Source organism: Lygodium microphyllum, chromosome 29 (genome assembly GCF_053477565.2).
Source record: "Lygodium microphyllum isolate KBCC chromosome 29, Lygodium_microphyllum_v1.1.10, whole genome shotgun sequence".
NCBI classification, from domain to species: Eukaryota; Viridiplantae; Streptophyta; class Polypodiopsida; order Schizaeales; family Lygodiaceae; genus Lygodium; species Lygodium microphyllum.
In genome coordinates this window covers 60,938,036-61,010,124 of record NC_141163.1, presented here as the reverse complement: position 1 = coordinate 61,010,124, position 72,089 = coordinate 60,938,036, and the positions used below count along the sequence as shown (strand labels likewise).

At 39.4% G+C, this 72,089-nt stretch overlaps 1 protein-coding gene across 2 annotated transcripts; it reads right to left on the bottom strand.

Moving 5' to 3' along the window:
* Positions 1-44,800: 44,800 nt before the first annotated feature.
* On the bottom strand, positions 44,801-68,746 carry LOC148010695 (DEAD-box ATP-dependent RNA helicase 6-like). 2 transcript variants are annotated; one of them, XR_015689517.1, is made up of 11 exons: positions 68,554-68,746; positions 67,719-67,843; positions 47,465-47,519; positions 47,143-47,377; positions 46,766-47,004; positions 46,410-46,661; positions 46,145-46,325; positions 45,970-46,058; positions 45,813-45,886; positions 45,363-45,660; positions 44,801-45,264 (listed from the first exon to the last, which is right to left on the bottom strand). XR_015689517.1 is itself a non-coding variant. In XM_087671792.1 (10 exons), exons 2-10 carry the CDS (start codon positions 67,787-67,789, stop codon positions 45,582-45,584), a joined length of 1,275 nt encoding a protein of 424 aa, XP_087527918.1. In that variant the 5' UTR covers positions 67,790-67,843; positions 68,554-68,746; the 3' UTR covers positions 44,801-45,581. The 2 variants fall into 2 exon arrangements, 1 of the variants encoding a protein (XP_087527918.1); XM_087671792.1 differs by having other exon boundaries at positions 44,801-45,660.
* Positions 68,747-72,089: the final 3,343 nt, after the last annotated feature.

Genomic DNA, 72,089 nt, shown 5'->3' with positions numbered 1-72,089 from the left:
CATAAATAGCCTGATTCTTTTGTTGGTAAAGTGAGTAACATGACATGACTAGGGTTAACTCAAGTCTATTTCAAGTGCTACAAGGCATTCAAAGCCAAAAATATAAAATAAAAATGTATGTTTTACAAAAAATGGATTTTCAACTATTCTTGGACAAATTTTGTAATTCTACCCACCTTGGCTTGCAAACCGAACCTATTTTGATCATTTTGAGTACCTTGACAGTTATAATCTAAGCCCCCATGTAGAAGTAAGACAAAATCAAGCTACAAGAAATTCAAGATACAATAGCACTCCTCAAAGAGCTTAGAGATAGGGGTTCTTAATTCTAGCAAAGTGTGGATTAATGTTTAATGAGAAGAAAGCTATGCATCTACTAGGGTTTTAGTTCACTATTAGAAAATATGCTTAATGTTTTGATGTGTACTTGGTCCAAGTTAATTTGAGGGCTAATAGCTAGGAGTTTTTCATATGAGTTTTGTGATTTGAGTTCACATGTATTGAAGAGAATTTAATCCAAAGTTTTCTTAGCTTCTCTTATTGAGTTTTAGTAGAACTTATTTTCTCTCTTCTCTTTCTTGCCTTTCAAATAACCCGCATCCTTGCAACCTTCACACACATCTCTTCGACATTGTGGTAAATCTGACATAAATTGCCGCATGAGGATAGCACAATGGAAGACTACATTAATTGTGATGTTGATAGAGATTTAATCAGAGAACACAATAGAAAGAAAATATAGCGAGTTGAAAAGTGTAGCCAGATAGCTAAGCAAGAAGACTTGGATATGGGTTCCATGATACAAGTAGCTCAAATATTTATGGAGGTAGTATAGATGTTGTCACCACACCAGGTCAGAGATATGCATGAACGAACAAGAAATGATTAAGCAAGAATATGAGTCGATGCAAGAATTTACATTGGAAGCACTTTAGCTAATTGTAAAGGAAGTGAGACTATTTGTTGGACAAGATGTATCTAGCTACCTTAGATTTTTTATGAGAGAATGCATTGATATGAGTGAATTCAAAGAACAAGTTTGATGTACAACAACCTAGGCTAAACACAAGCAAGCTCTTATAGTCTTTGGGAAGACTCTACACATTTTCAAAAGGCTATGATTTGTATCAGAATTGTGACTTGACTATTGGATTATAAGAATTTCTACCGCTAGATATCAAAGAGTCATAGGATACTATAGATGCAAACATAGAGCCCGGAATAACTATCGATGCTAAGGTTTTGTAGAGAGATGCTTTTATACTATTTGACATCCAAGTTGTTCCTTCAATTATAGATTTATTGATTATCATTACAGATGCATACATGGTGCTATCAATGTCAAGATTGTGGGAGAGAAGGAAGGAGTCTCGCTTGAAGCTTTCTTGCTTGCACAATGGGGGAAGACACACAAGGGTGGAGGCTGAAAACAGTTTTTCCTCTTCTTAGTTGTGTAAGCCAAAAGAACTCTAGTACAAAGAAATAGAAGAACCCTATATATGGGTCTCAAACCAAACTCAACTAACTAAGGTGGCATACTAACTGAGCCACGAACTAGAGTAGATAAGGATAGCTATCATGTAGCTATTATTCATGGGCGGTGTACCAACCGCGTCTGCAACTGACAAGTCGGTGACATAAATATACAACGGTCACCCTGGCGTATCACGAGTGGAGCTCGATATCTCAACACTCCCCCTCGAGCTCAATCCCAATTCCTGCACACCAAGCAGGTCTCTGAACTTGCGCAGCTTCTCTGCGCCCAATGCCTTCGTGAATATGTCAGCTACCTGATCCTCTGTGCTGACATAAACTAGATCAATAAGACCTAGTAAAACCCTCTCTCGCACATAGTGATAATGCACCTCAATGTGCTTTGTTCTAGCATGATAGACTGGGTTATTTGCCAAGTGTATACTACTCATGTTGTCACAATAAATGACAACTGGCCCATCTGTAGACTGATGCATATCATAAAGTAGCTTATGCAACCAAGCTACCTCACATGCAGCCATTGCTGCACCCCTGTACTCAGCCTCTGTGCTCGACAAGGCAACTGTAGGCTGTTTCTTGCTGCTCCAAGTGACTGCAGCACTCCCAAAAGAGAATACATATCCACTGGTAGATCGTCTATCAGAAATACTACCAGCCCAATCAGCATCAGTGTATCCATGCAACTGTATCTGAACCCCAGTCTCATAAAATAGTCCATACTGCAATGTGGACTTCACATACCTAAGTATGCGTCTAGCCGCATCCAAATGTGGTTTCCTTGGAGCCTGCATAAACTGACTTACCAATCCAACAGCATAGCTCAAATCTGGCCTGGTAATAGTCATATAAATCAAACTTCCTACTATGCGTCTGTACATAGTAGGGTCTTCTAGAAGCTCACCTGCATCTGTGCTCAGCTTCACATTTTGCTCCAAAGGAACTGAAATAGGCTTACAGCCTGTCATCCCATATTTGGACAGCATGTCCAATCCATACTGCCTCTGCAAGAGCTGTATCCCACTTGGTGATCTAATCACCTCAATGCCCAAGAAATAACGCAGCTCTCCCAAATCCTTCATCTCAAACTTCTGCTTCAATAGCATTTTCACATGAAGGATATCTTCATCACTGTCACCTGTCATAATCAAATCATCAACATAAATGACAAGCAGCATAATACCTTTCTCTGTTTTTCTCACATAAAGTGAGAAATCTGCCTTGGAAATCTGAAAGCCAATAGTGACAAGATACTGTCCTATCTTGTCAGACCATGCTCTAGGTGCTTGCTTCAAGCCATACAAGGCTTTCTTCAACCTGCAAACAAACTCAGGATGAACAGCATGCACATAACCTGGTGGCTGCTCCATATAGACCTCTTCTTGCAAATCACCATGCAAGAAGGCATTCTTTACATCCATCTGATGTAAAGACCATCCCTTTGATGCAGCCATAGCAATGACTGCTCTTACGGTTGCCATCCTTGCAACCGGACTAAATGTTTCTTCATAGTCAATGCCATATGTTTGTGCATACCCCTTGACTACTAATCTTGCCTTGTATCTGTTCACAGAACCATCAGCATTGTGCTTCACCTTATAAACCCACTTACAGCCAATTGCATTCTTACCTTTAGGCAAAGGTACTAACTCCCATGTAGCATTTGCTTCCAAGGCATCCATTTCTTCATCCATGGCTTTCTCCCATTTTTCTTTTCCCATGGCTTGCTCAAAAGATGTGGGTTCTGGTTCCTGTATCACTTTGACCATATATGCATAGTGAATGGCTGTAAATCCATCATATTTCAGCCTATCCACAGGATACCTAGCTCTTGTAGACCTGCGCAAAGTAGGTTCACTCCCAGGTGCTCTCAAAACATCCCTGGTCTTCCTTACTCCAGGTGTAACAATAGAAGGAATACCCAACTCATCATCAATGCTCTGTTCTGAGCCACTGGATTCACCATCCACATAAGAGTGACCTGCATTCACATCAAACATGGGCTGATCAACCTTCTCTTTTCCTTTTCGTGATACCTGCATACCACTATCTGCATTGCTTTGAGAAGATTCTCCTGATCTCAATCTGCCTGTCCATGGCGAAGAATGTGAACCACTGCTAGAGGACGCTCCAGGTCCACTAATATTTTGTGACTGCTGCTGTGAATTCTGTGTAGCATTACCATTTTGTGCATCTTCATCATCAATCACATTTACTGGTTTATACCAGCTACTCATCTCATCAAAAACAACATCTCTGCTCACTGTAAACTTACGAGTAGAAGGGTTATAGCATCTATACCCTTTTTGCTGCAGAGAGTAACCAATAAAGATGCACTTCTCAGCTTTTGGATCCAACTTGGATCTCAGCTCATCTGGCACATGTACATAGGCAATGCAACCAAAAATTTTCAAATGAGAAATATCTGGTTTCCTACCAGTATACCTCTCCTCTGGAGTCATTCCATGTATTGCTGCAGTGGGCGTCCTGTTCATTATGTAGACTGCTGTAGCAACTGCTTCAGCCCAATAAAAATCTGGCAAGTCTTTTTCATTGAGCATGGCACGAGATACCTCTCCAATATGCCTGTTTTTCCTTTCTGCAATTCCATTTTGTTGTGGGGTATAACTGCATGAATATTGCTGCTTTATGCCATGCTCCTGCAAGAACTTTGCAAACTCATTTGAGAGGTACTCTCCCCCTCCATCTGACCTTAGGCATTTTATCTGCAAGCCTGTTTCTTTTTCAACCATAGCTTTAAGAGTTTTGAAATGCCCAAAAACTTCACTTTTCTTTTTCATAAAATACACCCAAACTTTTCTGCTATAGTCATCAATAAAACTGACAAAATAATGACAGCCTCCAAGAGATGCAGCTTTAGTTGTCCACACATCAGAGTGAATTAATTCCAATGGCTTCTCACTCTCTTGAACATGTCTAGGAAATGGTTTCCTTGCCTGTTTTCCAAACTGACAGGCTTCACATACCTTATGCATTTCTGCAACCTTGAATTTTGGCAATCCTGCAACAATATTTTGGGCCTGCATTGATTTAAGTCGCTGTACATTAACATGACCAATGCGTTTATGCCAGATATCAATATCTGCAACTACACCGGTCCCATGTGCAAACATTGCTGCACTCAATTCAGACATGTCTGCATCCAATGTAAACATTCTGCCCTTCTTCTTTCCTTTTGCTATCAAGCGACCTTTATTTTTCATATCCTCAACAAAGCATCCATGAGGATTAAATCTGACCTGCAAGCCCTGTTCAACCATTTGACCAACTGAAACCAGATTCTTGGTGATATTCGGGACATGAAATACATCGGACAGGTATTTCTTTTTCCCACCCTGCATAGACAAGGGAATTTTTCCAATCTGCACAATAGGATGTGCAGTATCATCACCAGTCTCCACAAATCCTGGTTTTTCCATTTTCCTTGCATCCTCCATCCATTCTGCATGACCTGTCATGTGGTTTGATGCACCTGAGTCAACATACCATACATCATTGCTTTCTTCTGCACTTGTCATAGAATTGTTCATGTGCTGCACCATGAACAAATGCTCATTTCTGTCATCACCCTGTCTACTAGAAGATGCATAATTCCCTTGTTGCAGTTTTCCATTCATGATGTCATTCTGCTTTTTATAGCAGTCTTTAGCCATATGACCCATTTTACCACAGTAGTAGCATTCAACATTACTGTTTGCATTTTGACCTCTTTGCCATCCACCACGACCTCTTTGGCTCCCCCTGCCTCTAGAGTTACCACGTCCTCCTCCATAGGACTGGTTTTCTTGAGTTTGCTGCATATTCTGATTTCTGCCACGGCCTCCAAATCGGCCTCCTCTACCTCTGCCTCTACCTCTTCCAGCATTTGAGTAGAAGACAGCTTCTTTTGAAGTTCCTCCTGAAGAAGATGCACCACCATTTCTCTGTTCCTCAGAAATTAGAAGAGCAATCAACTCCTCAAAATCAGGAAATCTTTCACGAACTGAAATGGATGTCCGAAACTGTGCATAATCCTTTCCTAGACCATTCAAGGTCACGGAAACTAAATCATCATCTTCCACTGGCGACCCAATGGAAGCAAGTGCATCTGCAATCTTCTTCACCTTCATGTGGTAGTCGTTGATGCTCATACTTTCTCTTTGCACATTATGCAACTCTTGCTTGAGCTGCATTTTCCTGGCTTGCGTATTTGTGCTATACATTTTTGACAAAGTATCCCATGCCTCCTTTGGCGTACTTGCATCCTGAATATGCACAATCATAGAGTCTGAAATACTGATAGACAGCCAATACATAACTTTCCTGGCTCTCTCATGCCATGTTTTAAATGCCTGCATTTGTTGTTGATTGGGAACATCAGGAAGAACTGGTTCTTCTTCATTTCCTGCAACAAATTCCCAATATCCTTTTCCCATAAGGAAATTCGTCATTCTAAACTTCCATGCCTGGAAGTTGTTCTTGTCAAGCTTTTCAGTGACAATCTGTGAAAGAGAATCAGACGCCATTACAGAATACTGCAAGAAATTCTGTCACTGCAAAAAACACAGCTTCACCCTCACAAGGGCAAATCTGCAAAACTGGCGAAAGTGGTATTTGACCACACAGTCACTTCCTAGTGACGATTTTGCATAAACAGGAACCAAGGATGATTCTGAAACTCCCAATGTCTCTGCGCACAAGCATACGATGCAATTTCTACAGTAACTTTTCACCGACCTGTAGAACAGTGGTCGCACAGCATAAAACTGAGCCTTTTCTTGAGTGCGTGCAGAAAACTTCCGTCTCCAAAACAGGCCCCGAAATGGCCTCAAATCAAAAAAATAAGGTCGCCGAGGGCTAAAGCCCTCGCCCGCAGCATATACTGCCCTCTTGCTTCACCGCGAAGGGCGTCTCAACCTGAGACAATGCACTCCTGCAATTTCCGGCTGTGCTACCTGCAGAGATCTGCTCCCAAAACAGGAAATGAAAGCAACACTGCTCCTCTTACCAGACCACCGCGAGCTTGGCTTGCTTTCTTGAGCTCCTTACCACGAACAAGGCTCTGATACCATGTCAAGATTGTGGGAGAGAAGGAAGGAGTCTCGCTTGAAGCTTTCTTGCTTGCACAATGGGGGAAGACACACAAGGGTGGAGGCTGAAAACAGTTTTTCCTCTTCTTAGTTGTGTAAGCCAAAAGAACTCTAGTACAAAGAAATAGAAGAACCCTATATATGGGTCTCAAACCAAACTCAACTAACTAAGGTGGCATACTAACTGAGCCACGAACTAGAGTAGATAAGGATAGCTATCATGTAGCTATTATTCATGGGCGGTGTACCAACCGCGTCTGCAACTGACAAGTCGGTGACATAAATATACAACGGTCACCCTGGCGTATCACGAGTGGAGCTCGATATCTCAACAATCAAATAGTGCTAAAACATATGTATTGGCTATGATTGCATATAAGGAGGTACATGATGCACATGCATCATTTGATGATGAAGGGGGATCAATTAGATACTAATAAGTTGTTACATGCACATGATACAAGAACAAAGACTATGATAGATACCCTACCGGAAGTGGCAGTTGATAATATGCAAGATAAGTATGCATTGACAATGAATACTGAAGGTATTGAGGATATCATGTATCATGATGAAAAAGACATAGATCTTATGTTTTCCCATGATGTTATGAGCAAGGATATTGCAGTTGTACTTGGAGCATATATTGGAGTCTCCATGGATGTATATGATGCGTCTATTTTTTTATGATGTTGTGATTGATGCTATTGAGCTTGGGAATTTTGATATTGTAGTGTATGCTTAAACATTGATCTCTCCCTATGTGAGTAATCTAGAGGCTTTAACTAAGGCTATGGATGTGGTGGAGATAGAGAGTAAGGTGTCAAAGTGCCAATATGGGTTGCTTCCAATGCATTGGGAACTAAAGAAACAAGGATGTGTTTATGGAAATATGGAATGTGTGTATGTGGTAGTTAAAAAGGGCTATTATCCTAACATAGATGCATGTAAGAGGATGATATGACCTTATGATCTTAGGGATCTACATATATTGAGTAAACTGCATGATCTAAGGGGAATCCTCTAGTTTGGGTGTATATTTGCTTGGACTAGGCATACATGTCCTTATGATCTAGGAAGCAATATAAGTATGATAGGGATATGGGTGTATGATCTGGGTGGATGTTCTTGTGTGGGAAGTTTATGCAAGATGGTTATATGGATTTATGATCAGTATGGTTGTATTGTGTGGAAAATCTAGGGGATGTGTAGGAGGTTCAAAAGGGGTGGATGTCACAATGTTGTGCATCCACTCACAAAAACCTAGGATGGATGTAGGATTGTTGAGTAGCAAGAATAAACTTGGTGTCATTATAAGTATGTTTTGGATTACTTAGAATAGTAGGTTGCATAGCTATTCCATGATTGTATTACTTTCCATCAATTAGGGTGAATAAAGACTCAAGTTGAGGATCTTGTAATGCTAAATCTGGATGGATCATGAAGAGCCTAATTCTTTTGTTTGGTAAAGCAAGTAACATGACATGATTGGGGTTGACTCAAGTCTATGTTCAACTACTACATGGCATTCAAAGCCAAAAATATAAGAGAAATTTAGTGTGTTTTATGAAAAGTGGATTTTCGACTATTCTTGGACAAATTTTGTAATTCTATCCGCGTTGGCTGGCAAACCGAACATGTTCCGATCGTTTTGACAATCTTGACAACTATATTCTGTGTCCACAATAGCTTGTAGACCTAAACTTTTATTATCGTTTTGAGTATCCTAGCAATTATATTCTAAGTCTGCATGTAGAAGTAAGAGCAAAATCAAGCTGCATAAATTTTAGGACAGGATGGCACTTCTCAAGGCTTGGAGACAAGGTTTCTTGCTTCTAACAAAGCGTGGATTAATGGTTGATGAGAAGAAAGAATGCATCTACTTAGGATTTAGTACATTATCTAAAAAAATGCATGACGTTTTGATATGTGCTTGATCTGAGTTGATTTGAGGGCTAATAGAACGAGGAGTTTTTCATGAGTTTTGCATTTTAATTTCATAAGAACTAATGAAAAATGTAATCTGGAGTTTCTTTGCCTTCTCTTCTTGAGTTTCAACAAAATTTATTTTCTCTCTCCTCTCTCTTGCCTTGTCTTACCTTTTAGAGATCCCACGTCTTTGCGACCTTCATGTGCATCTCTTCAATATTGTCGAAGGGATACACGCAAAGGTTGCAAAGATGTAGTGTCTATCAAAGAGATGTGCACAAAGGCCGCAAAGATGCAGGGTCTCTTAGACATTGTCAAAGAGATGTGTGCAAAGGCCACAAAGAAGGGGGTCTATGAAAGGAAAGACAAGGCAGGAAAGAGGAGAGAGAAAAGAAATTCTATTGAAACTCAAGAATAGAAGCTAAGAAAACTCTAGATTACATTCTCTATCAATTCCTATGAGCTCAAAACACAAAACCCGTATGAAAAACTCCAACCTATTAGTCCTCAAATCAAGTTGAATCAGCCACACATCAATACATCAAGCATTTTTTTTGACAATGAGCTAAAACCCATTCTTATCATTAAGCATTAATCCACTCTTTGCTAAAAGCAAGAAGCCATATCCAAGCCTTGAGAAGTGTCATAGTGTCTTGAATTTCCTGTGGCTTGATTCTACTCTAACTTTTGCATACGGACTTGGAATATAGTCATCATGGTACTCAAAATGATCAATAGAGGTTTGTTCTACAAAATCTAGTGCGAGAAAAGTTACAAAATTTATCCAAGAATAGTCAAACCTCTAGTTTTCATTAAATGCACTACTTTTCTTTTATATTTTTGGCTCTAAACGCCTTGTAGCACTTGAACATAGACTTGAATTAATGCTAGTCATGTCATGTTACTTGCTATACCAACAAAAGAATTGGGATCTTCATGATCCATCCAAACTCCTTGCCTTAGCATTATAAGATCTTCAACTCAAGTCTTTATTCACCCTAACTGACACAAACAAATACAATCATTTAATAGGTATGCAGCCTGCCACACTAAGCAATCCAAAGAATACTTATAATGACACTAACTTTATTCTTACTACTCAACTATCCTACACCTATCCTCCTAGGTTTCTTGTGAGGGGATGCACAACATCACGACATCCACCCCCTTTGAATCTACACATCCCCTAGATTTTCCACACAATGCAACCATCTTGATCATAAATCCATATAATCATCTTGCATAAACTGCTCACACAAGAACATCCACCCAGATCATACACCCATATCCCTATCATACTTGTACTCCTTTATGGATCATAAGACCACGTATGCCTAGTCCAAGCAAATATACACCCAAACTAGAGGCTTCCCCCCTAGATCATGCAATTTACTCAACATATGTAGATCCCTAAGATCATAAGGCCATATCATCCTCTTATATGCATCTATGTTAGGATAATAGCCCTTTGTAACTACCACATACACACATTCAAGTTGTCCATATGCATACACATAAACACATCCTTGTTTCTTTTGTTCCCAACACGTTGGAAGCAACCCATATTGGCACTTTGACACCTTAATCTCTGTTGCCACCACATCCACAACATCAGCCAAAGCCTCTAGATTACTCACATAGGGAGAGATCAATGTTTAAGCATACACTACAATATCAGAATTCCCAAGATCAATAGCATCAATCACAACATTTTCAAAAATGGATGTATCATATACATCCGTGGAGACTCCAATATATGCTCCAAGTACAACTCCAATATCCTTGCTCATAACATCATGGGAAAACATAAGATCTATGTCTTTTTCATCATGATACATGATACCCTCAGTACCTTTAGTATTCATTGTCAATGCATACTTATCTTGAGTATTCTCAACTACCACTTCCTATGCACCCATAGTCAATATAATTGTATCCATTGAAGCATTGCTTACCTCTACCAAAGCATCTGTTTCATTACATCCATAGCTTCAGAGTATACGGCAGGTAGGGTATCTATCATAGTCTTCGTTCTCATAGCATATGCATGCAACAACTTATCAGTATCTAACCGATCCCCTTCATCATAAAATAATGCATGTGCATCATGTACCTCCTCATATGCAATCACATTCAATACGTTTGTTTTAGCACTATCTACTAACACTATGTATACATCTACAATGATAGGTAACATATATGTAACTAAAGCATCAACTTGCATGTCAAATAGTATAAAAGCATCTTTAGGAAAAACTTCAACATCATCGATTATTCTTGGATCTATGTCCACATCCATTGTATCCTCTGACTCTTTGGCATCTAGCAATGAAAACTTTGATAATCCAATAGTCAGGTTACAATTTTGCATACAAACCATAGCCTTCTAAGCACATGTACACTCTTTCCAAACTATAAAATAACTGCACCAGGTTGGCTGCATTAAATGCAACCGACTGCAGTAAACTGTCTGACTGTAGGTGCTAACGTGGCGCCTGCTGACGTGGCACTGCCATACTCACTATCCAGGAAATGACTGGCTAACAAGTACCACTTACTACCTATTAGACGTAACTCACTAAAACTTTGCCTTTGGCACCAACTGATATTTTAGGGTCCTAGGTCCACATCGTGAAATAATACAAGCTAAAGAAAAACCACAAGGGACACTGTTGATTAATCAATTCATTACCACCCTATTTGAGAAGGAAGGTTGGTTTCATGATTCCATCGCCAAGATATCATCAAATCCCTTGACTTGGTGGGCCTAAGGCACCTGATTGAAGATCATAAGCTTTGCTCTAGTGTTAAAATTCTATTTAGTTGAGCATTATGGCAAGAATAACTCCAAATAGTGAGATGGGATCAAGTCATGATGGCTACTCAAGCAATCACAGTATCTCATCCAAATGCCAATGAACCATGAACATGATTAACTAACAACAAATCTACAAAGTACAAATCTATGAATCACGATCTATCATCTAATGAGAATCACTCAGCATCATCCAAAGGCATATCCTATGTCTCATCCTTCTTAAGGCTACTAGCAGGAACACTAGTACTACTACTACAAGAAGACGAAGTATCATCATCGTCATCATCCCCATGTAATGCTCTCCATGTGTATGACATAGTAGTACTTGCATTTGCACTGCTTTGAGCCACTACTAGCTCCATAGTTGCTAATGATGCACATGTGGCTCCAAAATATATTGTTCACTATAGTTATATGGTGTACCTTTTTAAAAATAGAGGAAACTAAAAGTAAAAGTGCGACAAAACCAGCTCAAACCAATGTGGACAACGAAGAACGAAGAGAGGAGAGGGATTGCTCGCTAGAAACGCTAAAAAACAGCTACATATCTAGGAAAAAGAGCTGCAAATAGTATTGATAGGAAAGAAAAAGGATTGGACAGTTAAAAATGAGGAATGCAGGGTTTCAAGGCTATAGACAGTAGTAGATGTGAAAGGGGGAAAGCAAACACTAACCAAGGAGAATGATCAATTGAGAAAGAGAATGGAGAGCAAACAAAAAACAGGAAGAATTTGCAAATAGTGAGGCAAAATGAGGCACTTGTCACAAAACTAGGTTAAAACATTGCCTGGCCAAAACGGTCGTCTCAAAACATGTTTCAAAATCGAAACGTCTCTAAAACATTTCCATTTCAAGCAACTATGGATTAGAGGAAAAATGAAAACAAAGAGGGGAAGACAACCTTGGAGAGGAGGATAGAAAGAAAAACCAAAAAGCAGTTGATGAATATGGAAGCAACGAATGCTCACCAAAATGTCAAGTCTCGTACTATTTGTCAAAAAATTGGGCATGAAGCCAAAGAATGTTGGTATAATTCAACGGTTAGAAATACAAGGATACAACTAACATCAAAAGCAACACCTATTAATCAAATTGTACCTAAAATGACACCACAAAAAGGATTTAGAGGGTTTGGCAAGAAGGGTCACCCACCAAAATAATGGGGCATTAACCAACCAAGACCATGGAGAAACAATATTCAACTAAGGCCAAGAGGACCTTTTTACTATTGCGAACAGCAAGGACATGTGTCAAGACCAAATTGCGAATTATGGATATACCATAGGGCTAACAAAACCAAAACGTTTCAAGACCGAAACGTTTCCATTTTGGGCAACTATGGATTGGAGGAAAAATAAAACCAAAGAGGGAAAACAACCTTGGCAAAGAGGCTAGAAAAGAAAATCAAAAGGCAATTGATAAATATAGGAGTAATGAATGCTCAACGGAATGTCAAGTCTTGTACTATTTGTCAAATAATTGGGCATGAAACCAAAAGAATGTCGTTATAATCCAACGGTTAGGAATGCACAGATACAACCAACATCTCAAGCAACACCTATGAATCAAATTGAACCTGAAATGACACAACAAAGAGGATTCAGAGGGTTTGGCAAGAAGCATCACCTACCAAAATAATGGGGTACTAACCAACCAAGATATGCCATAGGGCTAAGAGAGAGACACGAACACGGAATCAACAAGAAATGCAACTGGTAGCAGCACCTCAAGGTCAACAACCACCAACACCCGCAACAGTAGTCTTAGTAGAAATCCTTGCAAAGATTGCAAAGTAGCAATCCGTAGGCCAATAGCAGCTAAAGCAAAGAAGGGGAGTTATGACAATAGAGGTGTCATGTGAAGAGGAGTAGTCTACAAACCAGCCAAAGTGTTGCATCAGCATGTGGGGCGTGATTGCATCATAGTAGTAGATTGTCAAAAGAACACCGAAGTCCTCGCTAAGAAGATGGGGAGCTTCTTCTCCACGATCCCTCACTCTCACACACTCACTCCCTCACACTCCCTCAATCCCTCACTCAAGCACAAGCATGAAGGTAAGAAGCAAGAGAGGAAGAAGAAGAAGCTTTAGCCACACCCAAGAATGAGCTTCTCATTCACTTTCAAACTTTATATACATGCCCTACCTTTTGGGCAGTCATCCACGCTTTTTTTACATGGCCGGCCATTAGCCTAGGCCCTCTTTTCCTATTTCCCACCATTCCAACTCATCCCATTCCCACTAATGCATACAATTTGCACATGAGTAAGCCCGGCGCTCTTTTTACAAAGATTCGAGAGCGCCTTCATATCTAATGGCGCGCTTTTACTCTTTTCTTTTTTCGAGGTGATACTGTCATTTAAATCATTCAAATTTCTAGGCTTCCATTTTTTCCGCACTTCTGCTCCATTTTCCATTCCTCTATGCTGTGGTAAACACCTACACTGCATTCGGATTCTATGAGTGCTATTCAGTTAGCCAAGAATCCAAGCCAAGAATCCGGTCTTCCATGCAAAGGTGAAACACATTGAGGTGAGGTATCACTTCATACGTGGGGTCATTGAGGACAAGCCTGTTGATCTTGTCAAGATCTCGACTAACCAGAATCCTGCAGATCTGCTCACAAAAAGCCTCTCTACAGAGCCCTTTGCCTTCCTCAAGAGGTTGATGGGCGTGGGATGAGATGGTGTCTTTCCTCATCCTGTTGTACATGTGTACATGTTGTACTGTCTTTTTTTTTCTTTTTCTTTTCACTCCTCACTAGGGCAGATTCACCTTAAAGTGGGAGGTTGTTGGCAGTAAAGGTGCCTCTCCCTAGCTGCCCATGTATTACTACACTGACAGTCACCGCCACTACACACTGCAGGTGGCAGGCGCCCATCACTGTCACTTTATTCTTTATTCTCTTAGTGACAGTTTCAATAAAGAAAGGCCCGGTCACACATTGTGAAAGAAAAAGATAGACTAGGATGTGCAAGAGAAAGCCAAAGAAGTGGTTGCAAAAGAGGTGCAAAGACAGCTAAAGACTTGGCTATTACAATTGCCATAGCAAAGAAACAGATAGACTCGGATGTGCATGAGAAAGCTAGAAAAGTGGCTGCAAAAGAGATGCAAAGACAGCAAAGAAAGAGAGGAGTAAACCAATTCAGCCCCACAAACCCATTGTAGGAAATGCAAGAAAGTCAAGAATTTGACCAAGAACAACAAAGACGACAAGAGGTTTAGCAACAGCAAAATGATCATTTTGCAACGGCATGATCAACAACAAAATGATCATGATGAAAGTTTAGGTCTCCATGAGCAGCAAGAAGGCTCTCATGAGTTGTTTAAAGCATTAATTAAGTCTTCTTTGCAACTAACCTTAGAATAAATCCTTGATCTTATTCCCAACTTCAAAGAGAAGTTGTCAAGGATTGCGACCAATCAAGGACAAGTGTGAAAGCAACATGTGGACAATGCAATGGATACAACAGAATGTCAAACAATGATACCTACCCAAACAAAGATTATGGACTACAAGGTACCTACTATCCAAGTGGAGTATGTGGGCAAGAAATTTAATGATGTTTTGTTGAATGGAGAATCAAGAGTAAACATAATCCCTGAAGAGTTATATCTTGCTCATAAGCTTAAAGGTTTGGTGTCTACATTGTTTCAAGCAAAGATGGTTGACTAGAGGAGGCTTCAATCTTTGAGAATCTTGAAGAATCGGCTAATCAAGTAGCACATCTAAAGTTTAAAGTCAATTTTGTAGTACTCCGCGTGGAGGGATTAGAAGATTCCTATTGTATATTGTTGGGCAGACCTAGTTCAAGTTGTCCGATGTTGTTTGAGCCAAAGTATGGTCAAAGGGGAAAATAGAATGGCAAAGCAAAGCAAAAATAAACTTGGCACCCCAATTTCCATCTCCCTCCTATCATTGTGTGCTGCCAATGAATCAAGTTCTTCAACCTATTGATTCTCAACCCTCTTTCACACACCCTATCATGGCCAAAACAAGATCTCTTAAGTCCAAAAGTTGCCTGTAAAGTCCCTACAACAACATATTTGTAAGGATGAGGAGGATCCATGTAAAAATTACACGACACAACGGACAAAATCTGAGCAAGGAGTAGAGAACACACAACAAATATGAGAAGAACAAAGATTGCTTTAATTTCAAACGAACTGATACAAGATGGCTCTGTCCACCTATGCGCTTCCACTGTGAAGCTTAGATGGCAATCCAGACAAATGAAAGGTGAAAAGCTTAGGGTAGCTAGAAGAATTGTGACTAGGTGAAAAATAGATTGATGATGGCTTTAGAGGGGTCTTTCTTTTATAGCCCGAAAAGGTAGTCTGGTTGACATGTCTAACCATAATATGAACCTTCCCTAGTCAGCCAAGAAATATTCCCTTTACCATCGGGCCGAGGGCACTACCCTCGAACCCTCGTCAAGGAGGCCATTGGCCCCCCTAAGACCCCCCGACCAAGGGTCACTTTCGTGGCCCCCACACCCCAAAATAGAAATCCTTGATAACTTCCACACCCCGCAACTCCATGCATTCTACCTCGAGTTGCTATCAACATAATGACTCTGTCTAACCCAAAGGCTAGATCCACAAAGGTTACCTTTTTGCCATCCGATCACATAGACCTCATCTCACATACAAGTCAAGACCCACCCAATGTCTCTGCTCACACATGACTTCTCCTCATAATGGGAGCCTTACGACTTAGAGTACCATGCATCATTGGTGGCACCTTAAGAGTGTGGAACATTGAGCATATCTAACAATCCAATTTGGTTTGATACTCCATTGGATTCCACGCCATGTAAGAGTGATGAATCGACATCAAAATCAACCATTAAACCTTTACAAGGGGCAAGTGAGAAATCGACTCCATTTATGGACTCTATCTTGCATTTGGAAAAAGCATGGCTCTTATAAATTGGATTGAGCAAGTTTCTTGAATCTCCCTAGAGTGTAGAGACAAATAATCCTCATATTGCAATGCAAATTGAGCTCATAAGGACGACTAGAAATATCAGTGGCAAACTTGAATTCGCACCTGTTTGATGTATTCTCTTTTACTTGTAATGATAGCATCAAGCACACTGGAGAAGCACAAAAGAGGCCATACAGGCTGAACTTGAATATCCACAAGTATACGCAATCAATACATACTTAGGCAGGTAGACCCGCTAGGAAGATACTACATAAAATGGTTTATGAAAAGATTTTTGCTCTTCATAAACATAGATTATATTACTCGTGACACTTCTGGAATCCTATAGTATCCTGAGAATAATACAATCCTTAATTCGGCAGGGAACCTTCCTAACAAACTCATGCAAGAGATATATGTGCCTATGGTGTTGAGAAACCACTTCTTCAATTCACACATTTCATTTAGGGTTTCGCACTAACGACTCCAAAAAGAGCTAGAATCCACAAATTGGCCACCTTTTCAGTGGGCACCACACAATGGTGTGCCACCCTAGACAACTTATACCTATAAATAGGCAATCACTTCAATCATTCTTCACTTCTACCACTCTCATCACTCTTCAATCATTCTTCACCCCTCTTTCTCCACCACCACTTCCCTTCTCTCACCAGCTCCTTCCACTGTCCTCATACCCCTTCAAGAGAACATTGTGGTTTGTGGCTTGTGACTGCCTTCACCCTTTCTATTTTGCTTCAGGCACCCTATTCCAACATTAGGCCTTGTCTTTAAAGCATCTTCACTTGGCGTCACCATCATCTACTTGGCATCAACACCCTTTTCCATCAGGCTTCACCTTCACTTGCGTTTTTCAGTGTCGAGATCTTCTTGCCTGTCATCATCATATCCAACTTGGCATCAATATCCTAGCCTCCAGCAACAGTCTACAACACCAAGTGTCAATGATTACAAGGGTTGTTGGGACCTGGGATTTGCAACCTAGCTTCTCCTCAATCACCTAGCATCACTTGTCTATCATAGGGGCCGCTAGGGCATGCATTTTTGCAACCTGGCTTCTCCTCCATCACCTAGCATCGCCATCTATCATAGAGGTTGCTGGGACCTGCGTTTTTGCAACCCAACTCATCCTCCATCATCTAGCGTCATCATTATCCACCTAGCGTCAACATCTAGACTGCTCTCCCTACATTTGACATCTCCAATACTCTGAGATTTGCATTTTTGCTACCCACGTCATTCCCGACATCAAAGGACTATAGTTCCCTCCCTTGACAACTAGTGATCATCTTCCACATCTCTGATGGCATCAGAGGACTATGTTTCACTCCCTTAATAGCTATCCTTCCCCTTTCAATGATTACTTCAATAGCCTACTACCTGGAGGACTACATTTCACTCCCTTCACTATACAAATTTCCCATAGATACTACCGTCTGATTCAAACAAGACAATGCAATTATCTTTTAAGCTTCAGCTCTGTCGTATCAACTTTTCTTCTTACAGCATGATTCAGTGCAATCATGTGTGATATTATCATAGTTGCCAAGAAACACATTTCCTACAAGTAGGAAACCTTAGAAACGTCCAACCGTTTCTAAAATGTAAAAAACGGTTAAATTAAAATTTTGGTCATCGCAGATTACAATCGGCCTAGTTTGGCATGTGGGATTAAAATTATTCTTATTTGCCTAGTCAAAGCTAACATGTAGAGCATAGTAAGAGAGAGTTTTAAAAATAGGAAAAACAGAAACATGAAAAACCAAAGCTTCAAAGTTTCAACCAAATTTTAAAAACGGAGAAATGGTATTTCAAATTGTACACTAAAATAAATACAATATTACGTGGATGTATAAATATATCAAATGCCTACAACATGTACCCGAATTTCATACAAAACTTTGAGTCTTCAAGTTATATGATTGAAATCATGATTCATTACATGTGCCACCACTCACAAGTAAAGAGTCAAGACTCAATGGTTAAAACTTAAGATAGCTTAACACAATTAAGACTCAGTTCTCAAAACTTCAAACAACAAAATGAATTATAATTTATAACTCATGAATCATCTAAAAACTAATATCAAGAACAATAGAACCAAGATGTATAATAAGTAAAATCAAGATACAATGATACATATAACTATATCATGTGAATAATCTATCTAAACTCCAAAGTCCAATGAGAGGACTTAGCACTCGGTACTAGTAACTACAATACTACTGAGTAATAAGTATCATCATCAATAAACAAGTAGCAACTATAATACTAAACTGACTCCTGAGTACCATGAGTCATGACTCCAATCTCCAAAGTCCATGTCACATGAGTCATGAGTCATGAGTCATCCATATTCCGAGGACGCATGCACCACCTCCTCATCCGACTCCAAGAACCCTGATCAAGAAGATGATAAAACAGCCTCAGCCTCGACCTCTATCTGTGATACATAACCATGTGTGGCCCTTATTCTAGTGGCTCTAGCCCTCCTTTGTGCACGAGCCTCATGCACTAGTGTCAATAGCTCTTTATAAAGCATGAAGTAGATATACGACTCTTCCTATAGTATATTTAAAATATCACGTACCTTCTCTATATCAATCTTATTAACATTCACTTGTAAAGTTGAACAATATAAAGATATGAGAGAATATTCAATACGTTTAATATTCATATATATTACAATTTGCAATCCTGCTTTCAAGCAGTTAACAAGTATCGAGTTTAAAAAGTTAATTATACATAATACTATTCATTACCTATGAGGGCTTAAGAGATAGAGCAATTCTCTCAAGAAGTTGGAGATTACAATGGCAAAACACTAAACGCTTATACTGAGCTATTGTGAGCTTGTTTCTTTTTCTAGTATGAAAAATGACCCATATGTTCACGTTCCTCTCAACAGACTTTGAACTAGAATCTTGTGAGAGAACATAAATGATAATGTGTTTCTATTCATATTTAAGAGATTGAGGTTAAGTAATTGCTAATAAGCAAACCACGAAAACAACATTTAAGTAGGCAATAGATTATAGAATCTGTTATCTAGGTTTCATAAGCATTACATTATCAAAATTCAAAGCACAAAAGTCACGACTCACATACCAAAGTAGTAGCACAATTACCGTATTTCTTCTACCAAAAGACAAGCTTAAGTTACATCTCTCGAAGCCTCATTATGGATCAATCAAAATGAAAAAAATGATTGCAAAATGCTAACAAATCGTCCTTTCTTATTCTCATCATATCTAGATTATCCCCTATAAAGCATCTCATATACTCCATAAAACCCTCCTCCAACTTCTCACTAGTATATTGCTCCTCATTGTGTGAAAGGGAATGCAAAATATACATAATAACATGGATTGCTTATGAAACCAATCCCATCATGCATTCCACACTACACGAATCTCATCAACCCTTAAGAGTGAAAGATGATAAATCATAGATAAAATAAGTTACAAACTTAGAAATTAGAACAATCATCAATTACTCATTAATACTAAATAATTACATATATAAAAGTTAAACAACTATTTACTTGTCTTAGGGCTAAAATCTATTGTAAAGCAAGGCCTCGCTAATTTTATCCATATACTCATATAGAAAGCCTAAAATACTCTCTTTCATATTAGTGATACACAATATAATGTAAATAAGAGTGATACTTTTCACCAATGTCTCTGCCTTAATCCACCAACTCTCATTTAAAATATTCTATCTAAAGCAAGAGCCTTTAAAGACTCTCTCACTCCATGTGAGTCACTTCATGCAATGGACCATATCAAATTTAAATGAACTTTTATTAGCCTCTCTAACACAACAAACACATAAGCAAATCTAGTGATAGAGAGCTTCAATAGTTTAAGCGTACTATTGGCTGTAAACATGCTTGTAATGAATGGCCTCTTCTTTACAAATCTTATCATGCTCGTTGCTGTCTTAAAAGCATCATCCACCCATGATATTTACCCAACATCTTCAATAAGCAAGTCAAGGCAATGGGATACACATGGAATTCATACTATACTAAAAAACTCCTCTTCAAGCATATGTCTCATAAACTTACAATTATTTCCGTTATCTATCACCACCTACACCACATTTTAGACTCCTATATTCATGATGACCTATTGTATGTACTTTCAAATGAAAACTCTTGTGATTGTAAACCTTGAGACCGAGGTATACATAGCCTTAATGAATATCATGTCTTTCTTTAAAGATACCAAAACATTGTATGTATTCTTTTAGCGCATATCGAACCATCCATTGCATAATATTGTGTATCCATATTTCACCCATATCTCCTTCAAGGACTCCAATTGAATCTCTATAGATGTTTTTTCCTTTCGAAGCTCTCATGTGTGTAATGCATCTACGGATGGAGGCCTTTCCACTCACACCCTATGCAACTCACTGCTCTGATTGTCTTCTTTCATTGATATATAATGATTATATTAAGCGAGATGGCACACTGAATAAATAAGTGTATGAGTTTCCTAGTAGCCTACCTCTCAAGTCCTACATGGACACTTGCACCATGCAAGGAGCCACCGCCACCACTAGAAGATAGCAACAAGATCCTTTTAACACTTAACATGATACAAATATGAATACACTTCTTTTTTATGGACCACTAACACCTTCAATTCGGCTAGCCTCTCAAAGCCTGACTAGCCTCTCGTTGCCCACTAGCCTCTCATTGCCCAACTTGTGCTTCATTAGCTCCATGTAGTATTGGATGAGAGAATTCATCCTCTTGTAGCTCAATCACCATATATTTTCAATGCCAAAAATGGAGACTTACCGTTACTTCCACCAATACATTTGCGCAAAGCTCAATATCTTTGTTGGAAACGCATGCCAAGTGGTCTTTCACACGTGTTTCACTCCCTAATTTCTCCAAACCACAATAGTTACATCACCACTTTTTCGATCCACCAAAGCCCTTATATCCCTTCATTGGAGGAACATACATCCAAAATGGATCCAGCGCCATGATTAGATAATGAAAATTTAGAAAGAAGTTAAGTAATAAAAACTTAAAGAAAGTTGAAGAAAAAGAAAAAGGAGAAAGAGGAGAAGGGTGGTGGTAGAACTTGAAAATAAAAATAAAGAAAAAGAAGAATGAAAAAAGAAAAAAAAAGAAAGAAACCTTAAAGGAGAAAAACTTAGGACAGAAGAAAAAAAGGGAGAAGGAGGAGGAGGAGTGATGGTAATGCTAAATAGCATGCTGCAAGAGACGATCGCATAGAACTAAGAAGACGATGGCAAAAATGCAAAGAACAAAGCATTTTTCGCTTCGAATAACCCGTTTGCCTAAGCACTCGCAGGATACCAACGAAACAACATTCCCTGTCCTCTAGAGTCATTTTTATAGAAAAACTAAACTACCACCAAATATTAAATAGCATCTCACTTCCAAGATTATAAATGTGTAGACTTCATGTGGGCCTTGCTTTAAAGAAAAAGCAACCCAAAAAAAAAGTTATTTTTGACCTTTTGGCATTTAAAGCCATAAAAACAAAAGCAAAAGCTATAAAAGGAAAGAGTGGTTAAGAAAAAACAAGAGATTGAAAGTTGGAAATTAAAAGTAAATTTCAACCTCAGTAATCAATAATGTGATCCCACATCACTGCTTTGAGCCGCCTAGGCTAGCCAACAAAATAAATGAAATGTGCAACTAGTCTCCACTTAATGAATGGCATGAGCCCTTATCATAGTTCTTTTTACTCTCTAAATCAACTTCTCTTTGTTTCCATGTGCTCTCATTAATTTCACACAATCTCTCATGTTTCTCTAGGAACAACTTGTATAGCCCCAAAGAAATCATGATAAGTCTAAAATTGTTGATCCCAAAAGGCATTCTCCACACTTATAATAGTATGAATATAAGACTAGAAGTCTCCTTTAGTACTCACAATGTCATATGATGCTACCGTAACAAGCTCCTATTATCATCTGAAAGATGGGATCCTTTTTCCTATTTATAAGCTCCAACTCACATTATACATCATCTCAAAACAGTGTACTCAATTCTCGTATCAATGCCACCCTTGCAAAGGTGCTTACCAACATGTGCACTTGCTTTGAGCTTACACTTGTCCTTCACCATCTAATGCAAGGAGCTCAAGCTCTTTGCTCTCTATGGTCTTGAGCAATACAAACACTGAAGTTCAAAACATTTCATCTCACAATAGTAATGAATCACAATCTAAACCTAATTAAAGATTGTCATAAACTATAGAATACATACGCAAAGGCACTAACTCCGGCAACTTGCAAGCCACACATCACTTTGACAATTATCCTAGTAGATGGAACAAGCAGCCCATAAACAAATGAATATGTCATCCAAAACCAGCCTTGAACTGCTTTGCCCATTGACAGATGGCAATGCCTGCCTTTGCACTGGTTGATATCGCATTGCTGCCATTTGCAGCAGAAACTTTAAGTTGAACGCCAAAAGCAATGTCCACAACCTCAGACCCTGGAAAACATATGTTCACGACAATAAAACTTTGAGCTATTGAACTATTTGAAATTTGAAACACTGAATCTCAAGAAATTACCCAAACAGATAGGCAAGAATTATGACATCCGAATCACAATCAAAATTTTCCAACTCCAAGAAAAAGGGCAATCAGTAACCACTAGTAGAAATACCAAATTAGAGCGATTGCTGATTGACATATATGCATACAAAAGACTGTTTGCCTGCACATGTGTGTGCGCACATATGCACAGGTGAATGATCATGCAAGTCAGCTATTCACTTCTTTTGACTGCATCTGTACGCATGTGACTTTATGCATGTGTGTGTTTTCATGAAAAAATCCAAGCACATGAGAATACACTCATGGGAGGCATCCTTCAGCCTTTTCTAACACTTCGGCATGCATTCGGCCATTCTCCTCGGATGCATGCCGAAGTGTCACCTATGATTTCAATGGGACACCTAAATCATGATATAGATTGCTTCCATGGAAACTTGGCCATCATTTTGGTGTCATTTTTGCACATAGATCTGGTTTTGGCCCATTTAATCATATAGTTTGTTACAACTATGAGATACTAGATCTGAGAGCATTGTGATGTGGATCGATTGGACCTATGAAGTTGATTCTCCATTTTTGGAAAGGTCTACAAGCCTATATAACTATTATGAGATCCATTTTGTCCTTCTTTATAGGTACTTTCATGCATTGGCACTCACTATAATGTTAAATTGACAAAATGAGAAAAATCTTTGAAAAGGATTAGCCACCATAATTGTGACTACATTACTTTTCAAGTTGTGATGTTGACATTGAAATGGTCTCTTGTTATTCCTCCATGTTCCTCTTGTAGCACATCTTCAAACTCATGCTCATATATGCATCTCCTCACTAGACCATCATGTCCAAGTTTGTGCAATGATCTTGCAATTAGTTGGTAAGGTTTAGTCTTGAGAATGAGGTGCATAAGACTTGGTTTCTCTATTGGGAGTTTAGGAAATCCCTTTTTTAATTATTTACAAGATTTCATCTACCCAATAGGGTATTAGATATATATATCTTGCTATACTATGAACAAGTGGGAGTCGTGAAGGTTTTCATCAATTCCAATGGCATTTTCCCCTCTTGGTACATAGGACACGTGATTGACAATATAATCTTTATTTCCCTTTCTCACAACCACACTAAAATCAAATTCAAATAACATAAGTAGCAACCTTGCTATGCAATCTATATCACAAGATTTACTTAGTAAATGCAATAAAGATTAATGCTTTATGGAAAAGTGAAGGGGGTGGCAAGCAAATAGTGATGAAATTTCTTCATAGCATCTACTATACCTAACACTTCTAGTTCAATCGTTTAATAATTCATTTTGATTTTTGTTTCTTGCAAAGATCATTGGAAAGTTCATAAAATGCTCCCAAATCTGGCAAAGTACTACTTTGATTGCAACCTTGGGGACACATCAATATACACATGAAATATCACTTTATAGTCTGGGGCTCATAGGTAGTCTGGGGCTCATAGGATGGGTGCAATAATTACATCGATTTGTGAGGCATTCATAAGTTTTTGACACTCCTCCCTCCATTTCTGATTCATCAATAGTTTCTAAAAGGGCCTTGTAGTAGTTGCATGATTTACTGAGCATCTATGGTATCGAGTGTGGCTGAGGAATCATTGTATGCCTTTGGGATTTTCAGCTAGTGTAAATCCAAGATAATCAAAATCTTGGATGTACCTCTAAAAACACTATTCTTGATACCACATGGCCTAGAATGATTCCATGTTTTATCTAGAATTAACATTTGAGTGAATTCAATGAAAGTTGGTATTACTTGCACTACTTAAGGATAACTCTTAATTTCTGAAGGGTTGGCACACATGGTAGATCTTATGCCCATCAACTGGCTAAAATGTACGAACTTTTTGAAGGGAAAACTCGATGAGAAAGTCTACAAGGTTATCATCAATATGAACTTTGATAAGATCAACTTGCTTGTCCTCAAGCACCCGACAAATGAAGTGATATGTCACTTCTATGTGCTTGATTTTTGCATTAAAAACAGGATTGTTTACCAACATGATGACACTCTCATTATCAATGTGTAATAATGGTATGTCTTTGCCAAGGCCCGAGCATTCCACGGCGAGTAAGCCATATGGATTTTTTGTATGTCTCTATGGCTGCAACATACTCAGCTTTAGTGGTAGTTAATGCCACACATTTTTGCAAATTAGATATCCATGATATTACACCAATATACAAGGTTAAAAACAAATCATGTGCTTGATTTTCAACTGTCAACATTTCTTGCGTAGTCTATATTTTTGTATCCAAGCACGCCATTACTACTCTCCCAAGGAATATGCACATATCTCTTATGCCACTCAAGTTCTTCAAGATGCCTTTCACTATTTGCCAATTCTTCTTGCTAAGATTTAACATGTGACTACTTCCACTGCAAAAGCAATGTCCAAGTGAGTATCCAACCAACCAATAGATGCAACCTCTTACTAAATCTTGGGTACCTAGTGTACATTCCAAAGAGTAAAGATAGATCGATTTTGAAAAGAAAACTACATATCACCTTCACCAACTATGTCACATACATAGTCATTACCAAGATGGACTAATCTATGCCTCATTTGCTATCAAATGAATAGAATGACTCCTTGTAAGGAGTCGTATGGGGGGATCTTCCTAAATCAAGTATCCAATGTTGAGCCACTTATTGAACTACTACAACTTGCATTTGTTCATGAAGAGTACAAGTAAAGACAACTTCATCATCACTATTACACACTATCTCAATGAATGTATTTCTTCAACCTCCACCTTTTATTTATCTTCTTTTCTATTCGAATCCTTTTCATTCTTATTCTTATCTATTTTCTCTTGCTTCCATTTGATAATTGTGATTGTTATAATTTGTTTTACCAGAATGGAAATATTCAATGTCTTTCTTGGATCTCGATTTGCTACATGACCACCATCTATGGTCATGGTTCTTGACTTTATACTGCTTTCTATCTCTTTCTTCTTGAGTTACCAATGCTTAATCATTTTTTCCTTGATCCATGCATTTCCTACATATCTCTCCAACTACTAAACTACCCACAATATCATTAAACTTCAACTCACCATCTTGAAACTAAATTTCTAATGGTTGTCCTAAAGGTGTCCCATGATGCACAAAGAGCATAAGAAAAGGATTGCCTTAATCTCATCTTCAAATGTTAAATTTTGAGCTCGTATTTGGTTGAATATGATGTTGAATTTATTAAGGCAGGAATCCAATTGTGGATTTGACCAATGCATCAAGTTGCAGCCAATCCTCTTCAAACATTTCTATTAATTTTGGATCTATGCCTCTTATAAGTTTCAATTTCTTCTTTTGAATAAGAGAATCTTGGATCTAATCCTTACACAAACTGAAGTTAGTGCTATCAAACTTCTTGATGTTATATAGTTCTCTATCCATTGCAAATAATGAAGCCATTTGTGGAAAACTATAACTAATTATCCCGTAATAGCAACCAAAAAATAAACAAATTGCACCACAAGATTGGCAAAATTTTTGCAATGCTTGCTTAGTACAACTAGAATTGAGAGAATATTTAAAAATAAACCACTACTCAATAATATTGCATTTATCATTATCCAAGTGAAAAGCGTTATATGTAGTTAATATATCATATTACTACACCAATACTTCCGTATAGATATAGCAACATAACAACATTCAACTATTCAAAAGTACATCAATGGAGGATTGATCTCCCTAAAACTATTTAAATACAATGTTCTTGCTAATTCTCATGAGTAAAAATGCATGGATGGCATGGCAATACACATAGCTTAGGAATTGCTACAATATGTACATCAAAATCTCTGCTCCAAGAATATATTCTCATACAATAATAGCCAAAAATAGACTCCAAATATATTAAATCTATAATCTGCAACTTGTGTCAGACAACCTACAACCTAAAACTACTTCTTTCTACTAATCTATCTTGTGGATTCTCTAAGTATCTCAATGAGACTCTTTTCATCCTCTTCTTCTGCAAGGTCATCAGGAAATGAACATAGTCTTGGGGGTTTCCTTCTTTGGCAAGGTTTACTTTTTTTACCTTGATAGGCCCTTTGATTGACTCGTGGATTTTCCCTCCCTCTTTATTCCAAGCATCACAACAATACAATCTCCCTTCTTGAGTTGAGTGAATCACTTTGGAAAGATCTCATGATTTCTTTTGGTTGTTGCTTTCAAAGTCTTAATTGTTTAGAAATTCCATAAGCTTACATCTCCTCAGATGTATGCGTAGTTTTTTCTTAGTTTTTTTAGCTTTGCTAGGCTGAGGGATCTCAAGATTTGTGTCGATGCTAGCATCTGATTATGAACTTGTTTGCATTTGACTCTTGACCATATTCCTTATCAATATCCCTAGCTCTTTATATCACAAGGATTTCTAGAGATGGGACGAGTTTTGTGAGCTCATACCTTGATAGTTCATGATCTAATACCTCTAAGTATTCTAGTCTTTCCAACTCAGATTACTCCTTGTCACTCTGGTATCAATTAGCAACCTATCTATGTTTTCTAGTTCCATTAAGGACACCTCTACATCATTATGGTAATCAAATAAAGCTTAGTGTAATTTTATCCACTTCCACTCATGTTGTTAGAGAAATTATTAAAGCATGAGTAGATTAGCCTTGAAATTGTCCTTGAGGTACCATTTCCATAAAGTATTTTGTGAAGCTTAAGATGATCTATAGGGACATTGAACCCTTTAGCTTTAGGAAGAGATGGTTTGTGACTTGTAATTGTAATGAGAATAGTTATTGTAAGTCCAATGGTCTTGGGCTTGATCATATGTGCATCGAGTTCTTCTCCACTCCATAAGCTCCTCAATTGCATTAATACCAATATGGAATTTGTATAATATGGAAAATACTAGACTATTATATGATATCCCCCAAAAAAATGGGTATAATATGGGGACATGTTAGTAGATACACTGATAATTCTTTCATACAAAGGAACTCTTTCGTGCCAAAGAATTTGACTAGACAAAGAGCACCTTCAAATAAGCTAAATCACAAACAAAAATATGGCTTGACTATGGGGCACAAGAGGAGGTGCAATGCAATGAAGATGATGTTGGGAAAGGTCAATGGCCAATAGCCATGTGGGCACCCCTTGTATGCATGCATATTGTACACTCGTATATAAGTGAAGATAGCAAAGAATAAGGATACCATTCATTTTGTACCCACATAATTCTCGTGGTCTTTTCTCTCTCAACCGTCTTGGGTACCATTCATTCTCACATGGTATCAAAGCGATGTTCAATGTTCGCAGTAGGAGCTCATGCTTGGGGTGAGGAGTGCAAAAAGTAAAGTTTTGTCATAAAGGTCGAGGATTCAATCTTCTTCTTTGACATCCTTTCTTGATGCCCACACATTAATAGAGCTATGATTCTTGCACTGGGATCTATATTTGAGACAACCATGTACTTGAGGCAATGAAGCTCAATTTGGGGCTACAATAACCCACTTTGATAGTGATTTGGTAGCCATTAATTGTTGGAATCAATACAAAATAGCTTAGCTTTGGATCCTCCAATAGAGATATTGGATGCTCAAAGAGATTGAGCAACATTGAAGCTTTCTAAGAAAAGAGGAATCTGTTTTCTCTTCTATTTTCTTCTTCTCAAATGTATGTGCAATAGAGGAGAAACTAAGAATGCTCTCAAGCATTCACTTTAGGAGCCATTCTATCCCTTTTGAGTGAATGTAGAACAAGCTACAAAAGTCATGGACAATTATGATAGCTTAATACCACTTTCATATTTTGGCCGCCATAACTTTTACACACAATATCGAATTGAGGTATTCTATCGTTCAAAACAAAGAGCACAAAGAGAGCTATAGATATACTATAGATATGAATAATCAAGAGTTGATCCTATATGGTTTTTAGTTCCCTATTTTAGAATAGTTCTAATTTGGATGGCACTTTTGGACATCAACTCACACTCAAGGGCTCCCAAATTACTCCGGGCTTTGGATTGCACATAGATATCAATGTATTTTTTTACTTGAAGAATTTACCATGCTGATTCATGCTCATTTTGTAAAGATTATGTGGACTAAATTGATTTATGAAGGCAGTTTGTATGTACTTGGACTTTGATAGCCCTTTTATGCCTAGAAGGTGGCCAAAATACTTGGGACAACTTGCAAAAAAGTTATATGCCTTTGGAAGTGCTAAAATATCATATTTACATCAATTTTATGTTGGTTTAATATTTGGATAGCAATTACTTGGCTTTGAGAGCACTCCGTTTGTAGTTCATAGTCTACTTTGAGCTCATAGTTTAGTATATCTTGCAGGTTTTGGTGTGTAGACATATGCTTGTAATTATGGCTTCTTCATCAAGTTTAGAGAATGCACTGTTTGATATTGAAAATCTTGATATCACAAACTTTTCATATTTGAAAGAGTAAATATACAATATATTCATCCAAAAGAAGTAGGTTAAGCCAATCAAATGTAGTGGGATTAAGCCTAAAGACAAGGATGCGAATGTATGTGAGGAGTTGGATGAGCTAGCACAGTCCGCTATTATGTCTATTGTATTTGCAACACACTTAGCCTTAGTAGGTAGATAAAGCCATGGTTGCAATCAAGATATCCAAGATGTTACACTATCTATGAAAGTAAAGCATATAGTAGAGCCCCTAGAGTCTACCCTACCTATAGAATCAGCATCTACATATCCAAGTGGTAAGAACAAATGCATCACTCCTTCCAAAGCATATGCACATAGCTCTAGTGTCATTCAAGTATCTCAAACACTCTTCATTGCCTCTCCCAATGCTTTTTACCAAGGTTTTCAAAAGCATGCAAAGGATGAAAATATGCAAAGTATTATATTATGCCCTTTAGCAATGATAAGAGATCCTTTGCTACTTTTCCATACATAATCTCCAAAGATCACCTTATTGTTGAGAATAGAAAATGATGCTTGGTATGTACGCCCATAGAGGCTGGATGTATGCCCAAAAGAGGCTTGCCCATAAGTGGTTTTGTATGAGAGATATGGCAAAGATGTATGCTCTAGAAGCTCTAGGAAGAGATGTCCAAAATCCCATAAGCACACAGAGGAAAAGTGGTGCTATTCAAAAAGCTATATAAGTTGTACTTGACACTCATTTCAAAAAAGATGGTACAATCAGTTTGAGTCACTCAAGATTGTGCTTATGAGTCCAAGCTAATCTATTTAGAACCTAATTCACTTGAGTTACAATTTCTCATTCTCATCATGTATCATGTGTTTGATTTGCATCCACCATAGCTTATCTAGTTCTAGATCCATGATTCTCAACATGGTATTAGAGCCATGGTTGAGCTAGGTAGCTAGTGGTGTGATTTCTTCTTCTTTGCAAGCTCTACAATCTATCCCTTTTTTAGTCTACTTGTACAAGTCTATTTCCATCCCAATCTCTCAAGCCATCCAACATCTAGTGTGTGTACGAGGTAAAGAAGCTCAAGGAAGGAGGTACTACTGGAAGAACTCAAGGAAGAAGGTGCTACTCAAGGCAATCAAGAAGCTTGGTTTGGTCTTCACCTTGAAGGGGAGCAATAGGTTTGCTACTGCCTTGGGTGGTGGAGTGGTAGAAGAAGATCTCCAAGCCCCAAGCTCTAACCAGTTTTTTAGGACTTCGGTATTGTCATCCTTGCATTGAATCAATGTCTCTCAAGTACCATCGAGCTTTTCAGCTTGACAACAGCCCTTGGGAAACCATCCAAAATAAATCCTTTCTCAAAAGATGGCTTTTTCATAGCCTCATCTATTATACCCACCACCAACTTATCAGAAACAAGCTCACCCTTGTCCATAGCCTTCTTAGCTTTAACCCCAAAGGAGTCTCTGATGTAACAGTAGACCGAAGCACGTCGCCTGTTGCCAGATGACACAAGCAGCAATCCTCTTTTCAAGATAGGCGATTGGGTTCCTTTGCCACATCTAGAGGGGCCTATTAAGATAACATGCTTGTCAAGCTTGGACGAGCACTTCATGCACCGCAATAGCTCTGTCATGAGCTCCGTGGTAGGAACATCCCCAAGATCGGTGGTGGCAAGGGTTGCAGCACTCTGTAAGCAAGGGATATCCTTTCCTTTTATTTTATCTAAGGTTTGAAACTCCTTATCACTAAAGACTCTTCACACCAATCATTTCTCACACTAAGCTTTGCTTTCATACACACTCAAATTGATTTTCTCTTGTGTGTACACTTCTTAATTAAATCATTCGACGACTCATTGACATCGCTTTAAATCTTGTTTGCACACGCATAAAAAGTGTTTAAAAAACAAAAATCCTTGCAAAAACTCATTGAGCATTTGTCATTGAGTGTCTGTTTACACTGGCACTACACATCCATTTCAATATCTATCAAATCATTTTGTAAAAGGGATTAGACACTGCTATCGAGCAGAAAACGCCAATCAGTAAGACCTTCCCACATTAGAAATGATTTTCTTGTATTATACACAAAAGCCCGATGTCAAATCCTATGTCAAGTCAAATCCTATAAATGCTTGTCTATCTATTGAGCCAAATAAATTCCCAAAAATCATGTATCCCAAGAATTACGTTATGAATGCCAAAAAGAGCTTGTCAAGTCAAAGCCATGCAAGCACTAAGATCATGTCAAGAAGACTAAAGCAAAAAGAGAGGTACCACACGTCAACAAAGGGAACAAGGATCACAACAAAGAAAAAGAGCATGAAGACCAAGAAGATCAAAGACACCAAGAAGAAAATGGATGTTACCAAGAATGCCAAAGAAGCATGAAGAAAAAAATTTTAAAAATGTTCTATTGCTACAAACAAACAAAAGTCTTGAAACTTTTTGTTGAGATATCAAGCTCCACTCGTGATATGCCAGGGTGACCATTGTGCATTTATGTCACCGACTTGTCAGTTGCAGATGCGGTTGGTACACCGCCCATGAATAATAGCTACATGACAGCTATCCTTATCTACTCTAGTTCGTGGCTCAGTTAGTATGCCACCTTAGTTAGTTGAGTTTGGTTTGAGACCCATATATAGGGTTCTTCTATTTCTTTGTACTTGACTTCTTTTTGGCTTACACAACTAAGAAGAGGAAAACTGTTTTCAGCCTCCACCTTTGTGTGTATTTCCCCATTGTGCAAGCAAGAAAGCTACAAGTGAGACTCCTTCCTTCTCTCCCACAATCTTGACATGGTATCAGAGCCTTGTTCGTGGTAAGGAGCTCAAGAAAGCAAGCCAAGTTCGTGGTGTTCTGGTTGAGACGCCCTTCGCGGTGAAGCAACAGGGCAGTATATGCTACAGGAGAGGGCTTTAGCCCATGGTGACCCTGTTTTTTTGAGTTGAGACCATTTCGGGGCCTGTTTTGGTGGTGGAAGTTTTCTGCACGCACTCAGGAAAAGGCCCTATTTTATGCTGTGCAACCACTGTTCTACAGGTCGGTGAAAAGTTACCACAGAAATTGCATCCTATGCTTGTGTGCAGAGACATTGGGAGTTACAGAATCATCCTTGTTTCCTATTTATGCAAAATCGTCACTAGAAAGTGACTATGTGGTCAAAGACCACTTTCGCCAGTTTTGCAGATTTGCCCTTGTGAGGGTGAAGCTGTGTTTTTTGCAGTGACAGAATTTTTTGCAGTATTCTATAATGGCGCCTGATTCTCTTTCACAGATTGTAACTGAAAAGCTTGACAAGAACAACTTCCAAGCATGGAAGTTTAGAATGACGAATTTCCTTATGGGAAAAGGATATTGGGAATTTGTTGTAGGAAATGAAGAAGAACCAGTTCTTCCTGATGTTCCCAATCAACAGCAAATGCAGGCATTCAAAGCATGGCATGAGAGAGCCAGGAAAGTTATGTACTGGCTGTCTATCAGTATTTCAGACTCTATGATTGTGCATATTCAGGATGCAAGTACACCAAAGGAGGCATGGGATACTTTGTCAAAAATGTATAGCACAAATACGCAAGCCAGGAAAATGTAGCTCAAGAAAGAGTTGCATAATGTGGAAAGAGAAAGTATGAGCATCAATGACTACCACATGAAGGTGAAGAAGATTGCAGATGCACTTGCTTCCATTGGGTCGCCAGTGGAAGATGATGATTTAGTTTCTGTGACCTTGAATGGTCTAGGAAAGGATTATGCACAGTTTTGGACATCCATTTCAATTCGTGAAAGATTTCCTGATTTTGAGGAGTTGATTGCTCTTCTAATTTCTGAGGAGCAAAGAAATGGTGGTACATCTTCTTCAGGAGGAACTTCAAAAGAAACTGTCTTCTACTCAAATGCTGGAAGAGGTAGAGGCAAAGGTAGAGGAGGCCGATTTGGAGGCCGTAGTAGAAATCAGAATATGCAGCAGACTCAAGAAAACCAGTCCTATGGAGGAGGACGTGGTAAGTCTAGAGGCAGGGGGAGCCAAAGAGGTTTAGGTGGATGGCAAAGAGGCCAAAATGCAAACAGCAATGTTGAATGCTACTACTGTGGTAAAATGGGTCATATGGCTAAAGACTGCTATAAAAAGCAGAATGACATCATGAATGGAAAATTGCAACAAGAAAATTATGCATCTTCTAGTAGACAAGGTGATGACAGAAATAAGCATTTGTTTATGGTGGAGCACATGAACAATTCTATGACAAGTGTAGAAGAAAGCAACAAAGTGTGGTATGTTGACTCAGGAATGAGGCACAGAACCCGCATGTCAATGCCAATGATGAACAAATCCTGTGTATGCAGAATTGGTCAAAGTTGAGATTATTAAGCTTCTTGATGCGTGATTTATTTATCATGTTGTATATAGTGAATGGGTTTCCCCTATTATGGTAGTACCAAAGAAGAATAGTAAGAAAATTTGCATTTGTGTTGATTATAGAAAGATAAATAGCAAAACATATAAAGATCATTTTCCATGCCATTTACAAAACATGTACTTGATAAAGTTGTAGGCCATGAGATATATTCTTTCATGGATGGGTTTAGCGGCTACAATCAAGTGCTAATTCATCTAAAAGATCAATCCAAAACTACTTTCACTACTAAATGGGGTACATCCACCTATAAAGTGCTACCTTTTGGCTTATGTAATGCACCCGCAACATTTCAAACAGTTGTGATTGCAACTTATCAAGATTTTCTTTGACAATGGATGGAAGTTTTTCTAGATGACTTTTGTATCTTTGGGACAGCAAAAGAAACGTTTGATCAATTGGCAATGAAAAAGACCTGCTAGATTTTGACTGGGCTGAGGCAGTTGCTACAACAGTCTACATAATGAACAGGACTCCCACTGCAGCAATACATGGCATGACTCCAGAGGAGAGGTATACTGGTAGGAAACCAGATATTTCTCATTTAAAAATTTTTTGTTGCATTGCCTATGTTCATGTGCCAGATGAATTGAGATCCAAGCTGGATCCAAAAGCTGAGAAGTGCATCTTTATTGGTTACTCTCTGCAGCAAAAAGGGTATAGATGCTATAACCCTTCTACTCGTAAGTTTACAGTGAGCAGAGATGTTGTTTTTGATGAGATGAGTAGCTGGTATAAACCAGTAAATGTGATTGATAATGTAGATGCACAAAATGGTAATGCTGCACAGAATTCGCAGCAGCAGTCACAAGATATTAGTGGACCTGGAGCATCCTCTAGCAGTGGTTCACATTCTTCGCTATGGACAGGCAGATTGAGATCAGGAGAATCTTCTCAAAGCAATGCAGATAGTGGTATGCAGGTATCACGAAAAGGAAAAGAGAAGGTAGATCAGCCCATGTTTGATGTGAATGCAGGTTACTCTTATGTGGATGGTGAATCCAGTGGCTCAGAACAAAGCATTGATGATGAGTTGGGTATTCCTTCTATTGTTACACCTGGAGTAAGGAAGACTAGGGATGTTTTGAGAGCACCTGGAAGTGAGCCTACCTTGCGTAGGTCTACCAGAGCTAGGTATCCTGTGGATAGGCTGAAATATGATGGATTTACAGCCATTCACTATGCATATATAGTCAAAGTGATACAGGAACTAGAACCCACTTCTTTTGAGCAAGCCATGGGAAAAGAAAAATGGGAGAAAGCTATGGATGAAGAAATGGATGCCTTGGAAGCAAATGCTACATGGGAGTTGGTACCTTTGTCTAAAGATAAGAATGCAATTGGATGTAAGTGGGTTTATAAGGTGAAGCACAACGCAGATGGTTCTGTGAACAGATACAAGGCAAGATTAGTAGTCAAGGGGTATGCACAAACATATGGCATTGACTATGAAGAAACATTCAGTCCGCTTGCAAGGATGGCAACCATAAGAGCAGTCATTGCTATGGCTGCATCAAAGGGATGGTCTTTACATTAGATGGATGTAAAGAATGCCTTCTTGCATGGTGATTTGCAAGAAGAGGTCTATATGGAGCAACCACCAGGTTATGTGCATGCTGTTCATCCTGAGTTTGTTTGCATGTTGAAAAAAGCCTTGTATGGCTTGAAGCAAGCACCTAGAGCATGGTCGACAAGATAGGACAGTATCTTGTCACTATTGGCTTTCAGATTTCCAAGGCATATTTCTCACTTTATGTGAGAAAAACAGAGAAAGATATTATGCTGCTTGTCATTTATGTTGATGATTTGATTATCACAGGTGATAGTGATGAAGATATCCTTCATGTGAAAATGCTATTGAAGCAAAAGTTTGAGATGAAGGATTTGGGAGAGCTGCGTTATTTCTTGGGCATTGAGGTGATTAGATCACCAAGTGGGATATGGCTCTTGCAGAGGCAGTATGGATTGGACATGCTGTCCAAATATGGGATGACAGGCTGTAAGCCTATTTCAGTTCCTTTGGAGCAGAATGTGAAGTTGAGCACAGATGCAGGTGAGCTTCTCGAAGACCCTACTATGTACAGACGCATAGTAGGAAGTTTGATTTATATAATTATTACCAGGCCAGATTTGAGCTATGCTGTTGGATTGGTAAGTCAGTTTATGCAGGCTCCAAGGAAACCACATTTGGATGCGGCTAGACGCATACTCAGATATGTGAAGTCCACATTGCAGTATGGACTATTTTATGAGACTGGGGTTCAGATACAATTACATGGATACACTGATGCTGATTGGGCTGGTAGTATTTCTTATAGACGATCTACTAGTGGATATGTGTTCTCTTTTGGGAGTGCTGCAGTCACTTGGAGTAGCAAGAAACACCCTACAGTTGCCTTGTCGAGCACAGAGGCTGAGTACAGGGGTGCAGCAATGGATGCATGTGAGGTAGCTTGGTTGCATAAGCTACTTTATGATATGCATCAGTCTACAAATGGGCCAATTGTCATTTATTGTGACAACATGAGTAGTATACACTTGGCAAATAACCCAGTCTATCATGCTAGAACAAAGCACATTGAGGTGCATTATCACTATGTGCGGGAGAGGGTTTTACTAGGTCTTATTGATCTAGTTTATGTCAGCACAGAGGATCAGGTAGCTGACATATTCACGAAGGCATTGGGCGCAGAGAAGCTACGCAAGTTCAGAGACCTGCTTGGTGTGCAGGAATTGGGATTGAGCTCTAGGGGGAGTGTTGAGATATCGAGCTCCACTCGTGATATGCCAGGGTGACCGTTGTGCATTTATGTCACCAACTTGTTAGTTGTTGCAAATGCGGTTGGTACACCGCCCATGAATAATAGCTACATGACAGCTATCCTTATCTACTCTAGTTCGTGGCTCAGTTAGTGTGCCACCTTAGTTAGTTGAGTTTGGTTTGAGACCCATATATAGGGTTCTTCTATTTCTTTGTACTTGACTTCTTTTTGGCTTACACAGCTAAGAAGAGGAAAACTGTTTTCAGCCTCCACCTTTGTGTGTATTCCCCCGTTGTGCAAGCAAGAAAGCTACAAGTGAGACTCCTTCCTTCTCTCCCACAATCTTGACACTTTTTTCCATAATGGATATTGTAAAAACCCTTACCAAAATGTAAAGTTTCAAGCCTTAACTTGACTAGGCTGCCAAAGAGCTAGTCTCCTGGGCCATGTCATCATGAAGGGGGGGCAAAAGCTAGCAATGGTAGAGACTCATCATTTGAGGGGGGGTGTTGAGAATAGCAAATGATGCTTGGTGTGTATGCCATAGAGGCTGGATGTGTGCCCAAAAGAGGCTTGCCCATAAGTAGCTTTGTATGAGAGATATGACAAAGATGTATGCTCTAGAAGCTCTAGGAAGAGATGTCCAAAATCCCATAAGCACATAGAGGAAAAGTGGTGCTATTCAAAAAGCTATATAAGTTGTACTTGACACTCATTTCAAAAAATATTGTACAATCAGTTTGAGTCACTCAAGACTGTGTTTATGAGTCCAAGCTAATCTATCTTGGAACCTAATTCACTTGAGTTACAATTTCTCATTCTAATCATGTATTGTGTGTTTGATTTGCGTCCACCATAGCTCATCTAGTTCTGGGTCCGTGATTCTCAACACTTATAACCATAGCCACCAAGTTTTTGAGTGCTAATAAAACTCTTTGTCAAGTCTACAATGTGCTATACATTTTGCAAGACAGAATAAGATCCATTAGGTAGTGGCAAAATGTATATCCCCTATATCAACAATGCCACATGCATGGTAATTATCTAGACAATGGATGCATCCTCATTTCCCAGCATCATAAGTAGTGAACCAGTCTTAATGCGGAGTGGCATAGAATGATGCTCTAGAATCCAAAAGCCAATTATGTGATATCAAATGTATCACCAAAAGAAAATACATGTAAAACATCTCCATCATCTCACTACTACATACATTAATCTCCTCTATATTTGCCTTGCTTTGTCTCTTCCTTTTTCCATCATCTTCATTTTATTTTTGCCATTTTACTTCTTCCACTTGTAGCAATCCTTCTTTCTATGGTTGTTTTAATTGCAAAAGAAGCATTCCATATCCTTCTTGCTGTGAGACTTACTCCTTGGCTTTCCTCTCTTATGAGAGTTCCCCTTGGCATTTGAAGTTTCTCTCACAATGAGTGCACTAGTACTCTTTAATACTACATTGTTCTTTCTATTCACCTCCTCGATGAGCAAACTACTCTCAACATTAACACTCGTAAGGCCACTTGTAGTGCAGAGTTGCTAATGATTGTCATGAAAGTATTCCAACTCTTAGACAAGGTGACCAAGAAGAATATAGTCTTAATGAGATCATGAAAACTGATATTCTATTATGTCAATTGGCTAAAAATAGTAGTAAACTCATTGAGATGGTTGGACATAGAAGTCTCCTCCTCGATGTAGATATCAATGAGTTTTTTCAACCAATAAACTTAAGTAACACTTTCTTTCTCATACAAGTCATTAAGCTTTTTTTATACACTAAATGCACCACCTTCCATGTCTTTTATAATGAAACACATAGACTTCGAGAGTGTCAACATAATAGTGGTATTTTCAAAGCCCCAAATAGCCACCCGAAACCAGATGCATGTAAACTCCCTTTAATGAATCCAACATAGCAGGCATAATCATTACAAAATTAGCATAGTTTGACAAAAACATTCTTTGAGGTAACAAATGGTCAATGATGAAGTCCATGTGAAAGTTGAGAAGTGATTTGTGTGACCTTCAATGAAAACAAGATCAAGTGGATGAGGATTAAGCCTTACATTAATATTAAAGCTTAAGAAGGCCTTATGATAGAACAACAATTGAATGCAGCCCAAAACGGTGCAAATCAGCCCAAGGTTTTGAATTTGTGTGTTTATTGTAGTTGATCTGGAAGGAAACATACTCTACTACCTCAGGAAGGAACTCCAAGATCTCCTAGCTATCAAATAAGCTATCTCACTAAATACTCTTAAATTCCATGCTACAAAAGGCCATCTACTTTAACTCCCAACTTACACAAAGCATGTCCCATGCTTACAAATGACAAGTTATCCCATGCTTAAGCAGGCCCTGTGCTTCCATACATCAAAATCATGTACCAAAACCTCTTTCCGAGCATCCAAAGCTAAGCTATTTTTCTTCAATTCCAACCATTAATAGCTGCCCAAATGCAACCAAATCAAGCTATAGAATCCCCCTAATCGAGCCTTAATTGGTCAAGTACCCATTTGCATCAGATGCAAAACTCAGTGATGAGAATATACCTCTATCAAGATGTGGACAAATTAAAATACCATAGAAGCGGCTCGAATCCTCAATCTTTGCGATGAAGCTTTGCTCATCATGCTTGTAACGTGCCCGCTCCTCAAATCACAGGACACGTCTTAGCAATCCATCGAGAGATATCTCCAGAAGACGCCGCCCGGCACTCCCAGGGTTTGCCAACTAGGGTCTCTCAAGTCTGGCCCGCAACGGAACTAATCCGACCATTCCCACTAGGATTGACCTGAAGTCCGGGTTCCTAGTCAACATTGTCTAAGGTCATAGACCAACTTTTTCCTAACATTTCCTGTTAACATCTCCTTTGAGGAAAGCTCTCGGCTAACCAAGACTACCCTTCCGTAGGATAGACCCATTGGTCACATCCACCACGCTTCCCTCGAGGGTTGTTTTTAGTTATCTAATTACCTACCACGTTATGCTTGACACATAAAAGCAGCTTCCTTAATTAACCTGTTAGTCACAGGTTCCTTTACGTAATTTAGGCCACAGACACGAAGACAAGATAAAACAAGATCAAACACTTCCTTAACTTATCTTCAGATTAATATGTGTCTCCGGCCCATGCAGGAGAATTAAGTGCTCCTTTCTGCCTCCGCAGAAAAATCCTTCCGTCTTCCGGAAATAAAACCCGAAGGTTTATCATTCCAAGATTCTTCCTTGTAACTAGTATCAAGGCCTCGAGATCCCATCCTGAGTCACGTAGAACACTTGTGTAGGGCCCGGAGGCATTGGGATTTACGGCCAGAGCCCCCACTGGCACCCAAGCATCCTCCTACGCCAAGTGATTTCCACGGAGAGACCTCTCGCAGCGGGTTCGGTCCACATTCCCGGCGCAGATTCATAACCCCCTTGGTTAGGGTTTGGCAGCTCGCGGGGGGTAGCTAGCGCCATCCTTCCTTAATTATCCCTTTAGGAAATCAACCATAACTGAAGCAACCAGCATAATAACAATTTCTAGGAAAAACATCCCTTTCGTTCCATGGTAATCAGTCGTCTCGGACCCGGCCATGAAACCATCAAACACTCCCCACTTGGGTTAACATCCAAAACCACATTAACAAACAGTTGAATGCACAACCTCTTGCTTCAAGGCATCACAATCTCATTGCATGCACAATCAGAATTTTAACTGGATGTATCAAAAACACTTGCTTAAGGGATTTACAACCTTTTTAACCCGCCAAGCCTAACTTGGGTCAACAATCCATTTAGGGTTAGGTCACCAGCTTCAGCTAAGCTAGGAGCGCATCCATTTTGCAATAGTCCACAGCAAAAACAATAAAACAATTCACATACAATTTTACACATTCCTAGTGCACCGGATCACGTGTGACTTGTGTCTATGAAAATCTAGGGTTCTGTCTAACGATGCAAGTGTATCTCATGAACAAAAATTAACATTTCATGTGTTTCTTTTAACCATGATTGCGAAACGTGAATTCTAAATGACTATTCATGCACTGAACTGGTTAAAAAGCTATCATTTTATGTGAAGTAAGGCGATAACCTTATCATTTTATGTGTGTAAAAGCTATCATTTCGTGCCTAAAGCTTGTGCGAATTCCAAACTCTACGGTTTCGCTCATGCAACTTAGTTCTTAGAGTAAACAAAACCCTATGCACAATATCAATCCTTTCATCCCTTCCACGAGAAATAATTCTTAAATTAATTTTTTAACTCTTAGAACCTGGGCCTGAATCATGTGTGCTGCGTTGGTCATTTCACTCACTCCTCCAACATTACTGGTGGCTTGGGCGCCTATGCTTCCCGTGACTTTCTTCTTGGAAGCCATTCGCCTCGCGGAGATTGGGCAGTCCGGACCTTGACGGGTTTCGGGAGAAAAGACCGCTAGATGGGGTCCTTTTCCGAGAGGGTGGTTTGGGCGTGGCTCCTTGCAGTTACCGACTCTCGCTTCTTTCTTCCTCCCTCTCTCTCTCTTCTTCTTCTTTTCACTTAATCTCCTACTCTCTCTCTCTCTCTCTCTCTCTCTCTCTCTCTCTCTCTCTCTCTCTCTCTCTCTCTTCTTCTCCTGCTCTTCTTCTCTCCCTCTTCTCACTTCTCTCCTCTTCTCTTCTCCTTTTCTTCTCCTTCCCTTCTTCTCTCCCTCTACTCTCTCCCCTCTTCTTCTCCTTCTTCTTTTACTCCTCTCTTCTCTCCCTCTTTCTCTTCTCTCTTCCCTTCTCTTCTCCCTCTCTTCTACCTCTTCTCTCTCTTCTCCTTCTCTCTTCTCCCTCTCTTCTTTCTCTTCTCCTTCCCACTCTCTCTCTTCTTTTCCTTCCTCCTTTCCTCTCTCTCCCTCTTCTCTCTCTTCCCTCTTCTCCTTCTTTTACTCCTCTCTTCTCTCTCTTCTCTCCCTCTTTCTCTTCTCTCTTCCCTTCTCTTCTTCTCCCTCTCTTCTACCTCTTCTTTCTCTTCTCCTTCCCACTCTCTCTCTTCTTTTCCTTCTTCCTTTCCTCTCTCTCCCTCTTCTCTCTCTTCCCTCTTCTTCTCCTTTTACTCCTCTCTCTTCTCTCTCTTCTCTTCCTCTTCCTCTTTTACTTCTCTCTCTTCTCTCCCTCTCCTCTACCTCTTCTTTCTCTTCTCCTTCCCACTCTCTCTCTTCTTTTCCTTCTTCCTTTCCTCTCTCTCCCTCTTCTTCTCCTTCTTCTTTTCTTCTTCTCCTTCTCCTTTTCTTCTTCTCCTTCTCCTTTATCTCTCTCCTCTTCCTCTTCACTTCCTCTCCTCTCTCTCTCTCTCCTTCTCTTCTTCCCTCCACAACGATCTGGACATCCATTGTTTTTTTCCTCTCTTTTCCTCCTACTGAGCATACAGGGGCTATTGATCGAATTAAGGGGGGATGTAGTTCGCCAGCCGGCAGCGGGGGCACGCATCTAAACGCCGCCACCTGAGCGGCATGCCCCTCCCCTTTTTCCACATCACTCCCTCTCCCTCTCTCCCCAACGTACTGTTAGGGGGGAGGGGGAAATGTTACAATGCTCCTCAATTCAAGCATGAGATTCCACGAATGCCACTTTGATACTAATTGAGAGGAAAGCAATGGTGGAATGGGAGATAGAAGCTATGGCATGCAAGAGGTTGAGAGAAAGAAGCACACAAGAGATTTTAGTGCGTATATCATTGTACAATGTGTGCTTATATAAGGGGTGCCCATCCAGATACAAGCCATCAGTCTTTAGCCCAACACAAACAACATCAACAAGAAATAGCTAAGAGGTTTCTTGAGGAGTAACACTTCCATGAAGAAAACTCTTGGGCATAGTTCCCTATGACCCGTACTAGGTAATCCAAGCACCATGAAATATCAACAAAATTTTGGGTACGTAAGGACTTGATACAAGCCCAAAAGACAATAACCAAAGAGGAGAACTTGCTAAAATGGATTACTTTTTTGGCACAAAAGGCATGATTCAAAATGAGTCCTCAAGCTATTCATCCTAACAATAATAGAATAAGTGCAATACAACGTGAACCTTCACAATAAACATGTAGTTCAAAACCTAACCTCATGTCCAAGCATTGTTCAAGATAGTGGGGTCTCAACTTATCATAGAACTAGTTAGCTTTGAGGATTTACTATTGAACTTAAACTAGAATAATTCCAATTGTACACAAAATTTTAAGAATAGTGTAAATTTTTAAATGTATATCTAAATTGCTTCATTTCCAATTTAAAAAGAGTCTAGCAAGATTTGTGTACGTTTCTCAATAGTACTTTTTTGAACATTGTGCCCAAGGCATGAAGAAAGTTCTCTTCAATTGGACCAATGCAAAAACCTCAAGAGACTCATAATTGCTCTTATGCTACAAGAGCTAAAAAAATTTAGCACCACTACACCAAGATATCATATGGAGCTTAGCTTTCCCACCGAATGACAACCAAGGAATGAATAGAACATTGTCCTTATGACTATCATCAAGCCTTCCTTTCAAGCCTAAAGCCACTCTAGAGTAGAATGACACGAATGGAATAGAATTTGATATTCCAATGAGGAAAGTTGTGGTCAAAAATTTCATCATGATAAGTAAAATCAAGTTATCACATTGTAGCTAACCCCTTAGTACAATGAACTTGTACAGCCAAACAAGTGGTCAATTTACAAAAGAAACAGGTCAAATTTGACCCCAAAAAAAAAAAAGACTTCTACATGGTGTGTCCTCTCTCTTCAAGATAGTAAAGTAATAAAACCAAAAAAATGGGTGTTTCACGAGGAAAATCAAGTCTAGATGGAGTTGTACAAAACCCAAAATACAACCAAGTTTCCTTTGTAAATCCCTTTGATTCCATATACACGAAAATGTTCTTTGTAACATGTCAAACTAACCAATTGAGAATGCTTTAAAAAATTGGCTTTAGGTGCAATGTTTCATTACCTCAAGTACAAATGCAAAGGTACTATACCACAACAATTCACATGCTGAGGGATTCACAACCATCACTTTAATTTTTCTATTAAAAAATACAAGACGAGTTACAACATTTCCATTTGAAGACAAGCAATAATTCCCATAAATTTCAACTTGTGTACATTCATTCCTAAAAGTACACTATATTAGACTTTTCCTCTATTGATTATATTGGTTGTAGAATATGTAGAAGACCTCTATTGAGAATCCACTAGTTCTTGAAATTATTTCGTGATTGACATCACATTACTTCATTCTTAAGGAGGTATGGTATGAATTTTCTAGCTTATGTTTAGGCCATTGAGGACTTGTTACAATTTGTCCGATGGGCATAATCAACTATGGAAACGTAGAAGTACTCGAGCTTGACACAAACAAGAGTAGACAAGACAAGACATCACAAATTGTAGTATAACATCCTTTGTACATCCTCTTCCATGACATACGTGTGTTAGGGGTTGATATGCTACTATAATAGTTGGTATATATTACAAGGTTCGTCAGCCTACACTTGGTTAGTGTACATTACTCTCTTTAAAATTGGCATGTATTACAAGGCTTTGGCTTACACTAGGTCATCTAGAGAGCTTTCTTGCAATGCATACCAAGGCTAAAAACAAGCAACTTACCCCTTGAGACCCCCCTTCAACAAATAGTGGATATGGTGATCCCAACATTTAGCAAAACACCCACCACAAACGGAAGATGGAACTACCACATTCAAACATGAGCTAACCTTGGAGAGAAATCACTTGCTCCCATAGCTCAAGCTGCTTGTTATTCTTATTTGTTAGCTTGAGCTCACAAAAACACACAACAATTCAAAAATTAGTTTCATTGGAGAGGTAAGCAAATCATTGTTTGTAACTAGAATTATTTGGTAGTTTGAGCTTGCAAAGAGCACACCCCCAATTTGAGAAGTAACATCACGTGTTGCTCTAAGAAGCCATGCATATTGTTTCAATCCACATGAGGTCACTCTTTAAGTATATAAACAATCTATCTGATGACCCAGTTCAGCTGAATTCTAACACTCAGCTACAGCTAGTCCGAATCCATCAGTGCATTCACGCTTGTGGACTCTAGTGCAATGTCCTGGCCATATGATCATTCCTGCGGATAAACTTTTAAGGATGGGTGACTGAAAATCAGTCCCCTTCCAAGAAAGAACTCAAAACCATTAATCCAAAGCATGGCTTGTTAATTACGTGCCATCTAATTCAACTACTCCATGAATTCACTTTTTCGATTGGCGGCCATCTTATTCTTCTTATGAAACCATCTCACTAACATAAAAACGATAATGATAAGATGAAGAACGGGCAATGACATCTGTACTATCAATTCTAAGCATCATTTTATACAATGAACTGACTAGAGATTTGGAAATAATAATTATTGTTTATAGTTCAGAAGTTAATAGTGTACATAGAGAAGTCCAGGTCAGGATCCCATCCCTGTTGTTCTTGACCATTTATCATCATAAAGAACCTGACAGACATAATATCCTGTAAGCCCACAAGGCAGCATTGCACAAATGATAACTTATACTGGAACCAAGCTCAATATCTGCAACCAAAATATTCCACTAAACGACACTGGCAGCAGTAGTCTGTCCTCTGCAGGTTCATACAACTGCCACTCTAGAAACTTGCACCACAGGAATTTTTGTCATTACTGCTTGTTTATATACAATGTTGACTAAGCAGGATTTCTTTACCTCTGTACCATGTACAGATACCGAACCATCGCCAGTACAAACAAGTGAATCTTTCAGAATTGTTAGCATTGTTTAGTTGCCTGCTACCACTCTCCGTTGAATCTTTTCTAACTCCCCTGAGCTGTCTGCAAAAATGAATATGATTATGTGCGTCCCAATCCCTGCAGCAAAGTCTTTGAACAACAATGCTGGTGTAATGGGAGCAAATTCAACCATTTTAAACCTGTATAAAGGAAGATTCTTATGCCATGAAACCACTAATATATCGGAGTGTCAGATCTCATGGCAAGTCGTCCGAGTCTAGCTTAACAGCAACTTGAATGTGCAGAACCAGAAGCTTATCGCATCCAGTCAAAGTCCAGAAAAGCCTCAACATTCCATGCTGTCCATAATTAGTGACTGCTAGTAATCAAATGGCAAACCTTGGTGAAAACCATGGTGTTTATCTACAATACACGGCCTTATCAACCTCTGCAGGTATGGATTTGATTTCAGTGTTTAGCTCTTGCTCAATTTTGTAGCTGCAGACACAAAATGGTATTAGAACATTAGTACAAACTATAGAAGCAGCACGGAAACACCATTCCTTTACCATACTAGTTAACAGTATACAAAACTCAAAGAACCACAGAAATTAGACAATAAAGGAACCTGCCAGAGTTTCAGAACTCACAATTGAAAACGATCTTCATATGTTATCAAACTTACAGCCAGCCCCAGATGTCCAAACCTTCCAGAGCGGCCCACCTGCCCAAAAAACAAACATCTCTGTGATAGTTTTGTTTCTAATGTTGAGACCAGGACAGCAACAAGACAACAAAGACACTTACTCGATGTAAATACGTCTCGGAGTTCCTAGGGAAGTCAAAATTGATCACCACATTAACAGCTTGGACATCAATACCTCGGGTAAAGACATCTGATACAACATAAACATACATCTCACTGAGTGTCCAACACTCCTGTTACATCTCTTGAATTTACAAGAAGTAAAAGGAAATTTACCTGAGCATACTAGGTTTCGGCATGCACCATTCCGAAACTCATGAAATACTTTATTCCTATGCGACTGTACCATCTTAGCGTGAATGTAAAAGCAAGAATAGCCCAAATCAGTGATTTTCTTAGCAAGGAGCTCGACTCGGTTCACTGAGTTGCAGAAAATTATCGACTGATTGATTTGTAGCTGGAAAAAGAAAATGAACACTTTTCTAAAAACCACTTATTGCAAGAAAGTGCTTCACGGACTGAAGAAGAATTTTAGAGTCACCTTTGAAAAAAGTGTATTTAGGCAATGAACTTTTTGCTTCTCCTCCACAAAAGCATAGTATTGTGTTACACCCTTCAGAGTCAGTTCATCCATTAAGTTTATGATGTATGGTCTAGTCAGAAAATGATCCTTGAAAGACTTCACAGTCACAGGAAAGGTTGCAGAGAAAAGTAAAATTTGCCGATTATCAGGTAGGAAACTTATCAGTTGGTTGATAACTGGCTGTGATTCTGGAGAAAGAAGTTTGTCAGCCTGTTACCAAGGAAAAATAATCAATAAGGGAACTATATAAGAGCATCCATAGCATTCGGGAGAATGGAAGCTGCAACAGTCTCACACAAAAAACACAAAATTACCTCATCCATAACCAGCATTGTACACCCCCTTAGATCACAGACACCTTTCTTTGCCAAATCAAGTACCCGTCCAGGTGTAGCAACAAGTACATGCACTCGCTGGTGTAACCTCATGATGTCATCTTTCAAGACAGTGCCGCCTGTTGTGGCCATTATTTGTATATTCATGTATTTGGCAAGCTCTTTGCACACTTGAGCTGTTTGTAGGGCTAACTCTCGAGTAGGTACAAGAATAAGAGCTAAGGCATGTCCAATAACAGAACACCAGTATTATGAACCACACCAACAGCAACAATGGTATAATAGGATTAACACTTCAACCATAACTAAACTATAAGGAATAACATGTAGCTGCTGTGAAGTCCTAAATTTTCAACCTTGTATGTAGTCTTTGGTTGCATTAGTTTTTTCAAGCACAGGAATACAGAAGGCAGCAGTTTTTCCTGTCCCATTCTTTGCCCTTGCTAAAATGTCACTCCCTGTCAAGGCAATTGGTATGCTCTCTTCCTGAATAGGAGAAGGCCTTTCAAATCCTTTCTCAAATATCCCCATGAGCAGTTCCCTCTTCAGAAAGTAATCTTCAAACTCATTTCCTTTTGTTGCTGTCACATCCTAGAATCAAACCATGTCTTTAATTTCTACTGGCAAAAGAATATACTAACTCAGACATGTGCACAGAAAACTGTCATCAAGTAATACCTCAGTTTTGAAACGAGTATCAGGTGGAGGTCGCCGTATTTGTAGTTTCCAATCACTGCCAAAAGATGATTGTCAGTAGTTGTAATATTCATAGTTGATCACACTTATATTTTTTAAAAGAAACTCAAGTACAAATATACGCCTCAAAGCTGACAAGAATAATCACCTCCCTCCATTAATAATATCTAAAGTCATAGACACCCTGAATTTCATCATCTGCAATTACAACATAAGACCAACATTGGAAAGTAGTTTTCAGTCCCTTTCGACTTTTAGCTCGCCACCACAGTTGTCAGTAGCATCATCTGCTTATTTGCTGGCATGATGAACAACTATCCGTCACAAACTAGGCTGTGTCTGATGCCTCCCATCAATTTGTTATGATGGCTTCCTGGTCAAAAAAATGATGGGCATCTTTCTCCAGTGTCAACCCCTCACTTTGATGCCCTGCTGTAGATGTATCACAAGCCTCCCAGAGAAGTCCACAATTCCAGTGGCAGTGTAGAAGCCACCCTTTGTAACCTTCCAGCTAAAAGCAATGAGATCCTAATAGCCCTTGTATAGCTTCATGGGCAGAAAGCAGTCACTTAGAATAGAAATGGTCATTTAGACCGGATTTAGTTACCTGCTCAGATAGAACTTCTGAGAGCTAGTGTCAAATCTGAGAGAGAAATGGCTAGTGTCAAATCTGCTTCACTCACATCCCCTGTTTCGGCTGACTTATCAGGTCCTGCTCAACCAATGCATCTGTGCAAATAAGGTCTAGCTCCTCAATCTCAACTCCAAGGCCAAAAAAGAGTGCAGCACTACTCCATGGCCACTTCAACATGGAGTACAGATAAACATGTTAGAATCATAAGAAATCCCAAGCATCTCTACCTTTGACCCACTAGAGTCTCTGGTATGTCCAATGCCTTAGGCTTGGGCTTTCTTGTTTTGGGCATTTTGAGTCAAGTGATTTGAAACCATCCTTTGGGTGCTTGAACCACTTCTCATTAGGGTCTCTCATATGCATACATTGTGACTTTGGTGCTCAATGTATCTGAAGAGTCAATTTTATCATGGCTCACTCACTCTCCATACTTCTCGAATGCCTTCATGGTGTAAAAGCACATATGTCACTTCATACATTTGCATTCTTCTCTATCGTCGTCTATTGTGGTTTTCAAATCCTCTCATGCTTAACACTTCAACCAGCTATTGGAAATCGGAAAGGAGACACCCAAAGGGAAGTGCAAGGCTCAATAAGGGAGAAAAATTCAAGACAAAACTATTCCAAGAACCATAAAACAAGTAAAATATTTTTTGGGTTTACTAGATTCTTTTCGAAAGTTCATAAAGGACTATGCTCGTATTGTTGAACCCTTAACATGTTTGCTATGAGCTTAATCAATGTTTTCAAACATTGAAACAATTGGCTATCACTACACTGATGTTGCAAATTATAGATCCAAATAAACCTTTTGAGGTTCGTACAGATATGAGTGACTATGCTATGGGTGTTGTTCTTTGTCAAAATGCTTGACCCATTGCATTTGAGAGCCGTAAGCTCACCGATGCCCAAACACGTTACACCGCCCAAGGGAAGGAACTCTTGGCAACCATCCATGTGTTTAAAATTTGGCGTCATTATTTGTAGGGCGCCCAATTCATTATTTGGATTGACCATCATTCATCAAAATACCTTTATCAACATCAGCTTGATCTCCATGTGGTTGCAAGGGAAGATGGGCGGAGCTGATAATCAAAAGGACTCAACTAATATGCTTGCCAATGCCCTTAGTCAGATACCCAAAGTTAATGCTTTATCCTTCTCCAAAATTTCAACTTATTTATATCTTTCTTGCAAAAGGTGTTGTGTCCTTCCATAGGTGTGACCAATCCTGAAATTTCACGAAGTAGCACATGGAAACTTTACCTCTAACTTTGCTCACTAGGTTTGAGGCCTCTGTCTCTCTTGATCACACAAATCCTTCGAACTTTCACATTGCTATCCAAAATGGTACATTGGCTACATTTTCCTCATAGCCAATAGCACTATACAAAGCATTTACATGACCATCATTAATACCACAAGTCCCAAACATTGTGGGCTATATATGTACTCTCCCAAACATGTTACTTGTGCCCCAAGCATAATGCCAACATTGCTATACATAGTATTTTGTATTCACTTGCATCCCCATGGTTGACAAGTACCCTGCATTAGCATGCATGCCTTGATATCCAAAAAGCATGGGACAGACTATCACGAGGATGTGAAACTTTATTGCTCTACTTAGCATTTGATTAAAAGTTAATCAAATGTGTTAATGTGACTTGCACATGTGAGATGCAAGTTAATTATTTCACAATATGGGACCCAAGACCCCAAGGTATCAATTGATGCCAAAGGCAAAAGTTGTAACACATATTCACTGCAGCATGCTAATCCACAATTACTAGCAATTCCAACTTCAAAGGAAGCAAGAGAGATGAATCCACAATATTTACCCAAGCCTAAATGCATAGGTTCTAGCGATTGATAAAATCATATCAAATATATCTTTCATATAGTAAATCTTATTTTAAAGTAAATACATCGTTTTTTTAAATGCAAAGTTATGTCTGATAAACACTAAGTGGTACTCGATGATTGATTTTTAGCCTAGACCAATTTATTAGCCACTAATATCAGTGGTGACATTAGAGACTAAGCATTAATTCATTAATTAATACAAACCTAAGGACTAATAACTACTCAAGGATACTAGGAAAACAAATTGACTTAGACAATTTAATTATTAGCTAGTAAAATTACTTTTTCAGAACTAAAATATTTGTTAAATTAATTTTCAAATTTAATATTTTAAAATTTAATTTAACAAGTTAGATAATGCTGGAAAATGGAATTAGTACACTACCACTTGGCAAAACTTGCCCATGCAAGTGATAGACGCTTTTGAGGCTGTGGGAGAGAGAGAGAGGGACGATCATTCCAACCTTGTGCAAGCTGAGAGAGACAAAGAGAAGGCTGCCATAGCTGCTATAACAATCGACACACCATTTCCAACCAACAAGAGACCCTCCTGAAGCTAGTGACATGCCCTAAAGAGACTAAAACATTGCGTGACAGCAATTTAAGGGTTGCTTTAGTCAAACAACATCATGTTCGGTGTGATCCACCAATGGAGTTGCTTTCGGATTGGCCTTCACCTTGCTCCTTGAAAGACAAATTGCCCCAAATCTAATATTGGTTGGCTAGCCTCTTGAATCTCTCTGAAATTCCTTAATTTCAACTATTGGAATTTAAGTTGTAAGTCCTCAATTCTGAGCATGTATCCCGAGGTGACTCTATCAAACCCTAACTATTACTGTAAATTAGGATTTACATCAGAGAATTTCCAATATCTCCATCTCTGATGACTCGAATGCTTGAATTTTGTTGAGATAACTTAAAAAATTATTGTAGAATGAAAGAGAATCCTATAGAGATCGAAATTTTAGAGTTTCATTGCAAGAAAGACTAAGAAATTGGTACTGCCCTGCTCAAATAGCCATAGAAGCTATCATCTACAACTTAGAACCACCAAGCATAGAAACAGGGAATGGTCGATCCGGCCTGCAAGAGCAGCCTAACACGTTCCAAACCCTCGGAGGAGGTGAAACGGCCAAGGAACGTTCCCTACCGTTCCCAAGGTCGTTCCCTACCGTTCCCTATTTGGAACGGCCATTCCAAGCCTGTTGACCAAAAATTTATCATTTTTTCTAGTTTTTTCTTTTTGCTTGTATCACACTCCTTTTACCACATGTTCATCCATCTCCATCACCTAATGTGCACACACTAATCTCTCTCTCTCTCTCTCTCTCTCTCTCTCTCTCTCTCTCTCTCTCTCTCTCTCTCTCTCTCTCTCTCACAATTCGGAGCAATTTGCAGCTATGGGGATAATTGAGTCAATTTTGGGACATTTGGGTCAATTTGGAGCATTGAGGGATATTGGGGCAATTAGAGGAACATTCTTTCGAGAAACTTGGGTCATGCATGGCATATTTGGGGCACTTCAGACGTGTTGTTCCCCCCATTCCCGTTCCCCAACCTTGGACGTTCCCCCCATTCCAGGAAATCCCGTTCCCCATTCCAAGTAACTATGCCACCAAGAAGATTGTTGCCCCCTCCTATATGATGTAGCATGCACCAAAAGAAACTTGAGCTGATGTCACTTGCTCTTGGAGGGCTCCAAACTATTGTTGCATACTATAAGACTAGTCCTTGGTAGCTACAAATCAAATCAATAGCATTTCATTGCTCTCTAACAACCTCCTTCTATCTCTCAATGCTGAAAGAAACTTCACAAGACTCCAAAAACGTTTTTTCCACTTGCATGGGCAAGATTTACCAAGTAACAACCTTCTAATTCCATTTTCCAACATTATCAAACTTATTAAATTAATTTTTAAAATTAAGATTTTAAAAATTAATTTAATAAGTATTCTAGTACCCAAAAAATTAATTCCACCGACAAATAATTAAATTGGCTAGGCTAATTTGTCTTCCAAGTATCCCTAAGCAATTATTAGCCCTTAGACTAGTAGTAATCAATTAATTAATGCCCAATCTCTAATATCACCATTGACATTAGTGGCCAATAAATTGGTATTGGCCAAAATCTAACAAAGAACTGTCAAAGTGCAGCAATGCAGAAGCATAGGACAAAGACTGTGAGAGACTGAACACAAAGAGAAGAGAGAGAGAGAGAAAAGGAGACAATGTAAACGCAAAAAATCTGCAGTGTAGTATGATGTATAAGAGTGCAGAAATACACAAGGGGACAGAGGAAATATCTATGTATGTCTCCAACTTGATGAACTCGATCTTCGTCAGTCCGAGCATAGTCTGTCTCAACCAGCAGATCTCAAGATTAGAATCTGAAAAAATGAATGTTGGAGTGTGCCACAAACCGGCTATTAATAGCCAAAAAATAGGAAATAATTGCTCGCCTGCATTAAGTGCAGCTGACTACAGTAAAAAAACTGTCCAGCTGCAGTAAATTGTCTGACTGCAGGTGCTGACGTGGCACTGCCGTACTCACTGTCCAAGAAATGACTGGCTAACACCCCCTCTCAGATCTTGGACAGGTCAAAAGACTGAGGGATCTGAAATGCTACTGAAGAAGAGCCTGGGAAAGCACCTTCATAAATAAATCTACAAGATTATTCTCCGTCTTGTAATACTCCACATCAATGGTCCCATCCAGAAGCTTCTCCCGAAAGAAGTGATATTGGATCTCAATGTACTTCGTCCGGGTATAGAATACAAGATTCTGTACCAAGGCAATGCAACTCTCATTGTCGAACTGCAAAAGAGTAGGATGAGTTTGGGGGCAACCAAGCTCCTCCAACAATCTCTGAAGCCACACAACCTCACATGTGGTGGAAGACGTAGCCCGATACTCCGCCTCAATAGAAGAAAGGGCGACCGTGGGCTACTTCTTGCTACTCCAAGAGATAACACCTGTACCCAAGGTAAAACAGTAACCTGCAGTAGACCGTCCGTGGTCCACATCGCCAGCCCAATCCGAGTCACTCCAACCTGCAAGAACAAGATCAGAAGCATCTGTACCTGTGGGATAAGAAATCCCTAAGTCAAAGGTCCCCCTCAAATACCGAAGAATCCTCAAGGCAGCCTACCAATGCACCTATTTGGATTCAATCAGGAACCCTACTAAAAAACCCACAGCAAAACAAAGATCAACACAAGTGTTGAGAAGCCAAATCAAGGATCCAATCAACTGACGGTAGCGTGAAGCATCCATCACGGGAGAATCTGAGTGTGAAGTGGCCTTCCAATTCGGATCCATAGGAGTAGTAATGGGCCAACAAGTTTCCATCTTAAAAGTCACCAAGAGCTCCTGAATGTACCTCTGCTGAGAGATGAAAATCCCCCTCTAAGACTGATAAATCTCGTGACCCAAGAAGAAATGAAGAAGCCCCAAATCTGTCATCTCGAATGCTTGATGTAAAGCTGTCTTGGTCTCTCGGACCTTCTGTGCATGATCCCTTGTCAGAATCAAATCATCAACATATAATGCAAACAACACACGACCAACCTCGGAAGTGTGCACATAAAGTTGCGGATTGGTCTTGGAGCGCCAATATCCCAACTTCGACTAAAGAAACGAGTCAGTCTTCTCGTTCCATGCACGCGGAGCCTGCTTGAGGCCATACAAGGCCTTCTTCAACCTGTAAACTTTCCCATCCGAGGATCCAAAGCCAGGAGGTTGCTCAACATAGATCTCCTCCTGCAAGTCACCATTCAAAAAGGCCGACTTCACATCCAACTGATAGACAGGCCATCTCCTATGGCCAACCAAGGCAAGAACAGCTCGAATAGTCGCCATACGAGCAGTGGGGGCAAAAGTATCATGGAAATCAACGCTTGGGCACTGAGCAAAACCTTTAGCAATAAGGCGAGCCTTGTGCTTGTCCAAAGAACCATCGCTAAGATACTTGGTCTTGAAGACCCACTTGACACCAATCACCTTCTTATGAGAGGGACGAGGCACAAGAGACCAAGTACCATTCCTCTCAATAGCCTCCAACTCGGCTTCCATAGCCTTCACCAATGATCAGACTGCAAAGCCTCCTTCACTGAGGTGGGCTTACGATCCTACATAATACGGGTTAGCAAACAATAGTTGGAGCAAACAAGCTCCGAAAAATGTGCCTAGTTCCTCCGTGACCTCCCAATCCATCCTGCGGTTCCCACTCCCCACGGACCCCCTCAATCCCTGAATCTCGGAGTGTGTCACGGGCCCAACGAGGAGGAGGACGAACCTCTCCCCGTCGCTCTCCATTTGTTGAAGACTCATGAACATCCACCGACGGAAGCTCCTCGAGAGTTGCCGAGGGAAGAAAAGACTTCGAATCAGAAAAAGAATCTCCAACAAGAGGCTTTGCTCCAAAGAAACTGTCTCGAGAGCCCAATTCTCCCCTGGATCTCCAAGGACGGGGTGCTCCTCACCTCCCTTTGTGGCCGGAACTTCCACGAACCGTACATCTCGGCTCGTGTAGACATCGCGCTTGTACACATAAGCGTCATACCCAAAGATCCTGAAATAAGAGACATCAGGCTTAGTCTTGAAGAAAACCTCAAAAGGTATCATCCTATCAACGGCTAAAGTGGGAGATCAATTGAGGATGTGAACTGCAGTAGCCATTGCCTCGACCCACAGAAACTGAGGTGTCTGACGGTGCTCCATCATGGTGCGTGCCATCTCGATCACACTTCGGTTCTTCCACTCCAAAATGCCATTCTCTTGGGGAGTGTTGGTGTTAGAAAACTCCTGCTGAATGCCCCTATCTGTACAAAAACAACAAACTCATTAGACATAAATTCACCTCCCTTGTCTGAACGAAGTGAGAGAAAGCCTCCGACCTCAAAGTCAAAAAATAGGCCCAAGTCATCCTGCTGTAGTCCTCTACAATCAACATGAAGTACAAGCTCCCCTTCAGGAACTCAGTCCTCATCGAGCCACAAAGATCCGTAGATACAAACTCCATGGGTGAAATAGACCGCCTAGAAGCTTTGTTGGGAATCGCATCCTGATGCAGTTTCCCATGAATGCAGGAGACACATGGCTGATGGCTCACCACTATGTCTGGCAATCCTCGAACAAACGACCCTCGCGACGCCTTCCGAAGGTACTCGTAGTTCAAATGGCCAAACCGAGCATGCCATAGCTCGGACTGTGTCTGAGAAGTAAGAAGAAGAGAAGTAATAGCTGAAAAAGACTTCAATTTGTAGATGCCATACTCCTCATACCCTACAGAGAGAATCTTTCTCGATCCACGATCAAGGCCTCGAACAGTATCACTGTCAAACTCCACCAAGGGGCCTAGAGCACAAATCTTATGGACCGAAAGTAAATGATACCCCAAACCTAGCACATGCAACACCTCAGAAGTGTGGGTACCACCACGTCCATCTGGAATAAGCTGCATCTCACCCCGCGTAGCAATAGATACAGAAGAGCTCTCCAATGGGAATCTGCCCACGCGAAGGTCACAAATGGGCATACACCAACGGAAGGAGTCATGTGCCATGAGGCACTACCATCCACAATCCACTCTCGAGCCTGGGGAGCTGTCATCGCAGCATCAGAAGGCTTCGGTGTAGAGTCCTCAATGACTGCTAAACGTGTAGAAAAGCAACTGATGAGGGTACAACCACCGCTCCAAAATCCTTCGTATCCTTCTTCTTGGTATCCTTCTTGTCTTTGTCGGAGCAATCCTTCTTCCAGTGACCGGTCTTTCCACAAATATGGCAAGTCGATTCCTTCTCCTTCTCCTTCTTGAATTTGTTATCCTCCTCCTCCTTCTTTTGGTCCTTCCCCTTCTTCTGCGAGGCTTGACCGACCAATGCCTCTGATTTGAAAGCATTCTATCCCTTCAATTGTTCGTCCTGGTCCAAGACCAGAGGAACCAACTCTTCCCACCGAAGAATCGACTCCCGCCTTGATGCAATAAGAGCAGAATAAAAGGTACCGAATCGTGGCGGCAACTGGGACAGTAAAGTGATCGCCATGTCTTCGGAGGAAATAGACTTCCCCACATTTTGAACCTACATCTGAAGCTGTCGAAGCTTGTTGATGTGCTCTTGAAGCGAAGAAGACTTATTCACGGACAAGGTCCACATCTACACCTCCAAAGAAACCCTCTTCATCAAGGTCATCCGGTTGTACATCTGATCGAGCTCCAGTCATATCTCTCGAGCCACCGTCAAGTGCTCGCTGTAAGCTATCACGGCTGTAGTGCAAGACAGAAACAGAAAAGATTGAATCTTGGCATTCAATTTGTACCAATGAGACTGGGCCTTGGTCAACTCCGCGCGAGCATTGGAAGAGAGTTTGGACTCATCCCTCACCAAGGGCCTGTAAATCTCCTCTATTACCAATTCCGCCAAATCATAAGACTCCAAAATGGCCAACATCATCACCCGCCAGATGCGGTAATTGCCACCATCAAGCTTTTGATCCGATGGAAGAGCGAGTAGGACACTGTCCATGATCGCCTGGAACTCCAAATCAGTCTCTGTAGACATGTTAACCTGTAATACTTGCACAAATGCAACATCAGTCCCCCTCTGACTGTGAAAACACAACCTTGTGTCACACTGAAATCTCCTCTTCAGATAGGTTCAGCTCTCAATCAGTCCATCTTCACCACTCTGATACCATGTCAGAGTGCAGCGATGCGGAAGCGTAGGACAAAGACTGAGAGAGACTGAACACAAAGAGAAGAGAGAGAGAGAGAGAGAGAGAGAGAAAAGGAGATAGTGTAAACGCAAAAAATCTGCGGTGTAGTATGATGTATAAGAGTGCAAAAATACACAAGGGGACACAGGAAATATCTACGTATGTCTCTGACCTAATGACCTCGATCTCCCTCAGCCCGAGTACAATCTGTCTCAGCCAACAGATCTCAAGATCAAAATTTGAAAAAATCAATGCTGAAGTGTGCCACAAACTGGCTATAAATAGCCAAAAAATAAAAAATAACTGCACCAGGTTGGCTGCATTAAATACAACCGACTGCAGTAAACTGTCTGACTGTAGGTGCTAACGTGGCGCCTGCTGACGTGGCTATCCAGGAAATGACTGGCTAACAAGTACCACCTACTACCTATTAGACGTAACTCACTAAAACTTTGCCTTTGGCACCAACTGATATTTAGGGTTCTAGGTCCACATCGTGAAATAATACAAGCTAAAGAAATACCGCAAGGGACACTGTTGATTAATCAATTCATTACCACCCTATTTGAGAAGGAAGTTTGGTTTCATAATTCCATCGCCAAGATATCATCAAATCCCTTGACTTGGTGGGCCTAAGGCACCTGATTGAAGATCATAAGCTTTGCTCTAGTGTTAAAATTCTATTTAGTTGAGCATTATGGCAAGAATATCTCCAAATAGTGAGATGGGATCAAGTCATGATGGCTACTCAAGCAATCACAGTATCTCATCCAAATGCCAATGAACCATGAACATGATTAACTAACAACAAATCTACAAAGTACAAATCTATGAATCACGATGTATCATCTAATGAGAATCACTCAGCATCATCCAAAGGCATATCCTATGTCTCATCCTTCTCAAGGCTACTAGCAGGAACACTAGTACTACTGCTACAAGAAGACGAAGTATCATCATCGTCATCATCCCCATGTAATGCTCTCCATGTGTATGACATAGTAGTACTTTTGCACTGCTTTGAGCCACTACTAGCTCCATAGTTGCTAATGATGCACATGTGGCTCCAAAATATATTGTTTACCATAGTTATATGGTGTACCTTTTTAAAAATAGAGGAAACTAAAAGTAAAAGTGCGACAAAACCAGCTCAAACCAATGTGGACAACGAAGAACGAAGAGAGGAGAGGGATTGCTCGCTAGAAACGCTAAAAAACAGCTACATATGTAGGAAAAAGAGCTGCAAATAGTATTGATAGGAAAGAAAAAGGATTGGACAGTTAAAAATGAGGAATGCAAGGTTTCAAGGCTATAGACAATAGTAGATGTGAAAGGGGGAAAGCAAACACTAACCAAGGAGAATGATCAATTGAGAAAGAGAATGGAGAGCAAACAAAAAACAGGAAGAATTTGCAAATAGTGAGGCAAAATGAGGCACTTGTCACAAAACTAGGTTAAAACATTGCCTGGCCAAAACGGTCGTCTCAAAACATGTTTCAAAATCGAAACGTCTCTAAAACATTTCCATTTCAAGCAACTATGGATTAGAGGAAAAATGAAAACAAAGAGGGGAAGACAACCTTGGAGAGGAGGATAGAAAGAAAAACCAAAAAGCAGTTGATGAATATGGAAGCAACGAATGCTCACCAAAATGTCAAGTCTCGTACTATTTGTCAAAAAATTGGGCATGAAGCCAAAGAATGTTGGTATAATTCAACGGTTAGAAATACAAGGATACAACTAACATCAAAAGCAACACCTATTAATCAAATTGTACCTAAAATGACACCACAAAAAGGATTTAGAGGGTTTGGCAAGAAGGGTCACCCACCAAAATAATGGGGCATTAACCAACCAAGACCATGGAGAAACAATATTCAACTAAGGCCAAGAGGACCTTTTTACTATTGTGAACAGCAAGGACATGTGTCAAGACCAAATTGCGAATTATGGATATACCGCAGGGCTAACAAAACCAAAACGTTTCAAGACCGAAACGTTTCCATTTTGGGCAACTATGGATTGGAGGAAAAATAAAAACAAAGAGGGAAAACAACCTTGGCAAAGAGGCTAGAAAAGAAAATCAAAAGGCAATTGATAAATATAGGAGTAATGAATGCTCAACGGAATGTCAAGTCTTGTACTATTTGTCAAATAATTGGGCATGAAACCAAAAGAATGTCGTTATAATCCAACGGTTAGGAATGCACAGATACAACCAACATCCCAAGCAACACCTATGAATCAAATTGAACCTGAAATGACACAACAAAGAGAATTCAGAGGGTTTGGCAAGAAGCATCACCTACCAAAATAATGGGGTACTAACCAACCAAGATCTGCCATAGGGCTAAGAGAGAGACACAAACACGGAATCAACAAGAAATGCAACTGGTAGCAGCACCTCAAGGTCAACAACCACCAACACCCGCAACAGTAGTCTTAGTAGAAATCCTTGCAAAGATTGCAAAGTAGCAATCCATAGGCCAATAGCAGCTAAAGCAAAGAAGGGGAGTTATGACAATAGAGATGTCATGTGAAGAGGAGTAGTCTACAAACCAGCCAAAGTGTTGCATCAGCATGTGGGGCGTGATTGCATCATAGTAGTAGATTGTCAAAAGAACACTGAAGTCCTCGCTAAAATAATTGCCAAAGCAAGAAAAAGATAGACTAGGATGTGCAAGAGAAAGCCAGAGAAGTGGTTGCAAAAGAGGTGCAAAGACAGCTAAAGACTTGGCTATTACAATTGCCATAGCAAAGAAACAGATAGACTCGGATGTGCATGAGAAAGCTAGAAAAGTGGCTGCAAAAGAGATGCAAAGACAGCAAAGAAAGAGAGGAGTAAACCAATTCAGCCCCACAAACCCATTGTAGGAAATGCAAGAAAGTCAAGAATTTGACCAAGAACAGCAAAGACGACAAGAGGTTTAGCAACAGCAAAATGATCATTTTGCAACGGCATGATCAACAACAAAATGATCATGATGAAAATTTAGGTCTCCATGAGCAGCAAGAAGGCTCTCATGAGTTGTTTAAAGCATTAGTTAAGTCTTCTTTGCAACTAACCTTAGAATAAATCCTTGATCTTATTCCCAACTTCAAAGAGAAGTTGTCAAGGATTGCGACCAATCAAGGACAAGTGTGAAAGCAACATGTGGACAATGCAATGGATACAACAGAATGTCAAACAATGATACCTACCCAAACAAAGATTATGGACTACAAGGGACCTACTATCCAAGTGGAGTATGTGGGCAAGAAATTTAATGATGTTTTGTTGAATGGAGAATCAAGAGTAAACATAATCCCTGAAGAGTTATATCTTGCTCATAAGCTTAAAGGTTTGGTGTCTACATTGTTTCAAGCAAAGATGGTTGACTAGAGGAGGCTTCAATCTTTGAGAATCTTGAAGAATCGGCTAATCAAGTAGCACATCTAAAGTTTAAAGTCAATTTTGTAGTACTCCGCGTGGAGGGATTAGAAGATTCCTATTGTATATTGTTGGGCAGACCTAGTTCAAGTTGTCCAATGTTGTTTGAGCCAAAGTATGGTCAAAGGGGAAAATAGAATGGCAAAGCAAAGCAAAAATAAACTTGGCACCCCAATTTCCATCTCCCTCCTATCATTGTGTGCTGCCAATGAATCAAGTTCTTCAACCTATTGATTCTCAACCCTCTTTCACACACCCTATCATGGCCAAAACAAGATCTCTTAAGTCCAAAAGTTGCCTGTAAAGTCCCTACAACAGCATATTTGTAAGGATGAGGAGGATCCATGTAAAAACTACACGACACAACGGACAAAATCTAAGCAAGGAGTAGAGAACACACAACAAATATGAGAAGAACAAAGATTGCTTTAATTTCAAACGAACTGATACAAGATGGCTCTGTCCACCTATGCGCTTCCACTGTGAAGCTTAGATGGCAATCCAGACAAATGAAAGGTGAAAAGCTTAGGGTAGCTAGAAAAATTGTGACTAGGTGAAAAATAGATTAACGGTGGCTTTAGAGGGGTCTTTCTTTTATAGCCCGAAAAGGTAGTCTGGTCGACATATCTAACCATAATATGAACCTTCCCTAGTCAGCCAAGAAATATTCCCTTTACCATCGGGCCGAGGGCACTACCCTCGAACCCTCGTCAAGGAGGCCATTGGCCCCCCTAAGACCCCCCGACCAAGGGTCACTTTCGTGGCCCCCACACCCCAAAATAGAAATCCTTGATAACTTCCACACCCCACAACTCCATGCATTCTGCCTCGAGTTGCTATCAACATAATTACTCTGTCTAACCCAAAGGCTAGATCCACAAAGGTTACCTTTTTGCCATCCGATCACATAGACCTCATCTCACATACAAGTCAAGACCCACCCAATGTCTCTGCTCACATACGACTTCTCCTCATAATGGGAGCCTTACGACTTGAGTACCATGCATCATTGGTGGCACCTTAAGAGTGTGGAACATTGAGCATATCTAACAATCCAAATTGGTTTGATACTCCATTGGATTCCACGCCATGTAAGAGTGATGAATCGACATCAAAATCAACCATTAAACCTTTACAAGGGGCAAGTGAGAAATCGACTCCATTTATGGACTCTATCTTGCATTTGGAAAAAGCATGGCTCTTATAAATTGGATTGAGCAAGTTTCTTGAATCTCCCTAGAGTGTAGAGACAAATAATCCTCATGTTGCAATGCAAATTGAGCTCATAAGGACGACTAGAAATATCAGTGGCAAACTTGAATTCACACCTACTTGATGTATTCTCTTTTACTTGTAATGATAACATCAAGCACACTGGAGAAGCACAAAAGAGGCCATACAGGCTGAACTTGAATATCCACAAGTATACGCAATCAATACATACTTAGGCAGGTAGGCCCGCTAGGAAGATACTACATAAAATGGTTTATGAAAAGATTTTTGCTCTTCATAAACATAGATTATATTACTCGTGACACTTATGGAATCCTATAGTATCCTGAGAATAATACAATCCTTAATTAGGCAGGGAACCTTCGTAACAAACTCATGCAAGAGATATATGTGCCTATGGTGTTGAGAAACCACTTCTTCAATTCACACATTTCATTTAGGGTTTCGCACTAACGACTCCAAAAAGAGCTAGAATCCACAAATTGGCCACTTTTTCAGTGGGCACCACACAATGGTGTGCCACCCTAGACAACTTATACCTATAAATAGGCAATCACTTCAATCCTTCTTCACTTCTACCACTCTCATCACTCTTCAATCATTCTTCACCCCTCTTTCTCCACCACCACTTCCCTTCTCTCACCAGCTCCTTCCACTGTCCTCATACCCCTTCAAGAGAACGTTGTGGTTTGTGGCTTGTGACTGCCTTCACCCTTTCTATTTTGCTTCAAGCACCCTATTCCAACATTAGGCCTTGTCTTTAAAGCATCTTCACTTGGCGTCACCATCATCTACTCGGCATCAACACCCTTTTCCATCAGGCTTCACCTTCACTTGCGTTTTTCAGCATCGAGATCTTCTTGCCTGTCATCATCATATCCAACTTGGCATCAATATCCTAGCCTCCAGCAACAGTCTACATCACCAAGCGTCAATGATTACAAGGGTTGTTGGGACCTGGGATTTGCAACCTAGCTTCTCCTCAATCACCTAGCATCACTTGTCTATCATAGGGGCCGCTGGGGCATGCATTTTTGCAACCTGGCTTCTCCTCCATCACCTAGCATCGCCATCTGTCATAGAGGCTGCTGGGACCTGCGTTTTTGCAACCCAACTCATCCTCCATCATCTAGCGTCATCATTATCCACCTAGTGTCAACATCTAGACTGCTCTCCCTACATTTGACATCTCCAACACTCTGAGATTTGCATTTTGCTGCCCACGTCATTCCCGACATCAAAGGACTATAGTTCGCTCCCTTGACAACTAGTGATCATCTTCCACATCTCTGATGGCATCAGAGGACTATGTTTCACTCCCTTAATAGCTATCCTTCCCCTTTCAATGATTACTTCAATAGCCTACTACCTGGAGGACTACATTTCACTCCCTTCACTATACAAATTTCCCATAGATACTACCGTCTGATTCAAACAAGACAATGCAATTATCTTTTAAGCTTCAGCTCTGTCGTATCAACTTTTCTTCTTACAGCATGATTCAGTGTAATCATGTGTGATATTATCATAGTTGCCAAGAAACACATTTCCTACAAGTAGGAAACCTTAGAAACGTCCAACCGTTTCTAAAATGTAAAAAACGGTTAAATTAAAATTTTGGTCATCGCAGATTACAGTCGGCCTAGTTTGGCATGTGGGATTAAAATTATTCTTATTTGCCTAGTCAAAGCTAACATGTAGAGCATAGTAAGAGAGAGTTTTAAAAATAGGAAAAACAGAAACATGAAAAACCAAAGCTTCAAAGTTTCAACCAAATTTTAAAAATGGAGAAATTGTATTTTAAATTGTACACTAAAATAAATACAATATTACGTGGATGTATAAATATATCAAATGCCTACAACATGTACCCGAATTTCATACAAAACTTTGAGTCTTCAAGTTATATGATTGAAATCATGATTCATTACATGTGTCACCACTCACAAGTAAAGAGTCAAGACTCAATGGTTAAAACTTAAGATAGCTTAACACAATTAAGACTCAGTTCTCAAAACTTCAAACAACAAAATGAATTATAATTTATAACTCATGAATCATCTAAAAACTAATATCAAGAACAATAGAACCAAGATGTATAATAAGTAAAATCAAGATACAATGATACATATAACTATATCATGTGAATAATCTATCTAAACTCCAAAGTCGAAGGAGAGCACTTAGCACTCGGCACTAGTAACTACAATACTACTGAGTAATAAGTATCATCATCAATAAACAAGTAGCAACTGTAATACTAAACTGACTCCTGAGTACCATGAGTCATGACTCCAATCTCCAAAGTCCATGTCACATGAGTCATGAGTCATGAGTCATCCATATTCCGAGGACGCATGCACCACCTCCTCATCCGACTCCAAGAACCCTGATCAAGAAGATGATGAAACAGCCTCAGCCTCGACCTCTATCTGTGATACATAACCATGTGTGGCCCTTATTCTAGTGGCTCTAGCCCTCCTTTGTGCACGAGCCTCATGCACTAGTGTCAATAGCTCTTTATAGAGCATGAAGTAGATATACCACTCTTCCTATAGTATATTTAAAATATCACGTACCTTCTCTATATCAATCTTATTAACATTCACTTGTAAAGTTGAACAATATAAAGATATGAGAGAATATTCAATACGTTTAATATTCATATATATTACAATTTGCAATCCTGCTTTCAAGCAGTTAACAAGTATCGAGTTTAAAAAGTTAATTATACATAATACTATTCATTACCTATGAGGGCTTAAGAGATAGAGCAATTCTCTCAAAAAGTTGGAGATTACAATGGCAAAACACTAAACGCTTATACTGAGCTATTGTGAGCTTGTTTCTTTTTCTAGTATGAAAAATAACCCATATGCTCACGTTCCTCTCAACAGACTTTGAACTAGAATCTTGTGAGAGGACATAAATGATAATGTGTTTCTATTCATATTTAAGAGATTGAGGTTAAGTAATTGCTAATAAGCAAGCCACAAAAACAACATTTAAGTAGACAATAGATTATAGAATCTGTTATCTAGGTTTCATAAACATTACATTATCAAAATTCAAAGCACAAAAGTCACGACTCACATACCAAAGTAGTAGCACAATTACCGTATTTCTTCTACCAAAAGACAAGCTTAAGTTGCATCTCTTGAAACCTCATTATGGTTCAATCAAAATGAAAAAAATGATTGCAAAATGCTAACAAATCGTTCTTTCTTATTCTCATCATATCTAGATTATCCCCTGTAAAGCATCTCATATACTCCATAAAACCCTCCTCCAACTTCTCACTAATATATTGCTCCTCATTGTGTGAAAGGGAATGCAAAATATACATAATAACATGGATTGCTTATGAAACCAATCCCATCATGCATTCCACACTACCAAATCTCATCAACCCTTAAGAGTGAAAGATGATAAATCATAGATAAAATAAGTTACAAACTTAGAAATTAGAACAATCATCAATTACTCATTAATACTAAATAATTACATATATAAAAGTTAAACAACTATTTACTTGTCTTAGGGCTAAAATCTATTGTAAAGCAAGGCCTCGCTAATTTTATCCATATACTCATATAGAAAGCCCAAAATACTCCCTTTCATATCAATGATACACAATATAATGTAAATAAGAGTGATATTTTTCACCAATGTCTCTGCCTTAATCCACCAACTCTCATTTAAAATATTCTATCTAAAGCAAAAGCCTTTAAAGACTCTCTCACTCCATGTGAGCCATTTCATGCAATGGACCATATTAAATTTAAATGAACTCGTATTAGCCTCTCTAACACGACAAACACATAAGCAAATCTAGTGATAGAGAGCTTCAATAGTTTAAGCGTACTATTGGCTCTAAACATGCTTGTAATGAATGGCCTCTTCTTTATAAATCTTATCATGCTCGTTGCTGTCTTAAAAGCATCATCCACCCATGATATTTACCCAACATCTTCAATAAGCAAGTCAAGGCAATGGGATACACATGGAATTCATACTATACTAAAAAACTCCTCTTCAAGCATATGTCTCATAAACATACAATTATTTCCGTTATCTATCACCACCTACACCACATTTTAGACTCCTATATTCATGATGACCTATTATATGTACTTTCAAATGAAAGCTCTTGTGATTGTAAACCTTGAGGCCGAGGTATAGATAGCCTTAATGAATATCATGTCTTTCTTTAAAGATACCAAAACATTGTATGTATTCTTTTAGCGCATATCGAACCATCCATTGCATAATATTGTGTATCCATATTTCACCCATATCTCCTTCAAGGACTCCAATTGAATCTCTATAGATGTTTTTTCCTTTCGAAGCTCTCATGTGTGTAATGCATCTACGGATGGAGGCCTTTCCACTCATACCCTATGCAACTCACTGCTCTGATTGTCTTCTTTCATTGATATATAATGATTATATTAAGCGAGATGGCACACCGAATAAATAAGTGTATGAGTTTCCTAGTAGCCTACCTCTCAAGTCCTACATGAACACTTGCACCATGCAAGGAGCCACCGCCACCACTAAAAGATAGCAACAAGATCCTTTTAACACTTAACATGATACAAATATGGATACACTTCTTTTTTATGGACCACTAACACCTTCAATTCGGCTAGCCTCTCAAAGCCTGACTAGCCTCTCGTTGCCCACTAGCCTCTCATTGCCCAACTTATGATTCATTAGCTCCATGTAGTATTGGATAAGAGAATTCATCCTCTTATAGCTCAATCACCATATATTTTCAATGCCAAAAATGGAGACTTACAGTTACTTCCATCAATACATTTGTGCAAAGCTCAATATCTTTGTTGGAAACGCATGCCAAGTGGTCTTTCACACGTGTTTCACTCCCTAATTTCTTCAAACCACAATAGTTACATCACCACTTTTTCGATCCACCAAAGCCCTTATATCCCTTGATTGGAGGAACATACATCCAAAATGGATCCAGCGCCATAATTAGATAATGAAAATTTAGAAAGAAGTTAAGTAATAAAAACTTAAAAAAAGTTGAAGAAAAAGAAAAAGGAGGAAGAGAAGAAGGGTGGTGGTAGAACTTGAAAATAAAAATAAAGAAAAAGAAGAATGAAAGAAGAAAAAAAAAAGAAAGAAACTTTAAAGAAGAAAAACTTAGGACAGAAGAAAAAAAAGGGAGGAGGAGGAGGAGTGATGGTAATGCTAAATAGCATGCTGCAAGAGACGATCGCATAGAACTAAGAAGACGATGGCAAAAATGCAAAGAACAAAGCATTTTTCGCTTTGAATAACCCGTTTGCCTAAGCACTCGCAGGATACCAACGAAACAACATTCCCTGTCCCCTAGAGTCATTTTTATAGAAAAACTAAACTACCACCAAAGATTAAATAGCATCTCACTTCCAAGATTATAAATGTGTAGACTTCATGTGGGCCTTGCTTTAAAGAAAAAGCAACCCAAAAAAAAAGTTATTTTTGACCTTTTGGCATTTAAAGCCATAAAAACAAAAGCAAACGCTATAAAAGGAAAGAGTGGTTAAGAAAAAGCAAGAGATTGAAAGTTGGAAATTAAAAGTAAATTTCAACCTCAGTAATCAATAATATGATCCCACATCACTGCTTTGAGCGGCCTAGGCTAGCCAATAAAATAAATGAAATGTGCAACTAGTCTCCACTTAATGAATGGCATCAGCCCTTATCATAGTTCTTTTTACTCTCTAAATCAACTTCTCTTTGTTTCCATGTGCTCTCATTAATTTCACATGATCTCTCATGTTTCTCTAGGAACAACTTGTATAGCCCCAAAGAAATCATGATAAGTCTAAAATTGTTGATCCCAAAAGGCATTCTCCACACTTATAATAGTATGAGTATAAGACTAGAAGTCTCCTTTAGTACTCACAATGTCATATGATGCTACTGTAACAAGCTCCTATTATCATCTCAAAGATGGGATCCTTTTTCCTATTTATAAGCTCCAACTCACGGTATACATCATCTCAAAACAGTGTACTCAATTCTCGTATCAATGCCACCCTTGCAAAGCTACTTACCAACATGTGCACTTGCTTTGAGCTTACACTTGTCCTTCACCATCTAATGCAAGGAGCTCAAGCTCTTTGCTCTCTATGGTCTTGAGCAATACAAACACTGAAGTTCAAAACATTTCATCTCACAATAGTAATGCATCACAATCTAAACCTAATTAAAGATTGTCATAAACTATAGAATACATACGCAAAGGCACTAACTCGGGCAACTTTCAAGCCACGCATCACTTTGACAATTATCCTAGTACATGGAACAAGCAGCCCATAAACAAATGAATATGTCATCCAAAACCAACCTTGAACTGCTTTGCCCATTGACAGATGGCAATGCCTGCCTTTGCACTGGTTGATATCGCATTGCTGCCATTTGCAGCAGAAACTTTAAGTTGAACGCCAAAAGCAATGTCCACAACCTCAGACCCTGGAAAACATATGTTCACAACAATAAAACTTTGAGCTATTGATCTATTTGAAATTTGAAACACTGAATCTCAAGAAATTACCCAAACAGATAGGCAAGAATTATGACATCCGAATCACAATCAAAATTTTCCAACTCCAAGAAAAAGGGCAACCAGTAACCACTAGTAGAAATACCAAATTAGAGCGATTGCTGATTGACATCTATGCATACAAAAGACTGTTTGCCTGCACATGTGTGTGCGCACATATGCACAGGCGAATGATCATGCAAGTCAGCTATTCACTTCTTTTGACTGCATCTGTGCGCATGTGACTTTATGCATGTGTGTGTTTTCATGAAAAAATCCAAGCACATGAGAATACACTCATGGGAGGCATCCTCCAGCCTTTTCTGACACTTCGGCATGCATTCGGCCATTCTCCTCGGAGGAACACCCCCCCCCCCCCGCCCCCCAAAAAAAAAAAAAAACTCAGCATGGTCTCATAGTAACCTCTGTCTTTCAGCGGTTATAGAGCAGTTGAAAATATGCTTGGGTGTGACCCATATTTATGTCTGATATGTCTTTTGTAAATTATCAAAAAGATGGCATATTAATCTTGTAGTTTACTTAGAGTCCGGCGACCGAATGGACTAGGTTCTGTGAGACAAAACGGATCTCTCTCTCTCTCTCTCTCTGGAAAAACAAAAAGCGGGGAACTGAAAAGCACCTTGATGAAATGTTCGAAAACGCAGAGAGGGAAGCACCGCGAGGCTATGGATCTCCTTTGCTTGCAGAATCAGCAGGTTGAAAGTCGGGAGACAGTGCTGTGTCGCGACTACGTGAGGTGAAAAGTTTCGAAAGAGGAGAGGAAAGAGAAGAAGACAGACAGCTTTTAGTTTTATTAAAGGGACGGGGGTCGGTGTAAGAAGAGTTTGTTCCTCTCGAGAAAATGTCAGGATATTTGAAAAGGTTCGGTTTGGCATGTGATGTTTTTGAATATTTACATTAAGAAGGGCATTTGCACACTAATTTGCTTTTTGGTCCTCTTTTAACAAATATGGCGATCACTCCATCGCTGCAAGAGAAGTTAACTCCTAGTATGCAAATTTTTTTTAAATCAAACTAGTCGATAATTTCAACATTGGCTACTACCGAGAGAATGGAAAGAGAGAACGTTTGGCCATTGCCTGTGTTGAAATGCATACACAAATCAAAGTGGTCTTGCAATAGTGCATCCCTCAATCGCAAGAAGTGGGTCAGAGTGATGCTTGGAGCGAGCCAATTATGGAGCCATTAAACGTTGTGAGAACCTTGGGCTATTGGAGAGCCTCAATGTTGAGGAACATTTTATTCAAGCTCTTGCAAGGCCATGTCTTAGGGCAAGTTAGCATGCATACATACAAGGCTAAGAGGCATGAGGTTGTTCCGAGTGCATTAAATCCTCATCTTGTCCAATAAAACCTATGGCTACTCAAGGAAGTTTCTCTGTTGCATTCAAGTCTCTCATGGACTGCTATAAGTATTTGGGAAACTCAACTATTGTAATGGATGAAACAAACCCAAGTGCAAAGTGAATCTTACCTCCATTTTGGAGCCGCTAGCATTTATGATAAGAACAGCTTGTTTAAATTCAAGGCTTCTACCATGTATGTCAAAGACCAATGAATTTTGATAGTTGGGGATACTCTTGCCTAGGATCAACATGTTAACCTCTTGTCTTTAGTTATGCATAAACTCCAAAAACAAAAACAAAATCAAAAATATCCATATCTCCATCTAGGTTATATTGCAATAGGTATTATTCCTCTTTTTGGCAAAGGTTTAAATGTAAGTTGCAATATGATAGTAGGTGCTGGTGTATCTCCCTTATCTACTAACGGCAATGCTTTCTTTGAGTTACATCCTAATTATGTGATCTCTATAGACAACCCTTACTTATCAAAACTCTTACTTTTGCATATCCGCACCTCAGGTTTAAATACGAAGGCTTCCTCTACACATTTAGCTATTCAATATAGGATGGTTTTTAGAGCTATGTCACTTGCAATCCCTAGAGTCCTTGATGGTGTGAATAGTGACAAAGATAAAGGCCAAACAATAATTATGAAAGCCGATGATATAACCTAAACGTTTTCACCAAAATGTATAAACTAGTATGAGATTGAACTCCTTACTAAAAGGTAGCTTGATATCACCTCACTTCAAAAGAAAGAATTCCTTCCACCAAAAAAAATTTATGTTCGTAATATAAAGGGAAAAACTCTTCTACTTTCTAATGGTGAAAAAAAAAAGACAAAGTATCTGCTCCTACTACTCCTCCACCACCAACACTAAAGGTTTCTCCTTCCTCACTCACCTCTGCTACAACTCTAGCAGCTACTACTACTATGACCTATATGTCTCCTCTCGAGATTTCATGGGATGTCTTTTCTAGTAAACGACTTCAAAAAGGTTGGCCTCCTTTGTTTCAGTCTCCAACCTCATGCTCTTTGAATGTGCATACAATTGTTCCTTCTTTAGAAAGAAGCAAAGCTCCTATGACTACTAAAGATGAAGAAGTGGAATCTCTACTCTCTCAGATAAGACATATACATGTGCCATTTCCCCCCTCAAATCAAGATCAGGTAGTACCAACTTGTTCTTTTGCTGCTACTGCTAGTCCATCGAACAATAAGCCATTGCTTCCCGATTGCATTGGATATGCTACAAGAGTCCCTCTCTCAGATCCTTTTGAAAAACTTGCTGATCATGAATTGGAGGAGTATCTAGATATGCTTCTCCCTGAATTGTCACAATGTGAGAATAAAACCACCTTTAATGAGATTGATCAACTCATTGCTAAGCAAAGCAACAAAAGGAAGATGACTTATTACGTGCAATGCCTCTCAAAATTGCACCTGATCAACTTTACCGAGATGATGTGGGCAAGTAGGTCAACAATAAGCTAGATTCTAAAACCATGGGTGAATCTTTAGAATTCATTGCTACAGAAAGTCTCCTTGCTTGGTACTATATTGATGCTAATGCCCATAATCACCGAATGTACACTATTTCTTCTTTTGATGAAGGCGGTGATAGTGTAGTTGATGATGTGGTTGATGATTTATTTAGACCTATTAATCCCCATCGGGATCATCCTAACCATGAATTGTTGAATGCCCATTTATCCTCTAAAGACAATGAGAAAAAACCCGACAAACTAGGTGTACAATGAAGAAGTTGATTCTTTCCCTATTTGGTCTATTGATGGGAAAACCCCAGAAGAAATAAAGCTCTTAATCTATATGATGTATGTCTGCGTGGGACAAAAATTGTTAGATAAACCCAATGCTAGTAGAATTGATGTTTTTATGGTTTTGTCGAAGGCTTAAGGCAATGGCGGATGTCCTATATATAGTTTGGTCAATGTGACCCAACTTATTCTTCTACCCACACAATTTCAAGCACATAGGTATTGAACTTGACTCTAAATACTCCCCCTCTAGCCTCGATAAAGATGTCTACTACCTAATCTTTTGGCTTCACGTGGATCAAGTCAAATCTTCTGTGCCAACAACATCTCTTTGATGAAATGATATTGTGTCTCACTATGCTTTGCCTTGGCATGGTACATTGGATTGTTGCCCAATTATACATTGCTCATGTCATCACAATACAATCGAACTTGCATATCTATATTGAATCCCAAATCTTGTAAGAGTTTTTAGAGCCAAACAAACCATGCATTCAATGTTGCTCATCCATACTTTGCCTCTATACTAGACAAAGCTACTATGGGTTTTGTGCTACTACAACTCTCCACTACATAGTACACTACCAAGGTCAAATGCATAAACACTAATAGATCTCCTACCATATGCACATTCTAGTCAATCTACATCTTGTATAATCATTTCCATGCATAAAAGCGTACATTATCTAGAGCTAGACAAACCATGCATTCAATGTTTCTCATCCATACTTTGCCTCTATACTAGGCAGAGCTACTACGGGTTCTGCTTGTTGCTACAACTCTCCACTACACTATGTAAAATCCTTTCTCTACATAAAAGAGCGCATATTCATATCTAGCCTTGACATACCTCGCAATTCTCCTTCTTGCATCCAAGTGAGGCTTCCATGGCTTTTGCATAGACTTACTAATGAGTTCCACGTAATAACAAAATGAAGCCTTGTAATGGTGAAGTAAAATCAAAATTTCAATCATTTATTGATATACAGTAACATTCTCTATCTTTGCTCATTAGTTGTCAAGAGCTTCAA

Excerpts from the sequence above, each read along its gene's own strand:
- LOC148010695 (XM_087671792.1), bottom strand. The coding sequence starts at position 67,789 with ATGGCAGCAATGCGATATCAACCAGTGCAAAGGCAGGCATTGCCATCT. Across the intron at positions 46,059-46,144 it reads CCGAAACCTAGTATGCTCAG|ATGTCTTTACCCGAGGTATT; the intron begins GTAAATTTCCTT and ends ATGTTGTATCAG. Across the intron at positions 45,887-45,969 it reads CCGAGACGTATTTACATCGA|GTGGGCCGCTCTGGAAGGTT; the intron begins GTAAGTGTCTTT and ends TTTTTTGGGCAG.